Source organism: Panicum hallii, chromosome 8 (assembly GCF_002211085.1).
Source record: "Panicum hallii strain FIL2 chromosome 8, PHallii_v3.1, whole genome shotgun sequence".
In the NCBI taxonomy this organism is placed as follows: Eukaryota; Viridiplantae; Streptophyta; class Magnoliopsida; order Poales; family Poaceae; genus Panicum; species Panicum hallii.
This window is the reverse complement of record NC_038049.1, coordinates 29,803,925-29,875,830: the sequence shown is the minus strand read 5'-3', so window position 1 is coordinate 29,875,830 and position 71,906 is coordinate 29,803,925. Positions and strand designations below refer to the sequence as shown.

The 71,906-nt window shown below is 47.8% G+C and overlaps 2 protein-coding genes across 2 annotated transcripts; one reads left to right on the top strand and one right to left on the bottom strand.

The window, feature by feature from the left end:
* Positions 1-17,822: 17,822 nt before the first annotated feature.
* Positions 17,823-24,011, top strand: LOC112872436 (11-beta-hydroxysteroid dehydrogenase 1B-like). Its single transcript, XM_025935508.1, has 6 exons — positions 17,823-18,181; positions 20,533-20,725; positions 22,073-22,158; positions 22,637-22,768; positions 23,101-23,265; positions 23,350-24,011. The coding sequence occupies exons 1-6, from the start codon at positions 17,984-17,986 to the stop codon at positions 23,644-23,646; spliced, it is 1,071 nt and encodes a 356-aa protein (XP_025791293.1). The 5' UTR covers positions 17,823-17,983; the 3' UTR covers positions 23,647-24,011.
* Positions 24,012-29,206: 5,195 nt separating this feature from the next.
* LOC112903717 lies at positions 29,207-67,782 on the bottom strand. The gene is made up of 3 exons (XM_025972941.1): positions 67,341-67,782; positions 30,571-30,905; positions 29,207-29,515 (listed from the first exon to the last, which is right to left on the bottom strand). The coding sequence occupies exons 1-3, from the start codon at positions 67,780-67,782 to the stop codon at positions 29,207-29,209; spliced, it is 1,086 nt and encodes a 361-aa protein (XP_025828726.1).
* Positions 67,783-71,906: the final 4,124 nt, after the last annotated feature.

Genomic DNA, 71,906 nt, shown 5'->3' with positions numbered 1-71,906 from the left:
CATGTCGCCATTCGAAGCTCTCTATGGGAGAAAGTGCAAAACTCCCTTAATGTGGTCGGAAGTTGGAGAACGTGCGCTAGTAGGGCCCGCACTCATAAAAGAAGCAGAGGAGAAAGTAGCGGAAATCCGTGAGAAATTGAAAGCGGCTCAGTCCCGACAAAAGAGCTACGCAGACAAGAAGAGACGGGAAATAAGTTTCAATCCGGGAGATTTTGTCTATCTCAAAGTCTCACCCATTCGAGGGACGCGAAGGTTTCAAGTACAAGGAAAATTAGCCCCTCGATACATTGGGCCGTATCGAGTTCTAAAGAAAGTCGGAGCCGTGGCGTACCGACTGGAGTTACCAGAAGAAATGTCGGATATACACCCAGTATTTCATGTCTCGCAATTAAGAAGGTGTCTGAGAGTACCCGAGGGAGAACACGTGCCGGTGGAAACAATAGACCTGCAACCGGATCTGCGGTACCAGGAAGTGCCGGTCAAAATTCTGGACACTGTCACTAGGAGGACAAGAAACTCTGAGGTGCGGATATGCAGGGTTCAATGGAGCAGACACGGAGTAGAGGAAGCAACCTGGGAGCGCGAGGAGGCCCTAAAGAAAGAATTTCCCCATCTGTTTAGAAGCCAGCCGAATCTCGAGGACGAGATTCATTTAAGTGGGGTAGGTTTGTAACGCCCTAAGAATTTCAAGCCTAAGCTACGCGTTAAAGGTTCCGATTAAAAACGGATTCACCGTAACACCCTGACCCCCTTTGCACACGTGCGCGTTACGTCCCCCGCCCTGTGCCACACAACGCACGGCTTCCCCCACGCGCACCGCCTCGACCCTCGCCATCGTGTCACGACGATCACGCGCGACCGCTTCCCACAATTTGCGCCGGCACAAGACCTTTCTCGCGCGGCGCGCGAATCCCGCACGCGTGGCCGACCGGCCGCGACCGCTGCCGCAATTAGCGCCGGCGCTCCTCGTACAGCACGCGAAATCCGCGTGCGCATGGCCGACCGGCCGCGGTCGCCGCCGCGACCGGCGCCGACGCCCCCTCCTCCCTCTCTCTCTCCTTTTCTTTCCCTCTCTCCTTTCCTTTCCTCTCTCACATTTTTTTTCTTCTCCTTTTTCCTTTCTTCCTTTTTCCTTCTTTCTTTTCCCCTCCTCTCTTCTCTTTTTTTTTTCCTGTTTTCTCCTGCCGTGCGCCCGCGCGCCGGCCGGCCGCACGCCCGCGCTACCCCGGCCGTGCCGCGTGCACGCGCCCGCCCGCGTGCCCGCGTAGACGAACGCCGTGCCGCGCCGTCCGCGCGACGCGCCGCGCCCCTGACCCGCGCCACACCGCCCCGCACGTGCACGCAGCCGCGCCGCCCGACGTTCACCGCGCCGCCCGTCGCTGCGCTGCCCCGGCCCCGTACCCGCGCGTGCACCACGTGCCGCGCCGCCCGCCGTGCCGCCCGTCGCTGGCGCACGCGCGCGGCCGCACGGCCGCCGTGGCGCACACGCCGCCGCCCCGCCCCGCCGCTGTGCCGCCTCGCCCACCGTACCTCCCCTGTGCCCGCACACCGCCGCTCGGCCCCCCCACGTGCACGGCTGTGCACGGCCGTGCCCCGCCGCAAGCCACGGGCGCCATTAATGGCCGCCCGTGGAGCCGCTCCGCCGGCCACCCCTCCCCCTACCGCCGGCCGCCTATAAATAGGCCCGGCCGCAGCCCCCGCTCCCCACAAGCTGTGCCGCCCCTGCCTACCTCCTCTCCCGCGCCCAGACCGCCGCCACCCGAGCCGCACGGCCGCCGCCGCCTGCCCCACGCCGGCCCGCCGCTACGCGCCGCCCCCGCCCAAGGAGAGGGTAGGAACGGGACCCCCTCGCTCCCCTCTCCCTTTTCCCCCATGTGCCCGAGCCGCCCGAGCCCCTAGGCCGCCGGATTTGGGGCCGGCCCGAGCTCCCCCCTCCCTCCTCTGTTCCACGGGTGAGGGGAGGAAGAAGAAGGGGCAATTTTGCCCTTAGCCCCCCCCCTTTCTTTCCATTTAGTTAAGAGCCCCTCCACCCTTGTATGCATTGCAGAAAAGCCCCTGTTATTTTATTTCTTTCAAACTAAGTTCCCCCACTATGTAATTTTATTTCCGAATAGGCCCCTCACACTTTTCACTGCCCCCTAACATTTCTAGGATTTACAAATAAGCCCTTCCCTTTTTAGGGAAACTTACGAATAAGCCCCGATAACCCTGTTTAACCCATAGACCTTCCTTTACCTCGTCATTTTATGTGCGAAACGACCTCCGATCGACCCAAAATTTTACCACGCCCTTTCTAGCATAGTTCTAAGCACGCCATACAAAAATCACCCAAAAATATTATCCCTAACTCCGTAACTAAATTATTTCCGATTCAAGCTCAACGATAAAAGCTTTTAGTTCCTTCGCTTGATCGTGTGCCTGTTTGTTTGCGTCGTAGGACACGGAGTGAACGACGAGGTTCCCGACTGCGACCGAGCAACTGAGGATCAGTTCTGCGACCCCGAACCCGAAGGGCAGTGCTTCGATCAGGACTTCCCGCAAGGGTTTGACGATGGCAAGTTCAATCCCGCCCTTTGATGCATGTTTCTGTCCTAGTTTTTATAAACATAACCCAATGGCCTGTTTTATAAAATTGCATGGTTTTGTGTGCTGGAAACCTGGTAGGATAGCCACCCTTGTTTGAAATAGCCATACTTTGACCGCCTGATTTATAAAGAAAGTGCGTGTGTGTGGGAAGGGATAAAATGTGGTTTTGAAAAGTGAGTTAGACGAGATGGATGGCATTTCCGTGTGAATTGCCGATTGGTGTGCTCGTACCTGTGTGGTTGAGCGAGGAAGGGAGATATCCATCTTGTCACCCCTAAGGACCGAGTTGATGTGACATCTCACCTAGCTTTTTGTCGTGCGAACCACTTGACCGTTGTATGGGCAACGGCTTAGCATAAATCCCACTAGTTAGCTTGATAGCCATCAGGAGAGCTGAGAGCAACGGGTGATCAAGGAGACGGGATAAGCTCTGTGTGACTTATGCCCCGGTTAAACCTCGGAGATAGGTCGAATGACCCCTTGATGGATCCCGTGATGGCTAGTCTGGTCTAGCTAAGGTGGGTAATGGCTTTGATGGGATCTGCACCGGCACTAAGGTGTTCGTGCTGTGGTACCCCACCTGTGGGTAAAGTTGCACACCTCTGCAGAGTTAAAACCTATTCGAATAGCCGTGCCCACGGTATTGGGCAAGTTATGGTGTGGTCACATAACTAGTGATTCTCTCTGGGAATGAATGGGCTGGCGTGAGTTGTTTGGAAAGTGTCCGGCAGTTGTGCCGTGTGCTACGGCGGACGGGGAGTCCGGTAGCAGTTTAAAACTTGGATCCTGTGTGGATCAAAATCGTGTGCTCCTTGGTATTAGAAAACTCGTTTTGGAAATCGTTTTTAAACGAACCCTTGCATACAGTTGAGTTTTTCACAAATGAACCATAACCTATCCTTGGATTGTCCTGTGCATATGATTACTGTTATACCCCCTCCGTGGGTGTGATTGGACTTGCTGAGTACGTTTGTACTCACCCCTCTCTTACTTTTTACAGTGGAAGACCCAGACTACATCCCCGAAGACAACGAGTAGGGTTTCGTCCTGCACCCAGTCTTGCCTGTGGTTGAGGCCACCGTTGGATTCCGCATGGCGCAAGACTCTGATGACCCTTTGTTCGTAGCTAGTGTAGTTGTGTGGGTTCTGGTTGTAATCCTCGCGATAGTGGCGCTTCACTGCCCATTACCGCGTAGAGTTGTACGGTGATGTACCATCTGATGTAATAAAAGTGTTATCAGCCTCCTGGGACTGATAAATCAACACTTTTAAGTCTTCCCTGATGGGGGGACGCTTCACGCACCAACGTGCAGGAGTACGTTCCGCACAGCGGACAGGAGTACGGTCATGTAGTCACGCTACAGACGTACGTCCTGCACATTGGATGTGCGTATGGTCCTACAGTCGCTTGTGGTGGCACTGATCCACGAGTCGGAATGAAAGGTAAACGGTTGCTTCGGAATGATCATTGGATGTTCCAAGCGTGTGAGTTAGGTTAACCCTTGCAAGGTTTTGAAATTCGATTCAGAATCGTCCGTTTCTCGTGGAGATTGAGACTGCTTGATCCCTTTGCCACATAGAGTAATAAGAGCAACCTGATGATGATCAAAGATGCTTAAAAAGTTCTACCATATTTGAGTAGCTATAGTTGCTTACTTAGAATGGATAACCAACTAGAACTTGAAAGTTAAAAGTTGAAATTAAGGATCTACTCTTTATTACTTTTTAGCTGAAAGTATATCCAGAACCTTTACAAACCTTCACAGTCTAGCTACATGGCTAAGTATACCATGAACGGGTAAGCCTTGCTGAGTATTAGCATACTCGGTCTTGCAATGTGACTTTTGTTCCAGGTAATCCCCCTGAGGACTCTGCTCTGCCTGTACCCTGGCCCTATGCCCTTTCTGATGGTTGGTTCGTGGAGTGGGATCCGTCCCCGGCCAACACAGGTCCTTTCGAGTGATGTTGAGCTTGGGCTTAGCTCAATATCCGTTTCGCGATGTCTGGTAGTGTCGTATTTTACTTTCCGCTGCAGATACTCTAAGTTTAAAAAGTTTTGTATAAACTCGTATTAGTTAGGTCTTGCTACCATATATGTTTGAATAATAATGTAACATTATGCCTGTGATGTAAAATTATGGATGATTGTATCTCTGGACTCGCCTTCGTGCGAGGTACCTTGTTTGATCCTGAGTTATGTGGTTTTATCGGGACTTTACCCGACAGACCACGGGATTATACCGTTTGAAGTACGGTTGAGTACTTACTGCCTTTAGAAAAAGAATCAGCGTACTTAAGCTGATGTAATTCAGGTTGGTTCTGCCACAGCAGCGGCAGAGGGATCTGAGCGGTGCCGGACCTTGTGGTCTGTGGCGGAGGCGGGGGAGCACGGCCGGCCCACGGCAGTGGAGCTTCTGCGAGGGTTCAGCTCCCAGTCGCACCTGCGACTGGGAAGTGCGACTGGGAATAGCGCCCATTAGCCCCGTAGTTAGCTAGTTATGCCTGCCACCGTGGCACTCGAGCACCGAGCAATGCCTACGCGGTCGCCAAGCTGGAACGCCGCCCCGCTGTCGAGCACAGAAGAGCCTGCTTGCTAACGCGATGTGTGGCAGCCTAGTTGGGTGGGCCGTGCAACTATAGTGTTGTTGGGCTATGATATGAGACTATGGTGTTGTTGGTCGAATGTTTATGACGGAGGAAATGAAGAGTTTGGAGCGGGAGGTGGGCCAAAGTTCAGTAAATTCAGTTCTTTGGTGCAACGGCTTCGAAAACTGATACTGAAGCTAGGAAAATCGGTTGCCCGAGCACCGAAAAAACTGATATTTCAATTTGGTTCGGTTTGGTTTTCGGTTTCCAGTTTAAAAGTCCCAGCCTTAATGGCCATAGTTTCAATTACTCCAAGAGGCTCCCACGCATTGTAACAAAATGCGGTTTCATTTAAAACAGCCCAGCCCTAGTTGGCCATAGTTTCAATTACCCCAAGAGGCTCCCACGCATTGTAACAAAAGGCTTATATTGTTGCATCTAGTTAATTATTTTCACGATAAAAAATGTTGCGACACTTTCCTATTTTCATGTCAATATATTGTTGTTTCTCCACAATTGGTTAGTCATGGCATTAAGTACTTCTATTTTTCCATGGTCTACTAGTGTTGTAATAATCCAAATTTGGTTGCGTTGAAGTGTTATTTTCATGAGTAAACAGCTGATGCAATTCATCTATATTGATTCATCCGTGCCAGACATAATAGAGCCAGCACGAATAAGTCATTCGTGCCAGTGTGAAAAATACATTATTCATGGTGGCTCTCAACAATAGATAGCAGGGTTATCTGCGCTGGCTGGCTCTCATATTGTAATGCCCCAACTCCCAAATATAGTTTAGTCCTACTCGCACGTTTGAGTAAAACAAGCGCTCGCACCAAACCCCGCTTACACTTTTATCCTCACTTCGCGTAAAAGAGTTAATCTAGAGGTTGAAATGCACCTGACACTTGGGTTTATATGCTGGTGAACCACACCCTTAACTAGTAAGGTGGGACAAATTCCTACATATGCTATTGCACTCACATATGGGCTACTAGCGGGCTCAAATTTGTCCTAGGCTGGGATGTCACACATACATAGGCTTAGAGATTCAAAAATTCATAACTTCTTCGTACGGACTTGGATAGAGATAAACTTTACACGAAAAGTGTAGATTTTGATGAGAACCACAGCTTTGTAGTCGAAAATTTTTTATTTGGAGTATTTAGATGTCATAATAAAGTATTTTTGGCTTGTATTTTCCATCCTTATAATTTGAATTTCATGTTGTATTTGGAAATTCGTAATTGTTGGATATGGACTTGCATGAAGACAAACTTTATATGAAAAATGTAGGTTTCGACAAGATCAGCAACTTTCTTTTCGAAAGTTTTTTATTTACAATCATTTATATGTCCAAATAATGTATATAATCTTAGCTTGTATTCCCGCCTTTAGAATTTGAAGTTTAGGTTGTATCCGGAAGTTCGTTACTTTTGCAATGATCTTATTTATTGCCTCATTCATAGTTATCATAAATGTTGCTTATTGACATGCTAGGATTGTTGCAACAAACACTTCATTGCAGCAAAATGTAAACCATGGGAAAAACCTTAGAGCACGCTACTACTTGCAAGTTGCAACAGGTGGCGACAATTTTAAATTTTGCGATATGAATATATTGCCATGAATTTGGCCATTTTGTTTGCAATAACTTTTTAAGGTGGAAAAAGTCATATTTCCTTTTAGTGTTTTAAAATTCCTCATGATCTGTTATATGATTTACTCTTTATTTGTAACTAATGTTCAACGTTTTTCTAAGGCAAGTGTTGGTGTACATATGGTACTGTATTGACTATATGAAGTGCTTTTTTGTTTATTTTCATATTTAACAATGGGTTTATTTATCAAATAGTCGTGTTGTAACAGTGCCATAATGATAATACAATATAAAGGAAAATTGAAACTATTATAACAATTCAGTATAAAATCACTCCGTGCCACCCTTATAAAATAAACCAAGAAGAAAAATTGACGAGAGCAAAATAGAAAGGCATCCGGGGAAAAACGGAAATAATGTTTGCACCAACAATGCATGAACTCACTTTTGGCCAACAGATTGGCAGCTCCGGCAGTTGCGCATTGAAGAAAATGAGCTAATTGGACTGGTGGGCAGCTCTGAAAGATTGATGGTGGATCGCCATGCATGTCCAGACTGCCGGGACAGATTGATATAAGCATCAGGCATCATGAGCAGATGGACAAACAGATGTGACCTAATATGATGGGATAACTTCGTACTCCCACCTGTAAATTGAATACTTTCTTCATACTAACACCACACATTGATTGTTATTATGCGTATATGTTTTCATTCAGGTGGCCGGCCGAAGTCATTTGTGTAGGAACATGCTCCTTTGTACGTTCTGGGTGATCACATTTTATTTCGTCTACGAATTTGTAGATCTTAGTGCATAAACTTGTGTACTATTCTTTTTTTTGCGAAAAGATATACTTGTGAAGTACTAAGTTGTGCATACACTTCAATGATAGTTTAGGAGATTGTTTGCATCGAAACAAGAAGATACAGTTTGAGTTTTTGGAGGTTTTGAGATTAGTCTGTCAGAATGTGGCATGACCAAATTAGTTGAATCCATTACAATTTAGTACAAGGAATAAGGGGGCCATGCATCGGAATGTTCATCACTTCACAACAAGAGGGAACAGAGGAGCAGGTTTAGGGCAATGTCAGCATTGATCGGCAGTCGTGGCACACGAGAGAGGCCCGCCCTATGAATCGGCAGTTGGACACCCTGATCTTGCTGTTCATCACTCTAAATCAGTGCCGATACGCAAGATGTGTGGTCCTTAATTTTTTTCCCCTCTCTATTTGAAGTGCCATTGTTTGCTTTTACGGATCTATCAGTTCTATGATACGTGCAGCCAACCGAGAGATGAAGTATATTTTTCTTGTTCATAGCATTTCTTCATGTGCCACGGGTACTAGCTACAAGGAAAACAAACCAATGGGTTGTACGTTTCCAGATATACTGTAACAAAATACTAATAATTGCCAAAAGTATGATCTGGATCACACCGCATCAATATCAATAGTTAATTCTTTCTATGATTATGTGCTTACGGATATCGGAGGTGTTAAAATATGATGCTTCATATTTTGATGTAATTGCGTCCTTACCCTTACTTTGCGGCTGTAACTGCTAATGTGCCTCTCTTTTTCTAACTTTTGTCATTATGTCCCCTGCTTTTCCAATTTGAACATGCTGCCCTTGTGTTTTCTGGAGGGTCTGTCAGCCTGGTACGGGCGTGCATGGGAGGTATAGATGTCCAAACAGTGCGGGCCGCCGTTTGGCCCGAGGCCCGGCACGGTTTTAGCCCGGCACAGCCCGGCCTGCACCGTGCCCGGGCCGGCCCGATGCGACCGGCGTGCTGTGCCTGGACGTGAAGGCCGGCACGCCAGGCTAGCACGAGCCCGGCACGGTGCCAACAGCAGGCACGGCCTCGGCCCGGTAAGAAATGAGGCCCAGCCCACCTAGCCGCTAGGGTATAAATACCCTCCCGTCCGTCCCCCGCTCTCACGCTCTAACCCTAGCGTTCATTTCTCCCCTCTCCCGACCACAGCCGCAGCCGCTCGCCCTCTGCCCCTCTCCCAGTCACCACGGAGGCGACGGCGAATCGGCATAGCCACCTTGCCGGCACGGCGGCGCCGCACAACTCCTCGTGGATCTCCTTCCGACCTTCCCTATCCTACCTCTCCTCTTCTCGTCCTCTCCCTGGCGTTCCTCCTCTCGCCTAACCCTAACCCTAATCCTCCATCTGTCCGTCGTTCTGGTCAAGATCTCTCCATTGTCCCCTCGTCGGCAACTCTGGTGCTCCGGCGGTTGCGCAGGTAACGTGCTCTTCGTCTCTAAGCTTCTATGTTCGTCATGGCTTGTAACCCTAACCCTAATCCTCTATCTGTCTCTCGTAGGTGCTGCTCGATGCTTGCATCGAGGGTGTGCCGCGTGCGCCGTTGAGGAACTGGAGGCGCAGAGGAGGTGGCGGCCATGGAACTAGATCGGGCCGCCGAGGATGAGGAGTTGATACTTCAAGATCAGAACGACGCAGAGGATGCTAGGCGCTTCATCCTCGGTAGCGGCGCGCATGCTGCTATCGATGTGGACGCCGATGCGGGAACAGGGACAGGAACGGGATCCTCGAGCCCGACTGACGCAAGCACGGCTTCGGCGGCTGGGGGAGGAGGAGGATCTAAGAAAAGGTCCAAAGCGTGGGACGACTTCGTAGAGGTCACCACCATTGAGAAAGGAAAAAAGGTAAGAATCGCTGCCATCTGCAATCACTGCAAGCAAACCCTGTCTGCTAAATCCTCTTCTAGCACTGGACATTTGCTCCACCATAATTGCCCTGCTAGAACTGATCTGCCTCTTTGTTTTGCTGAATCTGATGCATTTCAAGAATATATTGTGAATGCTCATAATCCTAGATTGTTAAGACATCTAGGCAAACTACTGCTAGAGATTTGATCAAACTTTTTAATGAACATATGGAGAAACTTACTGAAATCTTAAAAAATTCAGTTTCATCTGTTGCTATTACTTCTGATATATGGTGTGGTAAGGCTAAAGAGGACTACATTAGTGTGGTTGCTCATTTTGTCAATTCTGATTGGGGGTTAGAAAAGAGATTGCTTGGTTTAAGGCCAATTGAAGTGGCACATACTGGCAGGAACATTGCTGACAGAGTTGCCATGGTGGTAGATGATTATGGCATTGCTGATAAAATATTTTCTATTGTTCTTGACAATGCCTCAGCTAATAAAACTGCAGTATCTGTTCTAAAACCTGTGTTTTCTAAGTACATTGGCCATTTAATTCCTCCTGAGGATAAAGAAGATGACTTATCTGCTATTTTCTTGCATCAGTGCTGTAATTGCCACATTGTTAATCTTATTGTTAAATCTGGTTTGAAACGACTGAAGCATTATCTTGATGATTTTAGAACTGCAATTACATTCTTAAATGCTTCAAACCAGCGTATTGCTGCATTTAAAAGCTTTTGTTTGAGTTTAGGAGTGCCCCCTCGCAAGTTTGGTGTGGATATGGATGTTAGGTGAAATTCTACTTACTTAATGCTTAAGCATCTTGTTCCTTATCGAAGCACCTTTTCTATCTTTATCCAAACCAACTATCCAGTTAAGAAAGATGACTCTTTTTTATTGACTGATGACCATTGGGATGTTGCTGAAAAGGTATTATCATTCCTCAAATTGTTCTATGATACGTCTGTTGCATTGTCTGAAATTTATTACCCCACTTCAACATTAATGTTACATCATATACTTAAAATTGCTAGAATCTAACAGCTTTTGAGAATGATAGACTGCTAAGAGATGCTGTTATTCCTATGAAAACAAAATTTTTGAAATATTGGAGGAACATACCCATCCTATATTGCTTTGCTTTTGTATTGGATCCTAGAGCTAAAATGAGGGGGTTCAATAAGCTTCTTGTGAAGTTATCTGGACTAACAGGCATAGATTATTTAAGATATCCTACATCTATTCGTTCCAAGATAACTAAGATTTTTCAGATATATAATGTTTGAGAGGCATGGGATGACATCTATGAAGATGATGTCTTGCCTGGAAGTCCAGCAGGTACTCCTGTATCTGTATCATCTATTGTTGCCGCTATATCTGAGTTGTCTTCATATCTTGATAGTGATACAGTCACCCAGTTTGACTCTGAGTTCAGTGTTCTAAATTGGTGGCAACGGCACAAGTTGACATATCCTATGCTTTCTATACTTGCTAAAGATGTTCTAACTGTGCCTGCTTCTACTGTATCATCAGAGTCAACTTTTAATTTAGCTGGCAGGGTGCTTGAGGACCGGCGGCGGCGGCTGACTCCCGATATGGTTGAAGTCTTGTCCTGCATAAAGGATTGGAAGCTCGCTGATATGCGAAGTCAGCACACTGTGGAGAAAGAGACCAAGGAATTTGAAGCCACCTTTGAAGCAATGTACCTGGTGGATGAAGATGTCAACAACAATAGGGACAAAAAACAGCAAGAAAGAGGGGGTGGAAGATCTTTTCTTTCTAGGAGCTAGCTGTACTCTTTTCCTTTCTAGGATTTTCTCACGAGGTGTGAGTTTTTATCTAGGAAGGTTTTTAATGAGGCAGTATTGCACTACGGCTCCAATAATATTCGTTTGTCATTTCTGTCGTGTTTGTAACTTTGTGTTAAATTCTGTTATTTTTGGCATCCTTGATTGAAACATGCAATTATGTTAAATTCTGTTATTTTTGGCATCTTTATACTGAAACATGCAATTTGAGGTGGTTTCAAAATGCTAGGCCGGCGGGCGGCACGGTACTATAAGGCCGTGCTTGGGCACAGGCAGCGGCACGCAGGCCGGCACGGCACGGTCCGATAGATGATTCGTGTCATGCCTCGCCCGGCACGATCTGTGCTGTGCCTGGCCCGTACTGTTGGACATCTACGATGGGAGGCAAGGAGCAGCGTGCGCCGAGACCTATAAAGAATAAACAGATACCCCGTGGCTTAGATGAAGTTTGTTTTCCTTGAAGTTAGTACCATAATGGAGCGACTGGACTCCTCTTGGGCAGTTCCAAACCGCTGAGTAGAATAGTTTCTACAACATTAAATAGTTTGTCGTGTAAGCAGTTTTCTAAGTTTGGTATGGGCAGCAGCAGCACTACATGCGCCTTGTGATCTTCCGAAGCCTCGCAATGTGAAACACATGTTTGAGAATTGGATGAGAGGAATTGATAGCGAATTCAAACCTCCAGTATTACTTGGAGCAGCGGCTACATGTTGGTCTGCGTGGTTATGTTATAATGCGTTAATCTTCGAAAACAAACAAACTTCATTTTTTGCAAGTTACCTTTACAATTTCACACTACCTTCGTACATGGGCTATCCTCCATAAGCCTACTACACAAGATTCAGTTATAGTGGGTCTCTGAGCGATTAACACTAATGGGCAAGGACTTTTTTACACAGACACATAGGTGGCGGTCTAATCTACAGATTGATAGTGATTAGAGTACTTGCTTATCTCTCTATGGATAAGTTGTGTGTCTTTCAGGCAGAGGTTGGGAATTTATTCAAGCATTATTGTATCATCTCGATGTAACATTACTTGATTTCCATAAAATTTCTCTTATCGAAAGAAAGTTTTCTATGGTGGCAAGAGCACTGAGGGAAAAGAAAATAATTTCTTATGTATGAAACAATGTCTATGCAAGAAAAAAAGAAAGAAGAGCGATAGAGTTATGAAAAGAGAGAACTGGAGGATAATTCATTTTTAAGAAACTATGCATTGGAACATAGTTTCGATATACAATATCTATATTATGTAGTAAGTATAAAATATGGATGTAGTGTCTTAGCTTAGGATTGCCTAAGCTCCGTCTAGCTCAAAATCCCACTTCAATACAATAAAGGAAGTGGCCGAATCGCATCGCATCACAGATGGCTCCGTATCCACGCAGTTAACAACCAATGCCGGTGCATTGCTACGGGTAATAAAAATTATATTAATCCATATATGAAAATCATTCAACTTTGTAAAACTTCTGCTAAAAATAAAGAGGAAATGGCCAACTATGGAGTAGGGCAACGACCTAAACGCCGGACACGCCGCCATTCATTCGCAACCCTGATGCATGGCACATGATTGCTCAAACCTAAATCACTGTTGGTAGCGAAGTTCTCCGGATCGTGGCCAAACAAACCCCTGCGGCTGTACGCGCAATTGCCGACTGCAGCCACGGACACGTGCACGCAGCATAAGGTATACAGTGTACCCGTCTCCCGGCATCAGCAACTGAACAGGCGGCCATTGATGAAGAGGTTGAGCATGGGCAGCAACTATCCTGGACGGGATCCATGGCCTCGCCGGCGCCGGCGACAGAGACAAGACAGCGCCGGCCGATTGATTACGCGTCATGGGCGAGCAGCCACTACTGCTCGTAGCTCCAGAGAAAGGTCGCCGGCGGAGCTGGGGATCGAGTGCCATCTGGGTGGATTGCCCAGCGCGGGCCAAGTGATTTCGACCGATGGATCGAGTACGTGGCAGCAGGTGGCGGTCCGCACATGATCAAGTGGTTCCAGCGCACGTTGCTTGTTGCTGTTCAAATCAAGGCACTGCCTTCATGTTCCAAACGGCCCACCCAACAGGGCAACTACTAATTATACTAAAGATAAGGAAGAATACTACCTCTCGTGTAGGTACAACTGTAGCAGCATAGGATGAATAATTAGGTATACATGCACATATACTACCCCTCGCATATATACACATATCCCTCGCTCACGTATATTTTAAATTTTACATACTACACGTGCAACATAGACAAACAGCTGCGATCCAAAATGAATGAGATTGTTGGATGGTTCCAATATCCCGTATGTGATGGGAAATTAAATATTACTCTCTCCATTTTAAATTATTAGTCGTTTTAGTTTTACTAGCTGAATGCCCATTCTCGGAGACAACAAACACACTTCATAGTGGATTATCATAACAATGCTAGAAGGTTCAACCTAATCTTCGAAGCTAAGATTTTTTTAGGGAGAAATAGTTTTTTAGGGGGGAAATAATTTTTTTTTGAGGGGGCGAAGCTAAGATTTAAAGGCATGGATTCCTGACTAGTTAAAACTTATCTGCCGAGAAGCAATTTCCACTGTCAGATTGTGATATATTTCTTCCGTCCTAAATTCTTTATCGTTTTAGCTTTTCAAAATTCAAAATGCTTACTTTTTGTTATATATAGATATATTACTTTTTGTTATATATAGATATACGTTATGTCTAGATGCACAATAAAATTTAAAATTTACGGAGGGAGTAGATGAGCAGCTAGAAACCTTGTATTATCTTCTCAACCCGGCCTTCTTAACAACACTCCTCCCTAACTAATAATTGCCGCACCCTAAGTCATTGTTGTCATTACCTGATCCCCAGTCGCAATCAGTCAGAGTCAGACCCATACGAGCACCGAAGACGCCACGGGACCCACACGCAAGTCAACGGGCGCAAGCAGCGCCGCCGGAGCCTCTGCAGCACGCGTACAGTACAGGGACGGTTGGCTATTGAAGAGGGAATAACACCCTCCCAGGATATATGGGCATGGGCGGAGGGAGAGCGGGCCAATGGGGAGACACCCGGAGCCATGGCCTCCCTCGTCGAGTCGCCGGCGACAGGGACGCCGAGACGGAGGCGCGCCGACAGAAACTACGACAAGACGAGGCGAGGCGAGGCGACTGGTTTCATTGCGCGCGCGTCATGGCCGGCCGGGCAGAGCTCTATAGGTATGATGCAGCCGGCACTAGGTGCAGCTAGCTAGCTCCGGAATCTGTGAACGGGAGCGGCCCGGGCTTGATGAGGGTCAATGGAGCAGACGGTGATGCGTGGATCAATTGCAGCACATGATTCCAAGCAACTTTGTTGTCAGATGATCAAAACACCCGGATCGATCGGAGCAACAGCTCCTGTCTGCTGTTGCGATCTTTTCGCGGGGTTTTATTTGCAGCGAATGGTCTCTGATTGTGACGCGGTGTCGTCGACGACGGTCGGCTCAAGATGTATGTAGTCTAGATCGAGATTGGCCACTTTCACTGGTTGCTGAATGCACCGCGTATCTTGCGATGGTGGCGGCGCGGCGCTCTATCGGGCCTCGGCCGGCTTGCACGATGGCGCCGGCGACGGAGACGGAGACGGGACGAGGCGACCGGTTCATCGATTATGCGTCGTGGGCGGCGGGGCGATGCGTGCTGCCACGCAGCCATCACTGCCGCCCGACCAGCCGGTCTGTCTCTGCGGAACGAGCAACTAGATTATACGAGACGTGACGAATAAACTGGGTCTGGGTGTGTGCCATCCGTGGACCAGAGTGAGAGTAGTGCCCGTGGTTTGATGCGGTCAATGCCGGTCGACGGCGACGTGTTCGTCGGATCGATCAGCTCCTCGTCGTCGTCGGTGGCGGCGGCCGTGGCTACGTACTCAGGTCATTAATAACGGGTTCTTCTCGGCACCTCCCTTCCCTTCTCGTCAGCCGCCGCGACCGGGCGCCATGGTGAATCCCGAGCACGCCGACCCACCGTCAGTCCGTGTCGCTTCTCGCTTGAGCCAGCCATGTCGATCTGATGGTATTGTGTGACAGTGTGAGATGATGCCTGTTGTGCGCTTGGTCTCCGATTCGAGGTTGAATTGGTCGCTGCGGCCATCTGTGCTAGCATGGGCGGCAGCAGGCCGGTGGCTACGGTCGAGTTGAACCTGCCAGTAGCTAGCTGCCTCGGCACCAGTCAGTACGTGAGGTCGGCGGCCACGAAGGAACCGTGCGGCGGTGGTGGTGGCGCTGCTCTCCCAATCGGGCCTCGGCTTGCACCATGTCGGCCGGCGACGAAGACGGGATCGACGAGGCCAACGGTTGATTGCTTGCGCGTCGTGGGCGGCGGGGCAATGCACGGAGTGGAAGCACAACAGCCATCGCCGCCGGCCTGTTTCTTCAGAACGTGTTTGGGCGGGTGTGTGCCAGTTGTGGGCCGGAATAGTGCCCGTGTTTTACTGGCAGAATGCCCGTGCTACGATCCGTACGTCGCGGACTCTTGCATATCTGTCACGGGCCTCGGCTTCGGAGCTGCACGCACCCGCCGCCATGGCGAGACCGAGGCACCGACGCCATCACTGCGTGCCGCTCGGGTCACCGTCACATCGTTCAATCCAAGCATATTACGTCCTATCGTGTACTCGTCTTTGACTAGCCCTGTGCTCCATGCTTTGCTGGTCGAGGTTGAATTGGTCCCTGCAGCTGCAGGCCGCAGCCATCTTCGGCAGCATGGGCAAGCAGGTTAGCACGCAGGGCCCGCGGCTAGCTAGACGACGGAACTAGTGGATTCACTTTGCCAATAGCTGCTCGCTCGCCGGTCATCAGCAGTGAGGTCGGCATAAAGCGACCCTGCGGTCATTTTCGGCACCCACACGACGCGCCTGCATCGATCCCATCCCTGACGCGAAGCGATGTATCGATCTAGCCGGTTTCGATCCAGTACACCAAAATCAGTCAAAAAGTTTATACACGAAGAACAAGCTTAAGGCATACGTCGCCGATGCGTCAGACGACGACCAAGGCAGCTAGCTCTAGCTGAAGGTCAAATAAAAGCGTCTCGCAGATGACCTAGCTGACGGTCCAGCGGATATAAGACAACAAATAAAGGTAGCAGAAGATGTCCATCGTCAAAGGGTGACACGACGGTCGACGGCCATCGTCTCCGATCGGCCCCAAATTTCCGTCGCGGCTTGCGTGCAGCAGGCTGCTACTTCCTCCGGTGTCTCGCAGGCTTTGCAGATGCAGTTGCCTGCACGCATTCAAGTCGCCGGCCGGGCACCCCGCATCGCTGGACCCGAGGGTCGTCGCCGCTCGCCGGCCGGCCGCTGCTCTGACGCCCCGGGGTGTAGCTGATGGGTGGGCTGACCACGGCACGGCAGTAGGGACACCTGCGCACTCCATTGAATCTGCTCAGCTGAACCTCACCAACCCAACCACCCTCCCCTGCGCATGTCCTCACAATACTGTTGGAGCATGTAGGGGAACATGTGCATGCTTCTCTGCGCCGTTATACTCTGAACCACATTTTCTGAGAACCTACTATCTGACAAAAAAGTACGCACATCTTGCACTGCCCCAAAATATGAGCACGACAAAACAACACATAATACGTGTCTTCCTTCAAGAACGAAAAGCATTTAGTTTAGGGGGGAAATCAAATTTCATATATTGTGAAGATATGTTTGAAACACATCGCCACCACACCCTCGACCAGTACTTGCAGAGATAACAACAATCATGGCAGAGTTAAGCACGGCGCTCAGAACTGAATCCTTCAATTTGACCGTCAGCGGCTTTCGGCTTTTTTCAAGATGTGGATGTCAGTCGCATTCAATCCTATATTTACCACGGTGCCGCTAGGGCACCGATCGAGGCAGTAAATTCTTGCGGTTGTTTGGTGAGCAGGTGCCTTCTGGACTCTTCGTCGGCTGGTTATTCTTACCGGTACGTCCTGGCAGCACCGGCTAGCTGGCTGCGCCTCTCATCTGTACTCCGTGCAAGCCTCGATCGATCATCAGGTTTGCAGACGTACGTTTTATCATTTTATTACCAGGGTAATAATCGCAAGGTAAGCACGCGTAGGCAGTAAACCCTATCGATCTCCAACAATCTAGGGCATACTGGAAGCTAGGCCAGCGCGGCGCCCGTGGGGGCGGAATGGGCATGGCTGATCGAGCTCGTGACGACGGCGGCGGCCGGCATTTACTCCGGCCACCGCCGCCTGATCGACCTCCCTAGCTGCAACACTAGCTACACGGATCTAGGCCCCGTCTGAGGTTGCATCCCATCACCACCAGCCACGGCGAGCCAAGAAAACAGGCCGGGCTCGCTCCTGTACACGGGCGTACATTGACCACTGACTCCACGGGTGGTCGTCGTCTAGACTCTAGAGGAAAAAAAAGAAATTTGTTTGGAATAAATTGCCGTATTATTATATCGTATGTGTTCCCCTATAGGTGCAGCGACCCCCACCAACCAATCAATTCCCAGCCAGCCTCCCCGGCCAGCCGGCAGCCCATAAATACGCACCCCCACGGGCTCCCACACCGCCCGCCGCCGCCGCCTCTCCTCCACCTGATCCTTCTTCTTCTCTTCCGCTGCGCTACCACCGCCGTTGCTTCTTGTAAAGGAGGGGAGGCCGGGCGGCCGGGCGGCGAGCAAGCAAAGAAGGAAGGCGAGAGCGCACAGAGCTAGATCGGTAAGCCGGCCGGCAAGATGAGCAAGGAGGCGGCGGTGAACGTGTTCCTTAGCTGCTTCATGCACGTGGGCCTCGCGTTGGTGCTCCTCGTCTACCTCCCGGCGGCGTCCCTCTGCCGCCTCCTCGCCCGCGTCTTCGTCCGCCCATTCGCCAGGGGCGAGGACCTCCGCGGCAAGGTCGTGCTCGTCACCGGCGCCTCCTCCGGCATCGGCGAGGTCAGTCGTCAGTTCTCAAAACATCAGTCACTGCTAGCTGCTAGCTCTAGCTCGCATCTGCACGTACGGTCTCTCCTCCGTCTATCTGCTCAGTGCATTTGCTCTGGGGAGGAAGATGACGACCCGGCCGGGGCCGGCTGTCAGAGCCTGAGGTCTTTTACTAGGCGTGAATGCTTGTACAGTACATGCAAGGCTTTATGGAAAGACGCAGCTGCTTCCCTTGCTTCTTTTCTTCTTCTTCTTTTTTTGAAAAAAGATTGTGTGGTACTCTTCTTCTTCCAAGGGTTGTGTTTGATCGGCTTGGTTTTAGAAGTTGAGGCCGTCCTGGTGGCACGGAACGGGACGGTGCAGCTTTTATATATATGTGCAGGGGTGGTTGAACTCGGTGTAATGCGGTTTAGAAACCATATGCATGGGAGTACTCTTGATTTGTTTGGTGACCTACCTTTGTGCTGCTCTGAATCTGAAGCTCGCAAAGGTTAGCTGCTGCATTCTTTTCCGAGCGATGATGGAAGTAGCTAGTACAGGCTACTACTGGGCCTCACACAAGAACGTAGCTGCAGGGTGTGTCTATAAATCTGCACCTGTGACGATTGTGACGTGCGCGCATGATCCAATTGTGAGGGAATCTAATCACACCGTTTGCACGTGTTAGGGCCATATAAACACCTTGCCAGACATTTTTAGCCTTGCTAATTTGGTGGTAGCATAGCATGCAACTATTTGCTGTTCTCTAGCTGTTTATATTTGGGAGATGAGACTTTTTTTTCCATAATGGTGAACAAGTTAAATTTCTTTCCCACATAGCTTTGTCTTTTGCTAAGACTTTTCTTTTATTTTTTTAGAGAAAAACTTTTCATTTATTTTTGAAGATGTCATTAGTAATAATAGCTTAAGCAAGATGAGCTGATGAAGTTTGTTTACGTGATCATGGATCTTTGCACAGGCAGCACGCATTCGCGTCCACAAAAATAGTAAAGCACCAATCAGTACACTTGCCGCCATATAAATATATTAGCATTAGTCGGGATAGATCTTCCATGAAAAATCTCCCGCTCAGCTAGCGCATCTAATTTATGAACACCAACCCTTAGTGACCCAATGAATCGGAACCCTTTTAACACCGCAATTGACTCCTATCTTCTTCAAGAATAAAGGCAGGGTCCCGGGCCATGACAGACTATGCGAAACCGTATCAAAATAAGGCCGGGCAACAAGTCGCCTGGTCTAGCTCTAGCATCACACACTAGCTAGAAAAACTACATCGATCCTTTTCTTCAGGGAAAAAAACAAGAAACAATAGAAGGTAAGTACCCAAAAAATGATTTTTAACTACAGCGTAACAAGGGGTACAACTGATACCAGTACTCTAATGTTTTTATAAGAATTCATTAGGATTTGAAAAAGTGTTAAGAAGTAAGCTTTATCTACTAAAATCATCCCTTACCAAAAAGAGAAGTGAATATGAATGTACTGGTACAGCTTTTAATTTTGAAACATGCAAATTATTTGACTACTTACTGAACAAGCTTATAAATGTTGTCTGACTTCTACAAAAAAATGCCCATGAAAGAGACCTAAAAGTTCACTGTGGGAATTGTTGATTGCTATTAACGTCGATGTTGGAAGCTGATGTTGCGCGCAGCTGTTTATTAGGGTCGTTGGATCCCCCTGGCGCTAAGTCATAAATTTTGCACCGGCCGTCTCATAACTCCTGGCAGCATGCATGGACCTCTCCGGAAACCTGTGGTTGCATTGCATGCAGTTCTTGGCGTGCTATCAGTGCTATCCATGGCTGCCGAAATGAAAAGCAATCCCCAGCTGACAGAGCACCGATGGATTGCTAGCTCCTGAGCCCCAGCTGCATGTGGCTCTACAGTCACTGGAAACGATGCAAGCCCATTCATGGCGGCCCTGAACCATCAGTCGTAACACTGTCTGCTATAGCTCCGAGTACTAGTAGTTACTGTTCCCTGTCCTCCCATCTTCATTTCGTGATGTGAACCAAACGGTGCCAGATCGACACAGTGGAAGCTAGAAGGGTACATACACATCTGAGAGTGATGACAAATGTGTACAGCGGTAGCGACAGGAGCACTGCATGCTTTCAGAATCTCGAAACTGCAGAATTACACAAAAGTGACTCGTCTTTGTTTAGAAAGCCTAACAATTTAATTAGATCGCAATCTGTTCTTTCGGTCAGAGCGTGTTACAGGAGTCTGGAAAGGGCAGCAAGGTTTTTGGCTTTTGTGCTACACAGTTGGTATCATTTGCTGACCATCTGCATATCCCATGATCGATCTGGGAGCTGATGAACTCTTGTGAATCTGATGATGTATATAAATCCACAGCACCTGGTGTACGAGTACGCGAGGAAGGGCGCGTGCGTGGCGCTGGTGGCGCGGACGGAGATCGCGCTGCGCGCCGTGGCCAAGACGGCGCGCGACCTCGGCGCCCCCGACGTGCTGGTCGTGCCGGCTGACATCACCAAGGTGGACGAGGCCAAGCGCGCCGTCGAGGAGACCGTCGCACACTTTGGCAAGCGTACGTCCATCGGTTTATATATTTATATATATATACATCTATCTCAAATTCCTGCTCCTTTAATGCTGTACAAACACGACGTTTACGAAGTTAACAAGGACGTCACGAGAGGTTGAGTGGTTACGGTGGCCGGAAGTGTCACCGCCAGTGCAAGGATCATATCTTGCCGGTTGGTAGATGTCACTGCTTAATTGGTAGGAGTAGTGATGAACAGTAGTAGCACAGTTTACTGAACTGAACATCCAAGCAGCACAACCTAGCAGGCGTGCAACTGTCTCGAGTTCGTTTCACGTCCGTGTTATCTATTAAAGGTGCCTCTAATGTTCCAGCTTCTTCTCTTCCAGTCAACTTAATCAGGGCTAGGTGCTGGAGTAGTAGGGCTGCTGAATACATTTGGTGTTTCCGGTTTTTCTTTCTTTCTGCGGCCTGCAGGAACACTTGATAATCTAGTACTACGATTCAACAAAAGTCAAAGTATTTTACTACTAAATTAAATGCCTGTCCTTGATGAATCATTTGTTGCGTGCAAGTGTTAGTAGTGTTCGTTCCCCAGATGACACAACATATAGGGCCATAGGCTACTATATATGCAGTACCCAATTTCATTACTCAAGAGGGACTTCCAAAATCTAGAAGCCGTCTCAAGAGAGGCTCTCGTGCACAATTCTTTATAGTACTAAGGTACAACTAATAGCGCCTGATAAAGGAAAAAAAAAGTCTAGTAGGTTGATTGGGGAGTCGTACCATCTATTTGGGAGGTAATAGTGCCTATTCTAGTTTTGCTTGGAATCAGTGGTTACAAATAAACTAATAAATGAAATTCCCTGTAATCATCAACCCTTGATACAGTCCAGGTCACTGGTAGATGAGGGTAGCTGGCCCAGGACCATGTGGGTGCAAATTGCATTCAGGGATAGTGAAGTGAAGGTCTTGTCGTCCAATTTGGTTGATAGGAATGTTAGAGCTACTTACAAGCCAGCCTAAAGTAGTACCAGCAAGAGGATCCTTCATCTTGTTAATCATTTGTTGGTTAATCCTACCAAGTAATTTAAGAGAATATCACAAATTAAAAGAGTAGCACGTTTGTAAGTATTGATCATGTAGTCTAAATCTAAACGAGACTAGCTACATATAAATATTTGGTATCCTATACCCTTTTAAATAAAGGGAACAATAGATTTTAGTACCTGTTCCAAATTATTGCAGGTTTTTTTTGTTTGATAGTGAAATGGTTCAAGAATATCTGTATTTTAAGTTAAAATAGAAACTCAGCTAGCGTGATACTCAATGCTGTGTTTCTTTCTTGTCCTTTGTAATTCGTACTAACTGTGATGTATGTTTCCACAGTGAACCACCTGGTTGCCAACGCGGGAATCTGGTCCAGCTGCTTCTTTGAAGAAATCACCAACATAACCGCCTTCCACAATGTCATCGTAAGAGATCTACTCGACAAAACTACTCTTACCTTAGTTGGGAATTTTTTCATGAGAAAATTGCAGATCATTAATATATATATATATATTTCTCTCTACACCAAAGTTTGGATTTTCCCACGCCTAGAAAAACTAATGACGACCCTTTGCATTCTTTTTCTTTTCTGATTTTAGAACCTGAACTAATAGGTCTTGGATTCTTAGATTCACGTCGCACTCACACACCGTTACATGATGCATTCATATGCGCCTATCAGCGACCACAACTTAACATTCTCTCCAATAGACAAGTCCTCCACTGTAGAGCCTTCAACGCTACAGCCAGCCAATTAAATTGGATTAGCTTTCGAATTTATAGCACATTTCCAAGTCAATTTGGTGTCATCATTTTCACATCTAAAAAAATCTTTGTGCTACTACTTTTTTATGTCAATATGTCTGTTACTTGAACATTTTGTGATGGGGTGTATGCCTGCAGGATCTAAACTTCTGGGGCGCCGTCTACCCGACCTATTTCGCACTGCCGTACCTCAAGGCTAGCCGCGGGAACATCGTCGTCACCTCCTCCGTCGCCGGCAGGGTGCCTACCGCCAGGATGAGCTTCTACAACGTAAGCTACTAATTCTGCTCACCAAACACCCTGTGTGGGTGTGCCAACTACACCAATTACATACAGATGATTCTGGTGATCTAATTATTGACAGAAGCAGGCTGGCGATCTAGAATGATCAGACATGATTTAGTTCAGCTACCTAGTTAGTTTGATTGGATGCATGTGTCACTACATCAGTCAGGACTTAAGAGTAGTAGTGCCCTACATGAACATAAATTCTTTAATTTCTGTCGCCAGATGCGACATTGATTCTGAGAATTCAGATCGCAGTAGGTCTACACATCAGCTGTTGCATGCCTAGTTAGATTTTCGATTGTATAATTTTTCAGGCAAGCAAAGGAGCTGTGATTCGGTTCTACGAGACCCTGAGGGCTGAGCTGGGGTCCCACGTCCGGGTCACCATCCTGATGCCGGGGTACGTCGTCTCCAACCTCACCAAGGGCAAGGGCCTCCAGAAGGACGGCCATGTCGGCATCGACGAGGAGGCCCGCGACGTAAGCTCCTATTCCCCTCCTCTCCTCAACATTCACTGTACATTTTTACCATTGAAGAGGAGGAGCATGCACACATGTGTGCAGATCAACGTCGGGCCGCTGCCGGTGGGCAAGACGGAGTCGCTGGCGGCGGCGGTGGTGGCGAGCGTGCGGCGCGGGGACTACTACGTGACGTGGCCCGGGTGGTACTGGCCGTTCCACATGGTGATGTGCGCGGCGCCGGAGCTGGTGGACTGGTTCTCCCGGACGTTCTACGTGTCCAAGTCCGGGGAGCAGGACGGCGGCGCCGCGCTGAGCAAGAAGATCCTCGAGGCAGTCGGCGGGAAGAAGTTCCTCTACCCCAAGACCATCCGCTCCCAGGCCGCCATGGCAGCTCACTGACTGGACTCGATCGTCAAGGCGCTCGCCACATAAATTTATTTATATATATATATATATATAAACACGCATGGTCTGTTGTTGTGTTAGTACGGTCGGAAGATCAAAGGGGCTGGTGAAATGGGTGCATGGTGGGTCGACACTGCATTTTTTATTCGTTTTATTTTTCAGTTTTCTCTTGTTTTCTTCTCTCTTTTATTTACAATTTACAAGTGATCCATGTGATGTGAATTAATAGGAATGTTGTTTATTGGTGGTATATGGGCCCTGCGTTAAAAGTCGGGTCTAGATGCAAATTGCAAAGTTGATGTATCTAAACAACCACATTTATTGATCTGAAGCAGCTAATAATGTGGTATCAACAAGTACGAATATCTGGTACTTAGTCTTGTTTTTCTTTGGAAAGAGGTGAAGCAATTCTAGAGTAAGCCAGCTAGCTTGTTAGACACAGTTTGACAAATGACAAGAGACGCTTTTTTTTGAAGGAGACAAGAGGCATGCTGGCAATACTGAAATATCGTTTTTGAGCCGAGTGAAACGGGCTCATTGACACACTGGGCCAGGCAGCCTGCAGGAAATCCAGAGCGCCCTTGAGTTAGCACACTGGGCCAGACACACTGAGCCGAGTGAAGCGGGCTTATTTATACACTGGGCCAAACAGCCCACATGCTCGTGCAGGGTCCCAGACGCAGCCCAGTCACGAATTTTTTTTAAAAAAGGGATAAAAAAAAAATTCGAAAAAGGGGTGGCCGTTGGGAAAATTTAGGGAAATGGGTGCCTCCCGCCCGCTGAACGGGCGGGACGCGTGGGGCCCGGGACATCCCGCCCACCCAGCGGGCGGCATGTCACCCGAGGGCCTCTTCGCAAATAATTTCTTCGCGAAGAGGTCCCTGGGAGGGCATCCCGCCCAACCAAAGGGCGGGATGCATCCCGCCCTTTGGTCGGGCGGGATGTCCCCCCACCGGCTATTTAAGCCCCAACCTGCCCCAAAAATGCCATTTTATCCAGCAAAAATCAAAAAAAAGAGAAAGAGAGGAGAGGAAGAGAGAAGAGGAAGCGGCGAAGCCCTGTCCACACGTCGATTTTGAGGTATATTCTCGTTCTAGCCATATAAGTACTTGAAAATAACTATAATTTAGGAAATATTTGATAGAGTAGTTATATTTTGAATAGTTTTAGTATTTTCATTTGTTTTTAGTATAATTTATAATCTGAATAGTTTAGAATCTGTAAAATATAATCTGAGAGTCGCTGAAATTTAGGATCGTCGTTCGTTGTGTATTAATATGTAGTGTAACTAGTTTATTAATGATTGACAGATATGTCTTCCGAGAAGGGTATTTTCAGTATATATTACGGAGAAGGAAATGTGATTTATGGGCCGAATGGGGTAGATTTAAGTGAATTCAACTGTGCGGTCAGAGGAATTACCAGACCGCACGAGAGGACATTTGAATCCCTATGCAACTGGTTAATGAGGGGACTAAGGATTAATCAGGAGACACACACTGTGAGTGTTCAATGCGTCATAAATCGTACCACTCACGCTTTGATCTGGGAGCTTATGCCACTTGCAAGCAACGAGGACTGGCTAACTTATCTGCAAAATGCAAGTCATTGGCAGTGGCCACTGGTACTCCTTGTCAGTGTGCACTAAAACCCTCCTTTGATAAACATTGAAGCTGGTCCGGGGGATGAAAATATTGATGAAGAAGTCGAGGAGGCAAACATTGAGGCAGGTGGCACCGCAGCACCTCAATGCGTGGCTGATGAGGGGGAGAACATACCCTTTATTGTTGAACAGCTGCAAGACGAAGAACGTGAATTGGATGAAGCAATGAATGCCGATTCGTCTGATGATGACGATGATGTGCCTCAAGATTGGGTAAGCAGCGACTTCAGTCATCTTGTCGTAGATGACGGATGTAGCTGGCCTTCGGATTGCAGGGAGAATGAAATTATCCAGGGTGCAAGGTACCACTCAATTGAAGAGGTGAAGGAAGCTGTTAAGTGCTGGTCTCTCTCTCTTATGCGAGAGTTTAAGACAGTCGAGTGCAAATCTCGTAAGTACGATGTAGTATGTGTGAAGGATGGCTGTCCATGGCGGGTGCATGCCTACAAGGGTAAATGGAAAGATTATTGGGAATGCTCCATTGTCACTCAGCACACTTGTCATTTGCCTGGGGTGCAGAAGAGCCATCGCAACCTCACGTCGCAATACATCGCAAATGAGATGTACGGGACGATAGTACAGAACTTGTCATATGAACCAAAGTCTATTATCAGGTACATTCAGGAAAAGTACAAGTATACCATCTCATACAGTAAGGCGTGGAGTGCAAAACAAAAGGTGTTGGAGATGAGGTTTGGTACGTTCGAGGCTGCATATGATAATGTTCCTCGAATGCTGGCCGTCCTATGTCAGAGAAATCCTGAAAGCTACTATGACCTGAAAACTCTAGACAGAGGAGAAGGTCCGCCCCACATATTGCAGCGGGTCTTTTTCAGCTTGGGTCCATGCATTAACGCATTCCATCACTGCCGGCCTATCCTGTGCATCGACGGGACCTTTCTCACAGGAAAGTATAGATTGCAAATGCTGACAGCTATTGGAGTGGATGGAAACAATCAATTGCTGCCTGTTGCTTTTGCTTTTGTTGAGAGTGAGAACACAGACAGTTGGTACTGGTTTCTGGAACGGGTTAAGCTTGCAGTCGTTCGGGATAGGGAAGATGTCTGCCTGATTCATGATCGTCACGCCGGCATACTGAGGGCAATTCTAGATTTGCAGCAGGGGTGTGTGGAGACCGGAGAGCCGCCCAAGTGGCGTGATATTCGCAGTAGGTGGTGCATGAGGCATATCGGTGCAAACTTTTTCAGGCAATTCAAGAACAAGCACCTTATGGATATGTTCAAGAGGCTATGCAAGGAAACGAATCAGCAAATATTTAACAAGCAGTGGCAGAAACTTGATGAACTGACCGGGAAGAAAAGAGCCGAGGACGCATCAAAAAACATAACTGCACAGGATGAAGCAGAGGCTTTGTGCTCTTTGCCAACAGATACTGCACGTACTCGCAGAAGATCTGGGTCAGCGGTGAAAAAATTTTCTGAATGGATTGAGAATGAACCTAAGGAGAAGTGGGCGTTACTTTATGATACCGATGGTGCAAGGTACGGTATAATGACCACCAACTTTCGCCGAAGTTTACAATTGGGTGCTGCGAGGTGTTCGTGGGCTTCCACTGGTTGCAATTGTTGAATTCATTGTCCGCGGGTGTACCGATTACTTTCGGGAGCGGTTCACTAAAAATCAGATATTCATGCGAGATCCAGACAGAAATTTCGGATTCAAGGTAACAGAATATATGACTAAGAAGGCAGAAAGCGCCCGGCTACACCATGTACGGCAATGTGGAACACATGAGCTCAAGTTTGAGGTATCTCCTAAAGATAGGGCGCGACATGGCATGAGACGTCAAACTCCTGTAAAGGAGTGCATTCTCATATTATTTTATTTTAAATGGCTTCATGTATTGTACTATCGTAATATTTAGATTCTACGTTGCAAACGTTATCGTTTAACTATCTTCGTACGAGTTTTAGATACCGTAATCTTCTTTGGAAAATTGAATTAAAATTTTATGTGCATACATAAGAGTATGGCGAATGAATCTTATATTTGAAAAAATTCTGAATTTCAAATAGTTTCTGAAACAAATAATCTAAGAAAAAATATAACAAAAATGGACCAGGAGCATAAGATTATAGGTTTTATAACTTTATAGGTTTTAGAACTTTGACTATATATTAGATATTAAATAATATCACATTAGAGAATAACAATAGATTTTAATTAGAAAAGGGTTATAATTAGGTTTAGTTAACATTTCAAATTTGAAAAATTCAAGACAAAAGAAGTTAAATTTACATCAAATTTGAGTTTGAAACTTTGCACAAAGGTACCTAGAGTTTATAGAATAGTCATACCAAACTTCATAAACAACAAAGCATGAAATCCTAAAGTTAAGCATAAACTTTCCTTAATCTTAATTTTAAAATAGGGGTAAAAGTATTTTGTTTCAAACTAAACTCCATTAACAAAAGTTACAGAGTTTGAAATCTAGGTTCTAACAAAACTAGTTTTGCTATTTTTGGATTTTTCTGTGAATTGTTACGAATTTTGGAAGCCAGAAAACACACACACATGAAATAGCAGTGCACGGCATCCCGCCCAGTGGCCGGGCGGGACGCCTGCTTCAGGGACCTCTTCGCGAATAAAAAAAGTTTTCTTATTCGTGAAGAGGTCCCTGGAAATTTTTTTTGAGCATCCCGCCCTATGGTTGGGCGGGAGGCTGCTTTCCGCCCTTTCAGCGGGCGGGAGGCACCCATTTCTCTAAATTTCTCCAACTGGCACCCCTTTTTCGAATTTTGTTTTTTTTTAATCCCCTTTTTACAAAAAAACTCCACGTGTTCCCATGCACGGGCTGGAGGATGCATAAGATTTTTGTGAAGCACAACACATTGCGTGACTGCTCGCTTGCTGACGCTGGATGTTGACTACGCTCAATTGAGGAGCTGCACTGTATCTAGTCTTTGGTACGGTGCGTCAATCTGAATGACTATATCGAACAACCTTGACTAGAGTGTTGACTAGTCAAATGAACCGCGCATCCGGTGCCCGTGCCACTGGTAGGATCTATCTATATAACTGTTAGAAATCTTTAGTTGAGCCCAACTTTATGGTCTGCTGAGCACCACATAGAGTAACGGGGATTCCAACTCATTACTCGTCAAGTATGTCCTTTTCTATCTACGCACTTTCATACATACATCTATACATGCAACATAAGAACAAAAAGTTAGAAGAAGATATAGATTCTGCTCTCTTTGTTTCTTTACATTTTTCCTTTTCCCTGACTTGAGTTTTCCTCCTTATGCAGTATGGTACTTTTTTTTTGTTTCTGTTTCCTAGAGGAATGTAGGTCACCTGTGGTTTTTAAGAGTTCGAAAACATATCGCCTGATAAAATAATTTTTTGATTATTTTGTTGATGTAATTAATGGCCTATAATGAGAAATCATTCAATTGGAATGAGGCGAATTACATGGATCCTCATTGGGTGCTTTTGTTTGGTCTAGTGTTGTCAATCCTTTTGGCTAGCCCTGTATGGTTCCCAAAGTTTCATGATCCCGTAACATACAAATAGTATCAAAGAGAAGATAAATAGAGGAAAATACCAAAATAAGGAAAGATAATGCAAATTATGCAATGGTGGGTACATAATTAAGAGTCTCAATTGGGTGCTAACTTAGTATTTGCAAGAACGCAAACACAGAGCTTCCAGATATGTTGTAATGTTTCAGCGACCTATAGCGTTTAGGACACTATCAGACCAAAGATCCAAGGGGGGGGGGGGGGGGGGCACTTCATTTTGAAGTAAAGATAGCTGAACCGCGTACCAAAGTCAACCGGCGGTGTTCTATTACGACATGACTCCAACACCTTATTACACAATATTATTATCCTTCTCACACTCATGCAACATGGCTGATATCCTCACTCACTTGCCCACCCCCCTGGAGTTTGCCTCCACGTTGGTGCTGCGATCCCTACCCTCTTCATCATCCTTTGCATTCTGTAATGGTATGTCGGTGAGGATGTTTGAGCTGGCGATTCCCTTGGAATTTCCCTGCTCAAGAAAGTTGTAGAAGGGGATCTGCCCTCCCTCTGCAATGTTGTAAACCTGAGTGACGACACGTGGCATGTGCTTCTTCTTCTTGTAGATGCGGCAGACAACCCAAGATTCATCTGGATTTACCAGGACTGGAACCTTGGAATTGTTGAGAGCTTCAGATAGATTGTCATTTTTCTGCGGACATGGTTAGAACACTGTGAATAATAATGCATTCCTACATCAGAAGAGCAACTATATATGCTTGACACACAAACTGAGTTTGAGGTTAGTTATGTACGAATAACCGAATTGGATGGTATAACTATTTTTTATCATCATATTTATCTCATAAGTGACAAACGGTCAGCACGAAACAAATAGTTTTTGATATGCTCTATAACAAAATTTCTATATTAGAATCAGTGCCAGAAATGTGACTGAAAACAACCCACGAGAAATAGGATGGCGACACGTGCTAACTGTTGGATCGGTAGTCAAGCTTACTCGTAAGGAAACCGATAAAGAAATCCTTTTTATACTACAATTTTGAATCTTTAGATGATCCCGCCAGAGGATGACCAACTGTTTTCACCCACACCGCAAATTTGGTAGGAGCACAAGAAACAGGATGGCGACACATGCTAACTATTGGATCGGTAGTCAAACTTACTCGTAAGGAAACCGACAAAGAAACTCCCTTTATACTATAATTTCGAATCTTTGGATGATCCCGCGAGAGGATGACCGACTCCTTTCACCCACACTGCAAATTTGGTAGGAGCACGAGAAACAGGATGGCGACACGTGCTAACTGTTCGATCAGTAGTCAAGCTTAAGGAAACCGACAAAGAAACTCTTTTTATACTATAATTTCGAATCTTTGGATGCTCCCACAAGAGGATGACCGACTCCTTTCACCCACACTACAAATTTGGTAGGAGCATGAGAAACAGGATGGTGACACGTGCTAACTGTTGGATCGGTAGTCAAGCTTACCCTTTTTATACCATAATTTCGAATCTTTGGATGATCCCGCCAGAGGCACCCACACCGCAAACTTGAAAGGAGCGGAGCGTGACATTAGCTTTGACACACCTTGACATTAGCTTTGACACACCTCCCCCCCCCCCCAAAAAAAAAAAAAAACTTCCAACGAAATACACAAATAATGAACCAATTCAACTCTGTATATATGCAAAGTCAATCAAGATCAGTCAAGAAAAAAATTCTTTGGATGTGAATCAATGTACCTCGGTGATGGCCGCAGCAGCAGAGCTGGATTCCCCAAAGTTATTGCTTCCACCAGGCCTCATCACACGATAGGGTGTGAGGCCGGCTCCAACAAGGCTGTACTCCTGCATCACCCATTCAGTGTTCTCACCAAAATCTGATTTCCCATGGTAGAACACCAGGGTTTTCTTTGACCCGATCATCAGAGGCTCTCCACCATTGACGCGACTGCAAAAGATCGGCACGTCCTTGCCTGATGTCTTCCAGTGCCCATCACCTGCAGCACGATTCCATTGGTTTCCAAGTGGCCACTTCAGAACTCTCTGAGAAAAAAAATACTTCTCCATGGAACCCTCTGTATTTGGCAAAAAACAATGCAAGAAAAACAAGCAGGTAATTAATTTTTAGCCACCCATAGATCTGGTTGCAGTAGGAACAATAATGAAATGAAATTAGAATAAACACATATTTTTGTTTCTTGAGAAAAAAAAGGTTGGTGTATGTGGAGACGACCTGGTAGTAGCTCCCATGGATTGTGGCTCAGCACGTCAATATCTACTATAAATGATGACGGGAGTGGCGCATTCACCGCACGAGGCCGGAGGTAGTGCAGGACGATTTCCTCATCAGTAGGTCTAAACTTGAAACCTGGTGGTGCGCGTGGAATTGAGGCAGCGTTGACTACAGGTTGCGAGAAAGCCATATGAGTGTGGCTGCGGAAGTGCAGGTGACTAGTGGGCTCTAGTCTAGAGACGATAGAGTGTTTTTGTGATTTGGTGATGGTGATAATAATGATGGAATTGGACAATTATAGCCTTATTATAGGGCCAGGGGACTGTTAACTAGCGTGAAGTTAACTCAAGGTTCATCTCGTCCTGTACATCTTTCTTTCTCTACACATTTTCTTTATTTCTTCTGTTTTAGTTTATTTGGCTTCCCATGCCATAATGCTCTGTAACACGCCACTTATGCTTAAAAGTAGTGTTTGCATCGTCCAAATGTGGAGAAGGGGTAGAGTGAGGGACACTCAAGCTGACGTTTCCACTCTATCTCTAGCTGACGTTTCCACTCTATCTCTTAACTACTCAAAGCTCATTTTCCCCACTATATATGTATCTCTCGGTATCAGAACTTGTTGTGTTCTGACAGAAACAGACAAGTTCACTGGTGTCAATGACTAGGATTGATCCTTTAATTACGTTGTTTTTTTTTCTCCCTTGCTGTTTGATAAAAAATGTCTCATATAGTTACTTTACTCTACCTTTTGTTTAATAATTGGGCATACAGACATATGGCATTGAAACTACGCGTGATGCAGGGTTTCCTGTGGGCCTCTCACTCCAAATTTGATCCTACCTTTATCTTACTGTGCAACTATACGGTTCAATTTTTTCAATGTTTTCCTTGTTTTAATGATGTGGCTACACATGCTAATCATAAGTTATATATGCCATTGATTTAAAAATTATGCTAACATGAGCTTCAACTCCTCTTTTTGTATAAAGAAAAAGAATGGACCGACTTAAACTGGTAACATGATTTGAGAACTTTGGAGGAAGCTATGGTTTCTTGGTGTGGATAATAGTATTATCGAAGCCTGCGCTAATCATTGCAAGGCGTCACAAAAGTGCGGCCAGGGTGGGCTGCAGGGACTTGCAAAAGCAAGGCATGCCGTAGGCCTGTCCAGGTGGCGCGCTAGGTAGGTGGCATGCATTATTATAACTAAAACAATTTGTTATTTCTTTGCTTTCTACAAATATCAATAACAACCTCTTGCTTAAAGATTGTTAACATGTTTGTTATGGTAATATTTTTATTACCTAGTAAATCTTGAATGAGTCGACAATAATCCATAGTTGCAGTACACATCATGGAAGTATCACCTATCTGTAAGTTTTATATCGCTTCCAAGGCATTACAAAAACTGCCTGATGGCACACCTGCGCAAAGGCAATGTTTGCATCATCCGTATGTGGAGAAGAGAAGGGGTAGAGTGTGGGATGTTCAAGATGCTTACCACCACACCTCTAACCAACAGTACACACAAGCTCACGTCTCCACTCTATCTCTAACCAACAAAGTTTGTTGGGTTTCAACACAAACAAACGGATGCTACGTGTGAGTGAATAGGATACATTTTCCTTTATCCCAGTTATATCTGTTTTGACTTATATGCCATTAGATAGGAGTTTCTCTCATCAAGTTACTTTTCTTTACATGATTATTTTGTGTCGGGTAGGGGTGTTAATGAATTATAACTCTAATTAATGTTCTTTCAAAATCCAATTCAGCACTTAATCTTGTTAGTTCAGAAATATATGAAATTTGTAAGCTAAATTTTAGGAACTTACCGCCCTAGTCTGGATGTGATGGATGCAACGTGCAGACGTATCACAACAAAACTATAGGCCATTGAGGGCTTACTGTGCACCTTGCTTTTAAGTTAGCTCCTTCCTTTCTTTTAGATGCATATGGAAACTTTTAGGATAAATTTCTTTGTTTCAATGAATTAGCTACACAGGGAACTGGTTGGTTGGTATGACAATGTGCCGGGGGGGGTGGGGGGGGGGCATTGGTGGCTCGGCGAGGCATTGCACTCGCTAGACAGATGCCGCTGTCGGGTTAGGGTTGACACCATGCGCGGCTTGAATGAGGTGTGAGGTGCAGGGAAAAGGCGTGTGGATACGGGTGAGAAAGGTTGGAAGATTGTGGATATGGTAGAAGAGATAAAAGGCGTATGGATAAGTGAACAGATAACATTCGAGACCTCACTTAGGGTACAGTTAATAGTCATGACTAACATCAGATATCGTCAGTATTGACTTGCTGCATGAACTTCCGGAACTATATATATAGGGCACAAAAGTGACAGGTAGGGATAACTAATAAGGCTCAACGTTTCTAATAAGTAGTGGCGGCCATGTTATGTGATGGCACTATTGACTTCCCATCACAAACATGGAAAAATAATGTGTGGGAGATTTTTTTAAAAAAAGAACTGGCAGAAGAGCTGCCCGTTATATTAAAAAGAAGAAGAACCCAAATGGGGAATTATGTACGGAGAAGTGCGAGCTCAGGATGAGGATCACGAAGGACCAGAGGGAAAAAGATATAATACAAGCCTATGCAAAATTGGAAAAAAAAAAGCTCAACGAGAGCGGAGTAGGTTTGACAATTGACATATGGTTGGCTTCCGCTATTATCCAGGTTGAAGCAACTCCCTTGATTTTGGAAATGACCTGTGAGCTTGTGGACTCTTCATGGTCAAAGATCTAGGCATTCTTCGTCTGGTTATAAAGTTCCCAACACACTCGGATGATCAAAGTCTTCAAGCCATTCCAATAGTTGGAGGTTGATGCAGCCCTAGCTGTCCACCACTGGTGGATCGGGATGGCCTGCACCCAAGAGGTTGGTTTGAGCCCCTCTAGTGCCGCCCAAGTGCCCATTTCCTCCCAAATTTTCTTTGTAAAACGGTAACCCACAAAGAGGTGTGTACTTTTGTGCGGCTGAACATTTTCATTTTTTGCTGGATGAATTTTTTCTTCATCATATCATTTTTCTTCTTAGCTGGAACATTTTCTTTTGTAGATTGGAACATTTTTCTAGTACATATAACCAGCTCACAGAAATCTAACATGACTGATACATTCTGCAAAAATATGGAGCCATGGAATTGATATGGATACATTTTTCTAGTACATATATCAATTGACAATTTTCTGGTGCTCGTGTAGGTCATTGAGGTAGCCATGATGCACAACATTAATGGGTTGCTTAACTGGATCACCCTCAAACTGGAACTTTGGAAGCAGCTTTGAGACCACTTTAGATTACTTTTTTAGTAATTGCGGAGGTGTGTAATCTAAAGGTTGTGAAAGTCTATTTGGTTGAAGTCTTTATAATGGCAGATGTGTGCATTATAGGGTACTGTAACACCCTAAGATAAATTATTTAATTTTTAATGAATTTATTTGGACTTAAATAAATTTTCCAGGCTTTTCTTTAATTTTTGTGACATGTAAAGCAATTTATAACACAAGGAAATAAAATTTATCATAGGATTAAATTGTTTGTGCATTCATGCTGCAGCATTGTTTTATTTGTGTCAAGTTCATAGGTCTGAATTCAATTTGCATTTGAATTCAAATAGTTTTGTTTGAATTAGTGGAGTGTAGAAAAAGAAAAGGAAGAGAAAGGAGCCCAGCCAGCCGGCCCAAACCCCTCTCCCTCTCCCTCTCCCTCTCTTTCTTTCCCAGCCCGAGGCCCAGCTCTCTCCTCTTTTCCCCCGCGTGGGCCGAGCCCCGGCCCAGTTTCCCCCTCAGCCCGGCCTGTCTCCCCGCTCTCCCCCCTTCTCTCGCTGGCGAGCTGGACCCACGCGTCAGCTTCTTCCCCCTTCTTTCTCTCCTTCCTCTGTTTCCTCCGGCGCTCAATAGCCTCCGAAAACGCCGGCGAGCTTTTCCCCTGGGCCCGCACGCCGAGGCCTCGACCCCCGGTCCTTAAGTGGCCCAGTAGCCCCACCAACCTATCTGAACCCTAACCCTAGCCTTGCATCGCTAGCGCCGCCGCCTCCTTCTTCCCTCCGCCGTGCAGGCGCCTCGGCCTCACCGTCGATCGGCCGCTCTGCTGCACTTCGGACCACCACATCACCCGTAGAAGCTCCACCTCGCCCCTAGAAGCTTCCCGAGCTGTGCGTTGGAGCTCTGGACCTCGGCATCGCCGGAATCGAGCCTCGACGCCGCCGCCGGTGATCTGCTCCGCCGCCTAAATTGGCCGCCGTCGTTGTGTCCCGGCCCTTCTTAACCCCCTGGTTACCTCCGCAGGAGCTTCCCCGACCGATCCGTGCATCCCAGAGACCTCGAGGCCCCCTGCAGCACCTTCCCCCGTGAGCGCCGCCGCCCTCGCCGCACGGTCATCGTCGACGTCTACCCTCCGTTGCGTCTTCGACCCTCACGACGCCCCGGTGAGCAACACATCAACCCCCTGTCCGTTTTGCGCTAGGCCCCGTGGTCTTTGGCAGGCCGTAGCCCCTGGAACGCCGCTCGCCGGCGACAGCCACCGCCTCTCACCGTCGCGCGCTAAGCCCAAGCCTCTCTAGGCCCAGCTGTAGCCCTAGGTCGTCTCCCCGTGCCCCGGTGGTTCTCCCTGGCTAGAAGTCGTGAAGGTTTGGCCCCCAGAGCGGCGGGAACACCGAGCTCCGGCGAGCCCGAGCCGCGCGCCGCTGCGATCTGTCTTTCTCCGGCGGTCGGCGCCGCCAGCCCGCGCCTCTTTTCCCCTGAGCCGCCAGATCTGAGATCGACGCGTAGGATTAGATTCCACATACCCCTTCGCCGCGGGCCGTCCGATCCGCATCCTGCGCTCGGGATTAGATCTAGAGCGTAATGGATCTCAAACCGCCAGATCCCGATCCAAGGGCTGAGGTTTGCGCGTACCCCTTCGGTTAATGGATCTAATCTCAGCCGCCCGTCTTAGATCTAACGGCCCGGATTAGAACATACCCTTTCAGCCTTGTCTTTTTGCTAAAGAACCCTCGGGTTTATGGGAAATTAACCCGCCGTCCAGCCTTAGTCAAAAGTATTTACAGAAGGGTCCTTTTATTCCCGTTTAAGCCCCTGACTTTCCTGGAAATTGAACCCGCAGTCCATCTCTTGAGTTTTCTCGCGCTAGCCCCTGTGTCTATCCTTTAATTATGTTTAAGTCCTCGGTTTTTGCGCAGAACCCCTTAGGACCTCCAGTTTTCTTACAAATAGGTCCCTGGATCCTGTTTTAAGCGTAGTTTTCGCGTTTTAGCTCCGTTTTAAGCGTTCTTTATATCCACGCGATCGTTGTAATGCGTAGAATAGCTTTAGACTAGTTTTGTGTGCTGTTTCTATGTAATGTTGTACTGTTCTCTTATATTTTGCTATTGTTTGCATGTGTGTGCATGTGTGGCCCATGTATTGCTGTTACGATCGTGAATAGACGTCGAGCCACAGGAGCAGTACCAGGAGCAGCCGTTTTCCGAGCAGTTCGAGCAGCAGCCGGGAGAGTACGAGGAAGGCAAGTATAGCATGAACCTCCTATCACCTTTTAAATACAATTTCATACTGCATTTTAACACTGCATGCCTATAAGGATTTCCTAGCCACTTTATATCCTATATATATATATCCTTTGGGTTGCATTTTGGTTAGTTGTGCTAGGTTGCTGCGCTATAACAAATCTTGGTCCTTTTTAATTAATTTGATTAATGGTCTTATGCAACTTAATTCTGGAGCCGACCCCCTGTGCTGTGTGCTTGAGGGGTTTGTGCGTCCTTAAAAGATGTTTTTGTTAGAAACATGGTTTAGGGGGCCAGCACGGTGCTTAGTGCTTGGTTGGCCACTCTCCATAAGGACCGGTTCATAGAGCGACAACCTGGGACAACCGCGCAACCACAAGACTGGAATGGGACGGTCTTGACTTACTAATTAGGTCGTGTTGGTTCGGGAGTAACTTACCTGCGTGGGCAAGAGGGGTGGTAAGCTTCAATGGTCCCTGCTCCTCCGGCTTGGTCTGTGCTGTGTGTCTTGTACCCCCGGAGGTGGGCCCCATCGTCGCTGATCCAGAATCCTTAGCGGTTACACCTTACCAACGTGATTCTTTGTAACGGTCTCGTAGTGTGCTTGCTAGCCATCTCACCTAAGGAAGTGTGATGAACAACTAGCGTAGCTCACGACTTGTGGGTAAAGTTGTGCAACCTCTCGAGAGTGTAAAACTGATATATCAGCTGTGCTCACAGTCATGAGCGGCCCAGATCCTCCGTCTGATTAGTGGGGTTATCAACCTTTGACGAGGGCGATTCCCCGGGTAGTTGGTTTGGGTGGATCTCAGTAGTTCTTAATTAATATTGATTCATTTATTATGCAATTGGGTTTATGGTAATTCATCCACTTGTAGTAATTAGCTTTAATAAAATATGCCAAGACTAAAAGCTAATGCAGTTGAGTCAGCTAACCGTAGAGCCTCATGCTCGTGTTATACTTGTTGAGTACGAGTTTGTACTCACACTTGCCTCTCTACTCTTCTGTTCTATTTTGGATATCTTCGACTGCTGCTCAGTGCCCGGCAACGTGGAGGACTACGTCAGCGGCTTCGACGACTTCTAGGCGTTTGTCTCCCAGTCGACGTCCCTGTGGCGCCCAGCTCTTCGTGTATTCATTTTACGCTTCCGCATTCCTTGAACTGATTCTTGATTCAGTTGTAATAAATATATTCATTTATTAATTTGTACGCTTTTATTCGTGACATGTGTTGTGATATCTTGATAATCTGTTGTATATATGCGTGACTTGATCCTGGCGCATATATGATTGCTCGATTTATGTTCTTATAAATCGGGTGTGACAGATTGGTATCAGAGCCGTGTTGACTTTAGGACGAAGCCTAGGTAGAATTGGTCGAGTTTAGGACTTCTTTTCTCTTGCTTGCCTCCGCAAATCCTCAACCATCATGATTCTGCTTCTATTCCTTGAGTCTTAAGCCCTCGATTTGTTGTTTTCCCCGCCTTTTCTGAGAAGTAGCTTGAGTTTTCCGTAGACGTTGGCCTGAGTCGCCTAATCTTATAAGATATAAGTTTAAGTTGTCCCGATAAAAAAATACGCTAGAACGAGTGTGTTAGTCGAGTAGTGTGGAAAACTCGACTAAGTTGTGAATATTGAATGTTTGTTATTGTGCAAATGTTTGATTTGGATTTTTGGTTGATTGCATAGTCGAGTAGTTAAAACTTGTTCATGCAAATCGACCTAACCCAACTCGAACTAAATAATAAAATTGAGTTAGAATGTTGGGGGTAAAACCTATATTCCTTTTCTTTCTGTCATATCCTTCCGAAGTTTCATTTCCGCAGTGGCACGATATCTTTTTCTCATAAATTTCGTTTGTTGCAATCAGATGGTGAACACCAGGCGCACCGGTTCCGGTTCTGACCAGCAGGAGCAGAACAACCAGGGTACTGGTCAGCCGCTACCGATGCCCCCACCACTGACCCCGGAACAGTTCTTCCAGCTCCAGATGCAGATGATGGCTACCCTGAACAACACCGTTCAGGCTCTGCAGCAGATCCATGCTCAGCCACCGCCTCCACCGCCGCCTCAGCCCCGTGACAGGCGTGCGGATTTCCTGAGAGGTCACCCGCCGACCTTCTCTCACGCCACGGACCCACTCCAGGCGGACGACTGGCTTCGCTCGGTGGAGCGCCAGTTGGTTGTTGCGCAGTGCGACGACCGGGAGCGAGTCCTTTACGCAGCAGGGCAGCTGCGAGGTTCCGCTCTTGACTGGTGGGAGTCCTACCCAGCTCGGGATCGTGAGGCTCTCACGTGGGACCAGTTCCGTGAGCGTTTCAGGAACCATCACATTCCAGAGGGCATAATGAAGATGAAGCAGAAGGAGTTCCGTGCCCTTAAGCAGGTAAAAATTTAACGGAATTCCCTACCATTCCTTTTGAGCTTGATCCATCCTTGATTTCTTTCGTAAGCCTGACGCATTGAGCGATTTCTATCCTTGTTATCTGTGTTCGTTATTTCAGGGGTCGATGACGGTGACGGAGTACCGTGACCGTTTTCTTCAGCTTGCCCGTTACGCCCCTGCTGACGTCGCTCGTGATAGCGATAAGCAGGAGTACTTCAAGGAGGGACTGGATGATCACATCCAGTATGCGCTGCTGAACCATCGCTTCGACAACTTCAACCAGCTGGTTGATGCGGCCCTCAACACCGAGCGTAAGCGCTGGGAGATTGAGGACAAGAAGAGGAAGATGGCTCCATCCTCTTCGGGCAGCAACACTCGTCCCCGCTACCAGCATCCGCAGCAGCAGCAGCAGAGGCCGCCCCAGCAGTACCAGCAGCGGCAGCAGTTTCCGCCTCGTCCTCAGCAGCAGCAGCAGGCGGGCCAGAGGCTTCCAGCGCCTCCGGCTCCACCAGCTCAGAGGCAGGGAGCGCCCACTCCTCCTCCTGGGCAGCAGGCCGCTGCACTTCCTCGAGTGTGCTTCCACTGCGGCGAGCCAGGGCACTACGCCAACGTCTGCCCTCGGAAGGCGCAGGCAGGACAGCAGGGCCGTGCAGCACGCCCAAGGCCCCAGCTCAGGGCAGGGTGAACCACGTGACGGCCGAGTCAGCGGCCGAGGCTCCCAACGTGGTTATCGGTACGTTCATGGTTAATGCCCATCCTGCTACAGTGCTTTTTGATACTGGTGCTACGCATTCTTTCATCACCCAGTCTTTTGTTGAGCATCATGGTATTCCTACTAGCACATTAAAGAGGTGCATGTTAGTATCTTCACCGGGAGGGCAGTTGAGGTCTCATGTCTTCTGTCCCAGAGTCAGTGTGGCTATAAGGGGGGTAGATTTCAGTGCAAATCTGATGGTGCTGGACTCCAAGGGCATTGATGTGATCCTCGGAATAGAGACTCTTGCTAAATGGGGAGTCCGGATAGATTGTGCTCAGAGGACGGTTCTTCTGTCAGCACCGGATGGTCAGGAAGTCACTGTTGGTGCCACAGAGCCTTCTGGATTTCTTCATCAGATGGAGGCTAGACCCACGGATGGTATTCGCGTGGTGTCTGAATTCCCGGATGTCTTTCCGGATGATTTGCCAGGTATGCCGCCTGATCGCGACATTGAGTTTTCTATTGATCTCTTGCCTGGCACAGCTCCTATTGCTAAGCGGCCCTATCGTATGGCTCCTGTCGAGCATGAGGAGGTTAAGAAGACTGTCGACGAGTTGCTAGCTAAGGGTTATATCCGTCGCAGTTTCTCCCCTTGGGCTTTTCCTGTATTGCTTGTAGAGAAGAAGGATGGCGCGAAGAGAATGTGCGTCGATTATCGGGATCTGAATGCGGTCACCATCAAGAACAAGCATCCATTGCCCCGTATTGAGGATCTTTTCGATCAGCTTCAGGGTGCTTGTGTATTCTCGAAGATCGATCTTCGTTCGGGTTATCATCAGCTGAAGATTCATCCTGAGGATATTCAGAAGACGGCATTCACCTGCGAGTATGGGCTATACGAGTATACGGTCATGTCCTTTGGCTTGACTAATGCTCCGGCTTTCTTCATGCATCTGATGAACGAGGTTTTCATGGATTATCTGGACACCTTTGTGGTGATATTCATTGATGATATCCTGATATATTCCAAGTCAGAAGCAGAGCATGAGAAACATCTGAGGTTGGTGTTGCAGAGACTCAGAGAGCACAAGCTGTATGCCAAGCTCAGCAAGTGCGAGTTCTGGATTGACGAGGTTCCGTTCCTCGGTCATGTTATCTCCAAGGGAGGTATTGCTGTGGACCCCGGCAAGGTAAAGGATGTACTTAACTGGGTTGTACCGCAGACAGTGAAGGAAGTCCGCTCTTTTCTGGGCTTAGCAGGTTATTATCGGAGGTTCATCGAGAATTTCTCCAAGATTGCGAAGCCTTTGACTTCCTTGCTGGAGAAGGACGTGGGTTTCTCTTGGACTGATGAGCGTCAGAAGGCCTTCGAGGCGCTGAAGAAGTGGTTGACTACGGCGCCAGTCCTTACTCTGCCAGACCAGAGCAAGAGGTTCACAGTGTATTGTGATGCTTCAAGGGATGGTCTTGGTTGCGTCCTGATGCAGGAAGGCAGAGTGATAGCTTATGCCTCGCGGCAGTTGCGCCGACACGAGCTGAATTATCCCACTCATGATCTGGAGTTAGCCGCAGTTGTGCATGCTCTGAAGATATGGAGGCATTACTTGTTTGGGCAGAGGTGTGATATTTACACCGATCACAAGAGCCTCAAGTATATTTTCACCCAGAGTGAGCTGAACATGCGACAGAGAAGATGGTTAGAGTTGGTCAAGGATTATGACCTGGAGATTCACTATCATCCGGGCAAGGCTAATGTTGTAGCAGATGCTCTGAGCAGGAAGAGCTATGTTAACATGGCCGTGGCTTTTCAGATGCCTCAGGAGTTATGCGAGGAGTTTGAGCAGTTGAGTCTGGGTTTCTTGCATCATACCTCGGGTACATCATTCGAGGCAGAACCCACTCTAGAGGCTGAGATCAGGCAGCATCAGAAGGAAGATCAGAAGCTGCAGGAGATTCGTGAGTTGCTCAAGATTGGCAAAGCTCCTCATTTCAGAGAGGATGATCAGGGTACCTTGTGGTACAAGGGTCGTATATGTGTGCCGGATGTGAATGACCTCAGAAAGTTGATTCTGAGTGAGATTCATGATACAGCGTATTCTATCCATCCAGGTAGCACGAAGATGTATTACGACCTGAAGGAACGATTCTGGTGGTATGGGATGAAGCGTTCCGTTGCGGAGTACGTGGCCATCTGTGACACTTGTCAGCGTGTCAAGGCAGAGCATCAGAGGCCAGCAGGGTTATTGCAGCCGTTGAAGATTCCAGAGTGGAAATGGGAGGAAATCACAATGGACTTCATTGTTGGCTTGCCTCGCACTCAGAAAGGGTACAACTCCATATGGGTAGTAGTGGACCGGTTGACGAAGGTTGCTCACTTCATTCCGGTAAACACTACTTACTCCGGTGCTAGACTCGCAGAGTGGTACATCTCCAGGATCGTCTGTCTGCATGGTGTGCCGAAGAAGATCATATCTGATCGAGGATCTCAGTTCACTTTACGGTTCTGGGAGCAGTTGCATGATTCGTTGGATACGAAGCTGCGCTTCAGTACTGCTTATCACCCTCAAACAGATGGGCAGACAGAGAGAACCAACCAAGTGTTGGAGGATATGCTTCGAGCTTGTGCTATTCAGTATGGTACCAGCTGGGATAAATGCCTGCCGTATGCAGAGTTTTCTTATAACAACAGCTATCAAGCCAGTCTGAAGAAGTCCCCGTTCGAGGCTCTGTATGGTCGGAAATGCAGGACTCCGCTGTATTGGGATCAGATTGGTGAGAGGCAGGTGTTTGGTCCGGATATTGTTGAGGAGGCCGAACAGTTGGTACAGCAGGTGCGAGAGAATCTGAGGGTCGCCCAGACTCGTCAGAAGAGCTATGCGGATGTTCGTCGTCGAGATCTGACCTTTGCGGTAGGTAATCATGTATACCTGAAGGTCTCGCCGATGAGAGGAATCCGCAGGTTTAATGTAAGAGGGAAGCTAGCTCCTCGATACATTGGTCCGTTCAAGGTGTTGGAACGAAAAGGTGAGGTGGCATATCGTTTGGAGTTGCCACTCAATCTCTCAGGAGTGCACGATGTGTTCCACGTGTCTCAGCTGAAGAAGTGCTTGAGAGTGCCAGAAGAGCAAGCACCGATAGAAGGGTTAAATGTGCAGGAGGATCTGACCTATATCGAGCATCCGGTAAAGATTCTGGAGACGTCTGAGAGAGTTACCAGAAATAAGAAGATCAAGATGTGCCGTGTTCAGTGGAGTCATCACACGGAGGATGAGGCTACTTGGGAGCGAGAAGACGAGCTGAGGAAGACATATCCCGATCTCTTCGCTAGCTAGCCTATCCGAATCTCGGGACGAGATTCCTGTAAGGGGGGTAGGTTTGTAACACCCTAAGGTAAATTATTTAATTTTTAATGAATTTATTTGGACTTAAATAAATTTTCCAGGCTTTTCTTTAATTTTTGTGACATGTAAAGCAATTTATAACACAAGGAAATAAAATTTATCATAGGATTAAATTGTTTGTGCATTCATGCTGCAGCATTGTTTTATTTGTGTCAAGTTCATAGGTCTGAATTCAATTTGCATTTGAATTCAAATAGTTTTGTTTGAATTAGTGGAGTGTAGAAAAAGAAAAGGAAGAAAGGAGCCCAGCCAGCCGGCCCAAACCCCTCTCCCTCTCCCTCTCCCTCTCTTTCTTTCCCAGCCCGAGGCCCAGCTCTCTCCTCTTTTCCCCCGCGTGGGCCGAGCCCCGGCCCAGTTTCCCCCTCAGCCCGGCCTGTCTCCCCGCTCTCCCCCCTTCTCTCGCTGGCGAGCTGGACCCACGCGTCAGCTTCTTCCCCCTTCTTTCTCTCCTTCCTCTGTTTCCTCCGGCGCTCAACAGCCTCCGAAAACGCCGGCGAGCTTTTCCCCTGGGCCCGCACGCCGAGGCCTCGAGCCCCGGTCCTTAAGTGGCCCAGTAGCCCCACCAACCTATCTGAACCCTAACCCTAGCCTTGCATCGCTAGCGCCGCCGCCTCCTTCTTCCCTCCGCCGTGCAGGCGCCTCGGCCTCACCGTCGATCGGCCGCTCTGCTGCACTTCGGACCACCACATCACCCGTAGAAGCTCCACCTCGCCCCTAGAAGCTTCCCGAGCTGTGCGTTGGAGCTCTGGACCTCGGCATCGCCGGAATCGAGCCTCGACGCCGCCGCCGGTGATCTGCTCCGCCGCCTAAATTGGCCGCCGTCGTTGTGTCCCGGCCCTTCTTAACCCCCTGGTTACCTCCGCAGGAGCTTCCCCGACCGATCCGTGCATCCCAGAGACCTCGAGGCCCCCTGCAGCACCTTCCCCCGTGAGCGCCGCCGCCCTCGCCGCACGGTCATCGTCGACGTCTACCCTCCGTTGCGTCTTCGACCCTCACGACGCCCCGGTGAGCAACACATCAACCCCCTGTCCGTTTTGCGCTAGGCCCCGTGGTCTTTGGCAGGCCGTAGCCCCTGGAACGCCGCTCGCCGGCGACAGCCACCGCCTCTCACCGTCGCGCACTAAGCCCGAGCCTCTCTAGGCCCAGCTGTAGCCCTAGGTCGTCTCCCCGTGCCCCGGTGGTTCTCCCTGGCTAGAAGTCGTGAAGGTTTGGCCCCCAGAGCGGCGGGAACGCCGAGCTCCGGCGAGCCCGAGCCGCGCGCCGCCGCGATCTGTCTTTCTCCGGCGGTCGGCGCCGCCAGCCCGCGCCTCTTTTCCCCTGAGCCGCCAGATCTGAGATCGACGCGTAGGATTAGATTCCACATACCCCTTCGCCGCGGGCCGTCCGATCCGCATCCTGCGCTCGGGATTAGATCTAGAGCGTAATGGATCTCAAACCGCCAGATCCCGATCCAAGGGCTGAGGTTTGCGCGTACCCCTTCGGTTAATGGATCTAATCTCAGCCGCCCGTCTTAGATCTAACGGCCCGGATTAGAACATACCCTTTCAGCCTTGTCTTTTTGCTAAAGAACCCTCGGGTTTATGGGAAATTAACCCGCCGTCCAGCCTTAGTCAAAAGTATTTACAGAAGGGTCCTTTTATTCCCGTTTAAGCCCCTGACTTTCCTGGAAATTGAACCCGCAGTCCATCTCTTGAGTTTTCTCGCACTAGCCCCTGTGTCTATCCTTTAATTACGTTTAAGTCCTCGGTTTTTGCGCAGAACCCCTTAGGACCTCCAGTTTTCTTACAAATAGGTCCCTGGATCCTGTTTTAAGCGTAGTTTTCGCGTTTTAGCTCCGTTTTAAGCGTTCTTTATATCCACGCGATCGTTGTAATGCGTAGAATAGCTTTAGACTAGTTTTGTGTGCTGTTTCTATGTAATGTTGTACTGTTCTCTTATATTTTGCTATTGTTTGCATGTGTGTGCATGTGTGGCCCATGTATTGCTGTTACGATCGTGAATAGACGTCGAGCCACAGGAGCAGTACCAGGAGCAGCCATTTTCCGAGCAGTTCGAGCAGCAGCCGGGAGAGTACGAGGAAGGCAAGTATAGCATGAACCTCCTATCACCTTTTAAATACAATTTCATACTGCATTTTAACACTGCATGCCTATAAGGATTTCCTAGCCACTTTATATCCTATATATATATATCCTTTGGGTTGCATTTTGGTTAGTTGTGCTAGGTTGCTACGCTATAACAAATCTTGGTCCTTTTTAATTAATTTGATTAATGGTCTTATGCAACTTAATTCTGGAGCCGACCCCCTGTGCTGTGTGCTTGAGGGGTTTGTGCGTCCTTAAAAGATGTTTTTGTTAGAAACATGGTTTAGGGGGCCAGCACGGTGCTTAGTGCTTGGTTGGCCACTCTCCATAAGGACCGGTTCATAGAGCGACAACCTGGGACAACCGCGCAACCACAAGACTGGAATGGGACGGTCTTGACTTACTAATTAGGTCGTGTTGGTTCGGGAGTAACTTACCTGCGTGGGCAAGAGGGGTGGTAAGCTTCAATGGTCCCTGCTCCTCCGGCTTGGTCTGTGCTGTGTGTCTTGTACCCCCGGAGGTGGGCCCCATCGTCGCTGATCCAGAATCCTTAGCGGTTACACCTTACCAACGTGATTCTTTGTAACGGTCTCGTAGTGTGCTTGCTAGCCATCTCACCTAAGGAAGTGTGATGAACAACTAGCGTAGCTCACGACTTGTGGGTAAAGTTGTGCAACCTCTCGAGAGTGTAAAACTGATATATCAGCTGTGCTCACAGTCATGAGCGGCCCAGATCCTCCGTCTGATTAGTGGGGTTATCAACCTTTGACGAGGGCGATTCCCCGGGTAGTTGGTTTGGGTGGATCTCAGTAGTTCTTAATTAATATTGATTCATTTATTATGCAATTGGGTTTATGGTAATTCATCCACTTGTAGTAATTAGCTTTAATAAAATATGCCAAGACTAAAAGCTAATGCAGTTGAGTCAGCTAACCGTAGAGCCTCATGCTCGTGTTATACTTGTTGAGTACGAGTTTGTACTCACACTTGCCTCTCTACTCTTCTGTTCTATTTTGGATATCTTCGACTGCTGCTCAGTGCCCGGCAACGTGGAGGACTACGTCAGCGGCTTCGACGACTTCTAGGCGTTTGTCTCCCAGTCGACGTCCCTGTGGCGCCCAGCTCTTCGTGTATTCATTTTACGCTTCCGCATTCCTTGAACTGATTCTTGATTCAGTTGTAATAAATATATTCATTTATTAATTTGTACGCTTTTATTCGTGACATGTGTTGTGATATCTTGATAATCTGTTGTATATATGCGTGACTTGATCCTGGCGCATATATGATTGCTCGATTTATGTTCTTATAAATCGGGTGTGACAGGTACACTATTCCATTATTCTAGTCTAGATCTAATAATGACTATTGTTGTCAATGATTGTTAGAAGACATCAAATAAACAACTACACTTTTTTGACAGCATTTAAGATTTGCAAGACAGCACTTAATCGATCACTGTCACCATAATTCTAAACAAAAAACTATTAATTGATGGATCCCGTAACATGTTATGCACTTAGTATATTTGTACATTTTATATATACTTGATTACGTGATGGATCGTGATATGTAGTTTCATTTCATAAATAGTTTAAATAAGTATTAAATTAAGTATCAAACACGAACTATGCTACTAAACGATAGTTCACGCTAAACCAAAACTAACGCAATCAAAACGAATTAAAACGGAGCTAAAATATGCCATCTACGAGCTAAACCAGGTTACAAGGATCAAAATGCGATTAACTAAAGATTTCAGGGGCTAACAGAGGAGAACTGCAAGACACAAGAAACTGTACTCGCGAAACATGTGAAGCTCAGGGTTGGCTATGCAAAAGTGCTTGGCTCGGGCTGGACTGAAGGAACCTAAGCTTTGGAGGCGGTTATAGGTAAAAGCTACAAGACACAAAGATTCGGTACATGATTACCAGAATCCTCGGAGATCTTTCTACGAAAGATTGAAAACTTTGCCCATGGCCGCCGGCGGTGGTTCTGGTCCATCCAATAGCGAGCGGGAGGCATCGTTGAGTGGGGGAAAAGTGAGAGGGGAAGCAGGGGAACTGATTTTAGGGCTTAACCACAGCGGAGAGGGGCTGTGACGGCCGGAATTTCGCAGCGTGCGGCGGCCGGCTCGGCCTCCTGTGGCGGCGGCGCTCCCACGGCAGATTGACGACGAGGAGTGGTGGGGTGTCAGTAATGGGCCGGTATTGTGTATAATCTACCGGTTCACAGCCCATGCAAGCCTAAGGAGGGAGCAGACAAGGAGTACAAAGCAAGGGAGGCAGTGAACGTTGAGGGGAAGGAATTATTCAGAACCACATGTTCCCTCTACTGTTCTTCCTCTACCTCTCTGGCTCTCTCTCATGTAACCCTGATCTTCTAGATCCTTCTAGAGCTGTCCCTGTATTCTTCTTCCTATCATCGATCCCTTGCTTTGCTATCTGTCCCATACTCTATCTCTCTATGTATCAGATTACAAGTACTTGCTTGTTCGTGCTGGTGTTGAAATGATTTGGTGTTCCATCTTGTGGATTGCTAACAATTGGTATTCAGAGCTGTTCGAATCCTTGGATTTTTTTTCCAATTAGTAGTTGGCGTGGAAGGAGACAACGAGCAGGACTGATTTGGGGCTGATTTTCTTCAACAATGGTGACTGCAGCAGTGGTGCCTTCAACCTGTTCGATGAAATGCCTACAAGAGATTGGAGATCACCTAGCCGCATTCTGCTCGTCCTCGCGAAGTGACGGGACACAACGTCATCATAACGTGGCGGACACGCCTCCATCACAACGGAGTGATGGGCGTAGCACCAGGGACAGAGTGTGATTACCGTACCGTACTTATCGTCGTACGCTCGCCCCCCGACCGACGGAGCACGACGCACAGGGACAAGATAAGACAGCCACCCCACGACGCAGGACTTGGATGGTGGTCATTGGAAGGCCCCGACTGATAGAGTTGGCGGTCTTGACTGACAGAGCTTGCGACTCTGAATGGTGAAGCAAATAACACTCTCTCTTTGTACCCCACTCTTTCTACCTTTGGTTCCCCTATAACGGAGATCCCCCTTTAGACTATATAAGAGAGGGTCATCCGCCTAGGAAAGGGACCTCGACAGTTCTCGATCACACCACATCATCAACTCGCAAGCTTGTAACTCTGCAAACTCTCACGAGCACATGGGCTCAAACAATACAACCGACTGACCCCGACTGGACGTAGGACACGATTGCCTAAACCAGTATAAATCTTGAGTTATTGTGTGCTAGGCCACCTTCGATCATGACGCGTGATACACACTTTGAGTTGGTTAGCTACCGGTCATTTCTGGAACTAATAGTTTGGCGCCCTCCGTGTGGAGGACATCGTGCGTCCGCTGTCCCGACGATCGGATGGCCTTCGTCTCTGACACCATGCATTGACCAAAATGGTATATGTTATGATGCATGACTTTTGCCGAAAATTTTGTATCCAGAAGTAGCTATGGTCATACACCTTTTTAATTTATCCAAAATCATCTGAGCAAAAAATGGAAGGTGTAGTTTTCAGATGTTGTAACCAGAATAGCCAACGATACCAGGTACAACACCAAGAAAGGATAGATAGATCACTAGATAATGGATTGAAAGATTTGATGATAACCATCAAGGTTTAACCATCAAAGGAGAAGTTCAATGGTTCTGCCGAAACAGATTTAAAGCAAAATCAAGGATTTCATTTGGCTGTCAAGCTAAGATCGGTGATAGGGTTCAAAGATAACCCAATCTACTTGATTCATAGAAGACTTTCTTAACTCTAAGATAGCCCAGCAGATTACATTAACTCCTACAACACAAAGTCAAAACAGGCATTCAAATACAAGCACATATTTTAGTACATCAACGTATCAAACAAGTCAATCAGGTCAATCCAAGATGTCATGATGTATGCACGTTCTATCGTCCTCGCAAACAAAAATAACTGCCAAGTAACCTTGGACTTACGTGGTTAGTTACGGTGGCATCATATAAATACGTCTCTCCCTATATATATACTAGTCGTTCTTACGTTCAAGCTTACGCAACGAGGTTAGCGTATCTGCAGAAAACCACAAGATGTATATATTGAACCTTTCATGCCAGCATGTCATGAAAGCGTCCCCAATCATTACTGTTCACTATAGAAACAACATCTGTACAATTACCGCCGTACAGACAACGTTAACATACGTTATCGAGATAACGTATTCACGGGGGATACCGCAAAGTGCGGGGGTATGAACTGCGATCGCCATACCCTGCGCCGAACCATATACTCCCAATGTAGTCAACCAAGGTTGGTACATTGGCAGCATCTCAAGTAGGCCACTGCTTGAGAAACAGCGTTCGGTTCGCATCACCGACAGGAAGGCCAAGCTCCCTCAGTTGGCTGAGGATCCTTACCTTCTTACCTCATCATCGAAGATGTCGTTACAGAATATAAGGTTGAGTTGTGCATGAATTTAAGTTTTAACGGAAAAGTAATGCTGGAAGTTAGGATTATATATATACTATAGCCACCTCTATTTTCCTCATAAGCATTACCCTAGGGCTTTACGTACTAAGCATAATTCTTAACGGATTCAACGTAGTTTTGTCAAATACTTTGTTGGTCAAACTTTTATACTGAAAGCATTTTTAAGGTAAAATGTATCTCCAGGGTAACCTTATAGCTCTGATACCAGCTGTGGCAGAACCAACCTGAATTATACCGGCTCAAGTACGCGAGTCCACTTCCGAGGGCTCCAGCGTGCTTCAAACGGTATAATCCCTTGGCCTGTCGGGTAACGTCCCGATAAACCACCGATACACAGGATCAAATAAGGTTACCTCACACGAAGGTGAGTCCAGAGATACAATCACCATCACGATTTACATAATAGAGAATTACATTCCAAGAATTTCCAAAAGAAGTATGAAGTTTCAAATTTAGAGAAAAGATTACAAACCATTAAAGCTATGGTTTTGGCAGCGGAAAACATACGCGAAGATTTACAACACGTCGTCAAGGTGGATGTCATGCTAAGCCCGGGCACGACATCACTCGATATCATCAGTGTTGGCCGGGGACGGATCCCATTCCTCGGACCAATCTTCTGGAAGAGCACAGGGCCAAGACAGGGAAGAGTAGGATCCTCAAAGGCTTTACCTGAAAAACATAAAACTAGCAAGGCTGAGTATACTAATACTCAGCAAGGCTTACCCGGGATTGGGTATACTTTAGCCCATAACTAGACTTATGAAGGTATTGTAAAGGCTCTGGGTTTATTTTCAGCTGAAAAGCAACAAAGAGTATGAACTATTTTCAAGTTTTAGCTGTCAGATTCTAGCTTGATTAGCCATTCTAGGTAAGCACCTATACTAAGCAAGCAAGGTAGGGATTATCATTCACCAAGATTATCTCTTTAACAGTTTCCCTTCTTACTCAATGTGGCAGAAGTGATAAGCATTCTCAAGCTTCGTGAGAGGCGGACGATTCGAATCGAATTAAACCTTGCAAGGTAAACCTAACACACACGCTTGGGATTACCGGCAGGGCTTTCCGAAGCAACCGTTTACCTTTCATTCCGACTCGTGGGCAGGCCACCACAAGCGACTTGCAGGACCGTACGCACATCACTCGTGCAGGACATACGTCTGTAGCGCGACTACAAAACCCGTATTCCTGTCTGCCATGCAGAACGTACTCCCACAGGTCGGTGCGTGTGAACATAACAATAAGATCGAGTGGTGGAAATATACCCACTTGCCGGGCCGATCGGTTACTAGGCTTACCGCTTTACACCATTTCACGGCATGTGGCTAGTACTGTTCAATCGCTTAGCCACCACTACCAAACATTTCGGCCTTAAAACTTTTCATCGAAACAGACAGGGTAAACTTCTAGGTCATGATACAGCTCATGACCCTGTCCGTCATCCTTATAGTGGTTGCAGAAATGTAAACATGCAACTCCTATATCGCGCGAGTGACAGGAAATCACCCGACTTCTACCGGTCCTATTAGCGGAGCATCTATCCGATAAGGACTTGGGAGCATTACATGGGATTCCTAGGATTCATGCACCTAGGGTTTCACTTCAACTCCTAGACTTAATGCATAAGTATAGATAAATAAATATAGATTGCAGAGTAAATAAGTAGTGGGATATGTCCGGGGCTTGCCTTTACTGGTGGGTCTGAAGTCAGTAAGTCAACATCTTCCGAACTTTGGTTCGGGGCTTTCGATAAATTCTTGGTGACGTTCACTTGGTTTTCAGGAACATCCTTCGTAGACTCCGGGGAAATCTCGTAGGTACCGTTGCCGAAGTAGTCGTATCTACATGCAATGTAACATTCCATTCAAGCGTGCACACAAAACTATTTCATTTCACAGCAAAGTTGCAGTCCAGCACTCATATAACACACTATTTACGTAACAACCAAAAAGATCTGAACTAAACCTAGACAGAGCTTTAGGAGGACAACTAATTTGGATCGGCTACTTGTTGAAGATTACCACAGAGCCGATGGGAACAACATGGGTTTAGCCGATTGATGAGTGCATCGGGTTTCCAGACGATCGATGAAAGCATCGATTATTTTGGTAGAAGGATGATTCCTAAAACAGTTGTCTTAACTGAGATGTGCTTAAGTGTTATTCTAGGTAACTAAGTGTGGTTATATCGACTCGATTACGTCAACACAACAATTGAGTGACGTATAGCCGATTAGAGTGTGGTTAAGGGTATATGGCCGATAGATATATATAGCCGATCTCTTAGTCGATAAATCGACTGATAGGAGTACGTAGATAAGGAAGCGGAAACTAAGGATTGATCGGTCGTGTTTGACCGATATGGAAAAGCAACCAAAATCGGCTTGGGTCGGCTGATGGAAAGAACCCTAAGATTGTGGGTGTCTCTCCGATACATCGACTATGTGTAGTCGATGCAGGATAGATCAACAGATTTGTATCGGCAATAGTCGATACTAGAAAGGTAACAACCGTATTAGCTAACCAGCCGATGGTAGGAGTATCGACTGACAGCTGCTACACAGAAACATCCTAGATTCAAGGAAAGCGGATGCTTAGCAGCTGAACTGATAGTCAATGCTAAAGCATAGCCGCAAAGATGTTTTGACGAAGCAGCGGACACACAAGAACTAACGGGGATCCTTATACGACAAAGAACTTAAAGAAACAGTAATCAAGACGAGGATAATGTCTTGATGGTAGAGATATGAGCTCTAGGGTGATAGGATTAACTAACTGTCACATTTCTCCACTTAAAACATACACCCTATAATTTATCTTCTAACTGTAACACATGCATACAATATAAGGTACAAACAAGGTATTCATTCCCTAACATTTAACCTAGATCACACATCATAGACTTTCACTCAAGATCACAACATAAAACTTGTAGATTTTGACCTAGGGTTTCAAACAAAACTGATTTTGTACTTTTATGAACTTTTTACGAAAATCTATGAAATGTAGAAGGTCACTGATTTGAAATAAAGGAAGTTCTGGAAATCTTACAGAAGACACTCTAGAACTTTTTAAAACATAGCAATCAAGTCCCTGGTCCGGAAAAATAGATAACAGGAAGTTAACGGCGATATTCTGGCAAAGGAGTCGCCGGCATTAGAAAGATTCAAAGATTCAGGGCAGACCTTGGTTGTGGAGAAGAACAAACGGAAAGTGAATTCCCGTGGTGAATAGGATTAGCGAAGAGAAAAGCTCGACAATGACGAAACTCCGTGGATGACGAAGAGCAGCAGTTGCTGGATGTCATGGATCATGGGACGAGACGATGGAGCCGAATGGGTTCGCTATACCGACTTCCCCGCGAACCCTAGGGTTTTCTTGCTCACGGTTTGAACTTCTTCTGCCCACGCACATGCAATGCCCAAGCATGGCTGACCAAACACCTCTGCTCGCACAAGAAAAACCCCTCCTGGACCTGACTGCACCGCATCTCCTCCGGGCTCGTCACGCCCGACCACTGTCTTCGCTTCGCGGCTTCTCTTTCTGATTTGCCACGCCATACTCATACTTCCATCTTCGCGAGGACCGTGGCCTGCTTGCATTTGGGTCGTGCCTTCCGTTGCTCTCTTCTCGACGGCCTCTGATCAATGCGTTGTACATCACCGCAGTTGGCATCACTTCTCCCGCGGCCAGCATTTCGTCGAACACCTTTAACTGCATCTTTGACACTGCCACTCCTGCACCACCAAAGATCACCGTGGCGTAGTCAGGGTCGAAGCCACCGTGTTTCTGCATCTCGCGCAGAAACTTCGCTACGCGCCACTGGTTCTTGCGCAGGAGCTCGGCGACGTTTGCTTCAACCTTGCTGCACTGCTCCTGCGTTCTTGGTCCGCGTCACGTCTTGCTGCGGCCACCCACGCCAAACTACCGTCAGATACTCCACACACGGGGCCTCACTGTCCTCGTATTAGTCCACGCCAAACTGCCGCGCCAAAATTCCACCTGCACATTCCATCCGCGCGGGCGCGTCACCAGCTGCACCCACTTTAACTTCGCTCGCCATCAACTGAGCCGCGCGCCCTTGGCCGCGCCCATTCGCACGCCGTGGCCCGCACCGCCAGACCCGTTCCTACACCGCACCCGTGTGCATCCATGCCGCGCCATGCCAGTACATGTCGCCACCAGCTCGCTCGTCTCCGCGTTTCCACAATCTCGCACAGAAACACTTCACCGCAACTCCTCCTGCGCGCGCGCGTCTGCGCGCTTCAGCCCCTGCATCGCCTACTTCCACGCCCACACTCCACACCTGCTCATGTCACCAATTTGGCGCCTGTTCACGCCGCTCCTGCTCACTGGGCACGCCCGAGCCGCACGAGCCGCCTCAACGTCGCCCGCCGTGCACACCTGTTCAGGCGCCGCCTCCCTGCTGCACGCGCCCGGCCCGCTCCTCGCGCTGGTGCTCGCTGCCTGGCTCGCCCGCAGCCTCCCGAGCGCCCGCCGCCTGGGCCACACGTGCCGCGCGCCGCCCTGGCTCGGCGCCCGCCTGCCGCTCGGGGCCCCCGCGCTCGCCCGGCCCCGCCTCCTGCTCCGCGCCGAGCCGCCGCCTGCTCTGCGCTGCTGGCCCGCTGCTCCCGCACCGCGCCAGCCCGCGCAGCACCGCCCCGCCTACGTGGGCCGCCGCCAGCCTCCGCTCTCCTTCCGCGCGTCGCGCCAGCGCCTGCTGCCGCCCCGCCTGCGCGACGCCCGCGCGCGCGCGCGCCTGGGCCCGCTGCCGCGGCCCACCGGCCGAGCCGCCCGCTGCGGCTTCCGCCCCCAGCGCGCCCTCTGCTGCCCGCGCCAGGAGCCGCGCCTCCGCTCGCTCGCGCCGGCTCGCCTGCGCCGCGCCTGTGCCCACGCGGAGCCGCTCGCCCAGCGCGCTGCGCCGCGCCCTGCGCAGCGCCTCCGCGCCAAGCCGAACTGCCCGGCGCCTTGCGCCGCCCAGAGCCCGGGCCACCAGCTACCGAACCGTGTGGAGGTAGAGAAGGGGAGAGAGAGGAAAGGTAGCAAGGAGAGAAGGAGATGGCGGCCGGTGGGGAAAATAAATAACAGGAAGGGACACGCCAGGATAAGGAGACAGAGGAGGAGAAGGAGGAACAGTTTTCCCCAAGGACCTATGCGCAAATACAGAAAACTGCAGGGACCTGTTTGTAAAATAAAATTTCCCGTTGATTTAAAACCCAAATGAAGAAACGCCCAAAACGAAAGTTGTACAGTTTTTCAAACTCTACAATAATGTTTTAGGGCCCAAGTTCAAAAACTCAATATTTATATTTTTACATGTGAATCTTTGAACAAAAGTCGGATTTGAATTGCTTTTGTCCTTAAAGTGTAATTTTATAAAATTCAGGACTTAAATGCAAGCATTCATGACATGCCATAATGACGGGATAGAATCGTCATAATGATTGGATAGACATGTCATGATGACTTGCACTTTTACACTTTAGCCCTGAGTAAATTTGAAAGTTACTTTTGTAAATCAATATTTGCATAAAAGGACTTGTACTTTTATAAAATCACATAAATACCCTTATTTTTACCATTTTACCCAAAATTTTTATACATTTCAGCACACACATTTCAAATGAAACTTTTGGATATATATTTTTTTACAAGGGATAAGAAAAACATGTTTGCAAAACTACCCTTCACTTATTTTGAAATTACTTCCTATTCAAATACATTTTGCAAAAACAACCCTAGGTTTTTCTGTAATTACAAAAATACCCCTTTTTACTTGCACTCTAAATTTTCAAAAGCTTCACATAAACACACATAAGCTTTATACAAACAAACACATATTTCACACTAACAAAATATATGCCTAGCATTACAAATACATGAACTGTCACAGACACTCCCTCGAACGGGCCATTGGCTGACCTCGACACTGAGCCACTCACGTGTCACATTGAGCTCATGCTCAGTGCCAACCCCCCAGCGAGTGAAGTGGACTTGCTCCTGTTCTTGTTGCACAACGTCTTCTGGAGGAACCCCGCTATCCCCACCCTGCTCACCGCGCAGTCGATCCCTATTTGGCCTCACAAACGCCGCGAGCGTTTATGCCAGGGAGCTCCGGAGGGCCCTACCGCAGCCCCCGCCCATGATCGAGTTAGTGGGCATGACAGGGTACGGTCCTGCCTCATTCCACGATCTCTTCTCTGATGATGACCTCCTGAGTGAAGGGTCAAGCATCGGCGACCTGTCACCCCTTGGCTGTCCCGCATTGCAGGAATGCGCCATGGCGGACATACAGGGACAACAGACGATCCCGGTGGAGAGCGTGGATAAGATACCCCACCAGACCCGCGCGTGCAGGCCTTGGTTAACGCGCAGGCGCATAGGGTGAGGACTTACGCCAGCGGCGACAGCACCAGCCGCCACCCGGGTCGGTGCACCCCCTGGCACAACTCCGAGCCCAATGCTCGTAACATTGCGGGCGGCGCGCGGGCACGCGCCCGTCAAGTCCAATAGGCCATCGTCGCAGACGCCAACGCCCCCCCCCCCCCCGCAGTTTGCGCGGGCCGGGCAGAATGCGGGGGCGTCTATTTCTCACGTGTGTGAGTATAAGATAGGAGTTGTCGCTGAAGGACCTTCACCCCCCGCCGCCGGCCATCTCCCCATTCTCCAGGGCTCCTACCGCCGGATTCACCGCCCAGTGCCTGGCCCCGCACCCCACCCCACCCCGGTCCCTGGCCCACTAGTTGTCAAGCCACGGCCCCCGGCCGGTGGCATCCCCGCTGCCGACCGCCACCGCCCTACAACCTGCAACCGCTGCCGGTCTTCCCTGCTGCTCCCAACTCCCTTTCTAAGTCCGGCAGACATCACCTTCGCCGATAGCCCCCCTCCCCTAACCCGGCGGCCATCACCATCGCGAGCTCGAGAGGAAGAAGAAGAACAGTGCGTGCGGGCCCACCTACAACGACTTAATCCCTCTTCTGTGATGCCTCGGCCTCCAGTCGTGCACGTGAGAAATAGACTCAAGCAAGGAAGCCTAAGATAGTGGATGGCAAGCCTATGTTTGACCACCCCAAGACCGAAGCGGTGGCACAAAAAATGTACCAACTTACCGAGCTTCAGAAGCAAGAAAAGTTCAAAGCCAAGAGGAACAAGGATGTGCTTCGTACAACCATTAGGTCCAAAGAGCATGGAGGCCGCGTCAGAGGCATGTCCTCTAAGTTGTCCATCAGGGATGGGTTCTAGGAAGACCGGGCTAGCTACAGGAGGCATGACCGCTACAAGGACGAAATGAAAGCAGTGCCAGAGAAAGCACTAGAAGCTAAGTTTATAGAATTTTTCCTAGCACAAATGGTAGAGCAGCAGCAATCCAGGCTATTATGGATTAACCCGTCGCAAGAGGTGGGGCAACAATAGATGGTGACGATGCCCCCTCCGGTATTGGCCCAAGCGAATACGGCATGTGATCAGAGCAGTGTCACCTCTACCACAGCACATCCATACCCGGTAGATTGTATATCTGCTAGTACCCCCTGCTTGTTGCTCTATCCGTTTGGCAGAGCTGGGAAGACAAAGGAAGTAGCCAAGGCCCAGGTGGATTCTATTGGGGGTTTATTTGAGGGAAATCCGATCCCGCCCACTATATGCATGCATACAAGTGCAACATCTCCTCAAATCAAGCTATGAGGATCATGAGATAGACATCCCCACTGCAGATGGGAAGCATTGCTATCACACCTAGTTTGGAAGAGGTAACCGAATGCATCCCATATGTGCGCCAGGATCAAGTTCCGCACATATAGTAGATGTCACAAGTGTATACCCGAAACAATGCATTAACGAAATAGAGTATAATAGTACTTTATTACATGTCCAACAGTCTTAATCTGAAGCGAATAAATAAACATTAATAACTAGCAGCAGACTTCAAATTCACATGCAGATGACTAGGAGACATACGCCTAGTACTCTTCGAAATCTTCGGGGAACTCTGGACAATTATCTTGTGCTGAGCATCATTGGTTTTAGATAAAGCAAGCGTGAGTACACTTATGGTTGGTACTCAGCAAGTGCAGTAAATTATATGACATGCAAGTCTATAATCAAAGAAAAGCTGACATGGTTTGACTGCGATAAGTATTTTTAGTTGGTCAAGTTTTATTAAGCAAGCATTAACTAAGTGTAAGTATATACCAATCCCTTAAATAAATAAAACTAATAAGATAACAACAACATAAATAAATAAAGAACGTCGATTTAGATCATCTTTAAGTTCAATTATCATGTGAGTGTCCAAGCCACTCTTAACCGTGAGTACGGCTGATATATCAGTTTTCAATCTACAGAGGTTGTACACTTTACCCACAATTCATATTTCCCTTGATGCCCGGGTTTGCAAGGCCCTTAAACACTTCCAAGGTGAGTGGCAGGGATTCACTACGAGGCCTTTACAAAGATTTCCTAATTTGCAATGGTCCACTAAGGTTTTAGGCCGCAGTGGTCATAACCCTCCCTAATGAGGCGGTACCTTAGCCAAGGACCATACACAAAACCTTCAAGAGGACTGAGCTATACCCCATCAACGCACTCCCCTCTTGCCCTTTCGGTAAGACCATTACAAGCTAAAATTTCTAATTAATTAGTCAAGACCAGAGGCATATAGTATTATGGTTGCACTATTTTTCTAGGTGGTTCTCTATATTCCAATTAATGCAATAATCTTAATTATCACCACAAAAAGTATTCCAGAACATGAGTAAACCTGTGTAGCATGATGTTAGGTTATCCAACCAAAATCTAAGTAATAGCAACTAGCATAGTGAAGCGTCCCCCCATCAGGGAAGACTTAAAAGTGTTACTTTATTAGTCCCAGGAGGCTGATAACACTTTTATTATATCAGATGGTACATCACCGTTCAACTCTTCGCGGTAATGGGCAGTGAAGTGCCACTATCGCGAGGATTACAACTAAAACCCACACTACTACACTAGCTACGAAAAGTGAATCATCAGAGTCTTGCGCCATGCGGAGTTCCAACGGTGACCTCACCCACAGGCAAGACTGGGTGCAGGACGGGACCCTACTCGACATCCTCGGGGATGTAGTCGGGATCTTCCACTGTAAAAGTAAGAATGGGGTGAGTACGAACGTACTCAGCAAGTCCAATTACACCCACGGAGGGGGGGTATAACAGAATTTAATGCACAGGATAATCCAAGGATAAGGTTATGGTTCATTTGCGGAAAACTCGATTATATGCAGGGGTTCGTTTTAAAAATATTTTCAAAACAAGTTTTACAGTACCAAGGAGCACACGGTGTTGACCCACACAGATCCAAGTTTTAAACTGCTACCGGACTCCCCGTCCGCCGTAGCACACGGCACCACTGCCGGACACTTTCCAAACAACTCACACCAGCCCACCCATTCCCGGAGAGAAACACTAGTTATGTGACCACACCGTAACTTGCCCAATACCGTGGGCACGGCTATTCGAATAGATTTTTATCTCTGCAGAGGTGTGCAACTTTACCCACAGGTGGGGTACCACAGCACGAACACCTTAGTGCCGGTGCAGATCCCATCAAAGCCCTTACCCACCTTAGCTAGACCTGACTAGCCACCACGGGATCTATCAAGGGGTCATTCGACCTATCACCGAGGTTTAACCGGGGCATAAGTCACACAGAGCTTATCCCGTCTCCTTGATCTCCCGTTGCTCCCAGCTCTCCTGATGGCTATCAGACTAACTAGTGGGGTTAGGCTAAGCCGTTGCCCATACAACGGTCAAGTGGTTTGCACGACAGAAAGCTAGGTGAGACAACACATCAACTCGGTCCTTAGGGGTGACAAGATGGATATCTCCCTTCCTCGCTCAACCACACAGGTATGAGCACACCAACGGCAAATCACATAGAAATGCCATCCATCCCGTCTGACTTATCTTTCAAAACCACATTTTATCCCTTCCCACACGCACACACACTTTCTTTATAAAACCAGGTGGTCAAGGTATGGATATCGCAAACAAGGGTGGCTATCCTACCATGTTTTCAGTAAGCAAAACCATGCAATTTTATAAAACAGGCCACTGGGTTGTGTTTATAAAAACTAAGACAGAAACATGCATCAAAGGGCGGAGTTGAACTTGCCATCGTCAAGTCCTTGCGGAAGGTCCTGATCGAAGCACTGTCCTTCGAGCTCGGGGTCGCAGAACTAGTCCTCGTTCGCTTGGTCACGGTCGGGACCTTCCTCGTTCACTCCGTGTCCTATGACGCAAACAAACAGGCATACAATCAAGCGAACGAACTAAAAGCTTTTATCGTTAAGCTTGAAACGGAAATAATTTAGTTACGGAGGTAGGGGTAATATTTTTGGGTGGTTTCTTAATGGCATGGCTAGAACTATACTAGAAAGGGCGTGGTAAAGTTTCGGGTCGATCAGAGATCGTTTGGCGCATAAAATGACGAGTTAAATAGGGGTTCAGGGGTTAAACAGGAGTCCAGTGGCTTATTCGTGTTTATCCGGAGGAAGCAAGGACTTATCTGCGAATTCTAGAAATATTCAGGGTACGCTAAAGGGTGTCGAGTGTATTTAGGTTTGTGTATTGGAGGGTTCAATTTAAATTAATAGAAAGAGCGAGGCCTCTTTTGCAAAAAGGGAGTGAATAAAGGGGTGTTCATGGGAAGGGGGGGGGTTTGGGTAATACAGGGAAGGGGAGGGGGCTCTGGGCAAAAAGCCCTTTCTTCCTCCTCTCCCCCGCACAGAACAGAGGAGGGAGGCGGGGGCTTCTGCGCCGGCCATCCCCGGCGGCCTGGGGCGCGGCGGTGGCTCGGGATGGGGGAAAAAGGGAGAGGGAAGGGAGGGGATTCGATTCCTGGCCTCACCTCGGGCCGGGGCGGCGCGAGGAGGCGTGCCCACGGGAGCAGGGGCGGCGGCGCTGGGCGGCTCGGCGGGACGGCGCTGGAGCAAGGGAGGCGGGGGTCTGGGCGAGCGGCGGCGGTGGTGGGGTGCCGGGGATGCCCCTCGGCCCTATTTATAGGCGGCCGAGGCGGTGTGGAGGCGGGACCGCGCGGTGGCCGGTCTCCGGCTCGGCGGGCGCCATTGATGGCGTCTTGGCCGCTTGCGGCCATCGTGACGCGGTGGCGAGGGTCGAGGCGCCGCACGTGGGAGAGCGCTGTGCGGCCACAGTGGCGGGGGGGGGGGGGGCCGGGCGCGCGCGTGCGCGCACGGCGCGGTGCGGGCGACAGGCGGCGCGGCGCACGGCCACGCGTTGCGCGTGCTCGTGCGTCGTGGCGCGGCCGGGCAGAGCAGGCGCACGGCCGGCTAGTGCTCGGGCGCGCGGCAGGGGAAAGAGAGGAGAGGGAGAAGGGAGGAGGGGGGAGAAAAAGAAAGAAGGAAGGAAAAAGGAAAAAGGAGAGAAAGAAAGAAAGAAAGGAAAAGAGAGAGATTGGAAAAGAAATGGGAGAGAGAGAAAGGGAAAAGAAGAGGGGTGCGTCGGCGCCGATCGCGGCGACGACCGCGGTCGGTCGGCCACGTGCGTCATCCGCGCGCTGCGCGAGAAGGACAGCATCGCGCCGGCGCTGATTGCGGAAAAGCGGTTGCGTGTGAGTGGTGCGGGATGGGACGGCGGTCAGGCTCGCGTCGGCTGTTAGTGTGGCGGGGAAACGGAGAGGGTTAGGGCTAGGGTTTTGACGACGAATGGCTTTTAAACGAGGCACTCTAGCGCGTGATTTAATTTGGTGAATTTTCAGGGCGTCACACATAGCTACAACATAAATATAACAACCCAGATTTAATCAAGGAAATTCAATAGAAACTAGGCAGATCTTTAGTTTGGGATCCATCATATTCTAGACACATGCATGCATATAAAATAAATGTGTGTATTTATAATGTTATTGGCACTGGAGTATGATCAAGGACCACTTGCCTTCGTCAAAGAACTGCTGCTGCCCGGAACGTCTTCACAGCTCGGCTCTTGCGGACCCTCGAACTGCGCACCGTCTATCGTAACACACAAGTACATACAAGCAAACAAATATAATAAATAAGAAATAGTACGCCAAACAATTTAAATAGAGCAAAATAATATTATAAACCTACTATATATGTTGTAAGGATCGCTTGAGCGCAAGAATCGATGAGAACGGAGTTAAAACGGAGAAGTTATAGCTAAAATATGATTGTAGGGGCCTATTTGTAGTGTTTTTGAAACTAAAAGGGCTCTGACTGAAGAAACCGAGGGTTAGATCATAATTAAACCTTAGATCTAGGGTTTGGATTGCAAAACAGTAGGGTTTAGGACTGCGGGTTCTATTTTTGGAAAAGATAGGTGCCTAAACTGAAGAAAAAGGATCTATTCGTAAATACTTTTGAACTACCGTGGACTGTCAGTTGATTTCTATGAAACTTAGGGGCTAAAGTGCAAAACTAGCTTGGGTTGACCGGTATCTTGTTCTATTGACTCGGGTTAGATCTAATCTAACCCGTTGGATCTGGATCTAACGGTTAGGGGCGGCTGGAGGCGCGGAGCGGCGGCGCGGGGCGCTAGCAGCGAGGGGGAGCAGCGGCGAACTGCGGCGGCTCACCGGGGTAAATGCGTAAATGCATTTTCGAGCATGGATTCGACTCGGGTTTGGACAGGGAGAACGAGAACAAGATGGGGAACGCATTTGTGGAGTTAAGACGAAGCGCCGGTGACCGAGGAAGGCGCACGACGGCGGCGTGCGGCACGGCGGTGACGGCGAGGTCACGTGAGTGCTAGAAGGCAGGGAAGAGGGGAAAAAAGAGAGGCCGGTGAGGATCGTTACCCCATGACGGAGCTTCTACGGTGGCTAGCGGAGTGGAAGAAGCAGCGAAGTGGCGGCGTGGCGAGCGGCCGAGACACGGCGGCAATTGCGATGGTGGAAGCTTCAGGTGCTAGGGTTTCTCGGGCGGGAGGCGGCTGCGGCTTGGGGGAAAGTTAGGGCACGGGCGGCTACTTAAATAGGGCAACCCACGAGGCCTTGGCATGCGGGCTCGGAGCCCCTCACGGCGCGGAACGGCGTCGGGTGCCTGGCCGGACTCGGACTCAAGTCCGAGCCTAGCTCGGGGAACAAGACGGCTCCGATAGGTGGGGCCCGTCTGTCAGCGAGCGGAGGAGGAGAAGGAGAGAAGGGCTGGCACGCGCAGCGGACTGAGCCGGGGAAAAGAAAAGGAGATTGGGCCGCTGGGCCATGCGGAGGGGATGAGAGAAAGAAAAGAGAAGGTTGCTGGTGGGTTGCCATGCCGGGGAGAGGGGGAGATAGGCCGGACTGGTGCGGGAGGAAAGGAAGGAAAAGAGAAGGCCAGCTGGGCTAGGCTGCAAAGAAGAAAAGAAAGAAAAAAAGAGAAAAAGAAGATAGGCCGGGCCCAACAAGAATAAGTGGGAGAAAACGAAATGCTTTTGAATTCATTTGAATTTGAAATTTAAATTCAAATGGAAGACAAACAATAAAACAATGCAATGCAGCATGAATTGCACAAAACCTATATTTCTTTATATTTTTTATGGTTAAGTAAATTACTGTTAATTCACGGTAAATCCTCTAAAATTAAAATAATTGAATAAAACCTTATGGATCCTAAAAAGATTCTAGAAAAATTTATTTAGGTTTCTAAATTAAAAATTAGGGTGTTACAAAACCTCCCCCCCTTTAAAAGGAATCTCGTCCTCGAGATTCGGCTGGGCTAGCAAAGAGTTAGGGAAATTCTGCCTCTAACTCGTCCTCTCGTTCCCAAGTAGTCTCATCCTCGGCATGGTGACTCCACTGAACCCTACACATCCGTATCCTCTTACTCCAGGTGATTCTCTCTGCTGTGTCCAGGATTTTGACCGGGTGCTCCGTGTAAGTCAAATCATCCTGGACAATCAACTCCTCCAGTGGCAACTGTTCCTCTGGTACCCTCAAACACTTCTTCAACTGTGATATGTGGAACACGTTGTGCACGTCTGACAGTCGTGCAGGTAGCTCTAGCTGGTAAGCTAGCTTGCCTTTCCATTCCAAGATCCTGAACGGGCCAATGTAACGAGGTGACAACTTTCCTTTGACCTTGAATCTGCGCAAACATCTGAAAGGTGACACTTTCAGATACATATAATCTCCTTCCTCAAAAGTCAACTCTCGTCGTCGAGTATCTGCATAACTTTTCTGCCTCGACTGAGCCACTTTCAAATTCTCACGGACAACCTGTACCTGTCTTTCGGTCTCTTTAATGATCTCTGGCCCGAACAACTGACTTTCACCTGTCTCACTCCAATATAACGGAGTTCTGCACTTCCTGCCATACAATGCCTCAAACGGTGCCATCTTCAAACTGTTGTTGTAGGAGAACTCTGCGAACGGCAAACTCTTATCCCAACTGCCTCCATATTTTAGGGCACAAGCCCTAAGCATATCCTCCAACACCTGGTTGGTCCTTTCTGTCTGCCCATCAGTTTGCGGATGATAAGCGGAGCTGAAATTCAACTTCATGTCCATCGACTTATGCAACTTTTGCCACAACCGAGATGTGAACTGAGTACCTCTATCTGACACTATCTTCTTAGGTACCCCATGCAAACACACAATTCGGAAGATATATAACTCCGCTAATCGTGCTCCTGTGTAGGTAGTCTTCACCGGTATTGAGTGAGCTACTTTGGTCAAACGATCCAATATGACCAATATGGAATCATAACCATCTCGTGTGCGTGGCAATCCCATGATGAAATCCATACCAATTTCTTCCCATTTCCATTCTGGCACCTTCAATGGCTATAACAAACCGGCTGGTCTCTGATGTTCTGCCTTGACCCTCTGACACACATAGCTGCAACATCACGCTTCATGCCATACCACCAATATCTCTCCTTCAGATCTTGATACATATTGGTATTGCTCGGATGGATAGAATAAGCTGAGTCATGAGCTTCTTGTAAGATTCTCTCATGAAGATGATCCACATCGGGCACACATATCCTCTTTCGGAACCACACCGTTCCATGTTCGTCTTCTGTGAAGTTAGGTGCCTTGCCTGCTTCTATCATCTCCTTTATCTTCTGTATCTTAGGATCCTCAAGCTGACCCTTCCGCATCTCTTGCTCGAGGGTCGGCTCTACCTCTGTAGTGATTCCTTTCGTATGAGAAATGAACCCAAGATTGAGCCGTTCAAACTCTTTATACAACTCCCGAGGCATCTGGCTAACCATTGCCGCGTTCATGTAGCTCTTGTGACTCAAAGCATCGGCAACCACATTTGCCTTCCCTAGATGATAGAGTATCTCTAGGTCATAATCCTTTATGAGATCTAACCACCTTCGCTATCCTAGGTTGAGGTCATTCTGAGTGAAAATATACTTCAGACTCTTGTGATCGGTATATATTTGACATCTGTGACCCAATAAATAGTGCCTCCATATCTTCAGAGCATGTATCACTGCTGCTAATTCCAAGTCGTGTGTAGGATAGTTCTGCTCATGCTTCCTCAACTGATGGGACGCATATGCAATCACGTGTCCCTCTTGCATTAATACACAATGAAGACCTTGTTTGGAAGCATCATAGTAGATATTGAAACTCTTGTGAATATCAGGCATAGCCAATACGGACGCGGTAGTCCACCTTTTTGTCAACTCATCAAAGCTGTTCTGACATGCCTCTGACCATATAAACTTCTTGTATTTCTCTAGTAGTGATGTAAGGGGTTTCACTATCTTAGAGAAGCCTTCTATAAATCTCCTGTAATATTCTGCGAGTCCTAAGAAACTCCGGATCTCTAACACTATCATCGGCGGTTCCTAATTCGACACATCTATAACCTTTCCTGGATCCACTGCAATACCTCCACCTGTGATAACATGGCCAAGGAACGAGACCTCCTTCAACCAGAATTCACACTTGCTAAACTTGGCATACAACTGATTGTCTCTGAGTTTCTGCAGAACAAACCTCAAATGTCCCTCGTGTTCCTCCTCATTCCTGGAGTACACCAAAATATCATCAATGAATACCACCATGAACTTGTCAAGATACTCCATGAACACTTTATTCACCAGATACATGAAGTAGGCTGAAGCATTAGTCAACCCAAATGACATGACCGTGTATTCATATAGCCCGTATCTGGTAGTGAAAGCTGTCTTGGCAATATCTGAGGGTCGTATCCTCACTGATGATACCCTAACCTCAAATCAATCTTGGAGAATACCTTGGCTTCCTTCAACTGATCAAACAGGTCCTCTATACGAGGCAGTGGATACTTGTTCTTGATGGTGACCTCATTCAAAGCTCTATAATCAACCACATCCTCTGTGTACCATCTTTCTTTTTAACGAATATCACGGGTGCTCCCCAAGGTGAAGAACTAGGACGAATGAACTGTTTATCTAACAATTCTTTTAGTTGTTTCTTAAGTTCTTCTAGTTCACCAACTGACATTCTATATGGCCTTTTAGCAATAGGTGCAGTACCAGGTAAAAGATCTATGATGAACTCAATGTCGTGTTCAGGTGGCATACCTGGCAAATCATCGGTGAAGATGTCCGGGTACTCACGGACAATCCTGATGTCCTCATTCGAATCTGCCTTCAACTGATTCACTGCACAGTCTGCTGCCGATGGAAGTGTTGCAACGAACTCAAACCGTTCACCTTCAGAGCTAGTGAGAACCACAGATCGCTTGGAATAGTGAATGACTGCGTCATACTTCGTCAACCATCCCATTCCAAGAATGATATCAATACCAGTGGACTGCAAGACTATTGGATTTGCATAGAATTCCCTTCCCATAATCTGTATTTTTACCGCAAGACACCAATACATAGCCCTCATATTTCCCCCCAGGTGAATTTACTAGCATGGAACTAGGCATGGTGCATAGGGGAATGGAGTACTTAGCAACGTACTTAGCAGAGATGAATGTATGTGATGCTCCGGAATCAAATAAGACTGATGCAGGGGCTGAGTTGACAAGAAAAATACCGATCACAACGTCCTAAGCCTCCTGAGAGGTCTCCGCGGACACATGATTCACACGCCCGCGGACAAAGTTCTGCTGACCCTTATTGTTCTGCGTAGGCATTTGGTTATTGTTCCTGGGCTGTTGCTGCTGTGGAGTCTGCCTCTGTTCACTATTGTTGAACTGGCCTGGAGTGTTCTGGGCATTTCCCTTGGGACAACGGTTAGCATAGTATTCCGCTTCACCACATCGGAAGCACGTGGTAGCACTAGTGGAAACAGAGGTATTGTTCCTCATAGGTGTCCCAGTAGGGGTGCCCTGGCGATTCTGCGGAAAGTTGGGACGTTGCGCTGACTGAACGGCACGCTAAGCTTGCTGCTGCTGCTGAACCTGTTGGTTTGGGCGCTGGTACTGATTCTGCCCATAGTTGACATTCTGTTCTCCTGGGCGGAAGGGTGTTCCTTGTGGGGGCGTGAAACGAGGATGGGAGTTGCTGCTGAACTGCCCTAACAACTCAAACTTTCTCTTCTGCTAGCCCATCTCCTTACGAGCAAGCTCCACCATGATGGCATTGTCCACCATCTTCTGAAAATTCTCGAAAGTGTGCACCATCAACTGATACTTGATAGGACCAATCAGACCATCCCTGAAGTGATCCTGCTTCTCTGCATCATCTGCTACATCGGTTGGAGCGTAGCGAGACAATTGGATGAAGTTGTCTCGGTACTCACTCACAGACATTGATCCCTGTTTTAGTGCAAGGAACTCTTGCTTCTTGAGCTTCATCAGACCCTTGGGTATGTGGTGCTCCCTAAATTTGTTCCTGAGCTCCTGCCAGGTGATGGTGTTGGGAGTGTCATGGGCTACGGTGTAAGCATCCCACCAATCTGCAGCAGTCCCTTCCAATTTGCCTGAAGCATAAAGGACCTTCTCCCTATCAGTACATTGGATGATGTTCAGCGTCTTCTCCACCATCTTGATCCAGTCAGCGGCGTGCAGAGGATCAGATGAGTGAGAGAATGAGGGAGGTTTGTGGCTCACGAACTCCCTGTGCCTGTCTCTTGATGCTAGTGGTGGAGGTGGTGGAGCTTGGTTCATCTGAGCCTGCATATTGGCGATAGTATTCGCCATGTTGGTAAGCAGCTGATTCTGGGTGGCAAGAAACTGCTCCATTCCTGCAGGTGGCGCCTGGTGCTGTTGACTTTGTTGAGGATCGGGGTTGGTATTGTTGCTCGTTTCCTGTCGTGGCACTGCAGGCTGATCAACTCCTGACCCGGACCTGGTGTTCACCATCTGATCGGTTAGAAAAATGAGACTTATGAAATTAATCTTGAAAAAAGGGTTGGAGTAAGGATAAGATAAAGATAGTAAAGAAGATAGACAACCCCAAGCTTTACTAAACTATCTATGTTTACTATAAACTTGATATAATTGTGATCATCACTCCACAATTTATCGCAATCATTACAAAGATCCAAATCATATTGTTCTCACAAAACCAAGCACACTTGCACAGTAACCTAAATTAAACACACTATAAAGACCGTTCGAACTAGCGATTACAAAAGACTCATAGAAAAACTTCTATCTTAGAAATGCTCCTATCTTAACTCCTAGATCAATCCTCTCTAACAATAGCAGGTGCGGTAGCCGGGATCTCCGTAGTGGACGCGCTTGCGAGGAGGTGACTCTGGCAGGTACTCAATGGACTCGTCGCTGTCGTACTCCAGGGGTAGCTCTGGATCTCCCTTCAGCCGAGCTTCCAGAATTGCCTTCTCCCTGATGGTCTTTATCAGCTTTCTCTTGACCTCCTGGATCTCTGCTCCGACAGTATCCAAGTCCGTGCTGAGAGCAGTGACCAACTCCTGCGTAGTGTCCATGAGCAGGCTTCCTTCCCCAGGGGGCGGGACAGGAATCTGCGCATAGGTGGCTCCCCTCTTGCACCGTGGAAACAGCTGAACTCAGTGCCCTGAAGTTCATCCCTATATGCGTGGCAGAGATAGTAGAGCGCTCTCCTGGCGGCTTCACTAGTCCTTGCATCCAAGGTCCTCCTAGGCACATCATCAAAATGCTTGTAGTACTCCATCCGGCTGCCATGTCTCTCATCTAGAACACTGATCACCACTGCCACCAACCACTCCTCCTCCTGCTGGGCATTCTTGTACAAGCAAGCTTCATAGTGGCGCATTAGTGGAAAGCCGATTCTCTGCATGGCCCTCTAGAGAAGTGCTGGGAATGGACCTTCAGCAAAGTCCAAGCGATGTATCTGCTTCTCGTAGTGGGGCTCAGGTGGCGGTGGGCTTGCGGCAACGGCTGGCTCTGGATCATCATCTGGGTCATCGTCACCACCATCAGGTGCAGCTGGGTCATCATCACCATCCTCATCCTCGTCTCCGCCTGCGGCACCTGGATCGGCACCGTCTCTTCCTGCAGGATCCTCATTGCGGCAACTTGAGACCTCAGGGTGGTCCTCAGGCAACTCTATGGGCTCCTCCTTAGTATTAGTGTCCACCAAGCCTCCTTCATGGTAGCTATAGTAGTCATCCTCGTCGTCTTCGACTATCAAGGACTCGGGCTCCAACGGCTCGGGCTCCTCCTGGTTGGGCAATTCCGGCGGATGATGGATCAGATGCGGCAGTCCACGGGTGCTCTTGCGGGCGGTCTGCCTGGTTCTAGCCATCTGTAGCAAAAGTGAGGACAGCGCAAGATAGAGGATATTTAGGAAATGCTATAGGTGACCTTAAAGCAAGATTGCATTTTGAAAAATACCAACACACTAGAGAGGCAAGTATGAAGTCAACGATGAGATAATAGCGATGTACTCAAGAAATAAGCAGTTTTCAAAAGCGAGCAAGCAGAAGCTAGGCTACTAAGCAAGATAAGTCTTAAAATTCGACCATTACTAACTAGGCTAATGTCCTATAGTCATCACTACTCTGATACCACTTCTGTCACACCCGGTTTGGAAAAGGTAACCAAATGTATCCCATATGTGCGTCAGGATCAAGTTCCGCATATATAGTAGACATCACAAGTGTATATCCAAAAAAATGCATTAACGAAATAGAGTATAATAGTACTTTATTACATGACCGACAGTCTTAATCTTAAATGAATAAATAAATATTAATAACTAGCAGCGGACTTCGACTTCACAATCAGATGATTGGGAGACATACGCCTAGTACTCTTCGAAATCTTCAGGGAACTTCGGACAATTATCTTGTTCTGAGCAGCATTGGTTTTAGATAAAGCAAGCGTGAGTACACTTATGGTTGGTGCTCAGCAAGTGGAGTAAATTATATGAAATGCAAGGCTATAATCAAGGAAAAGCTGATATGGTTTGACTGTGATAAGCATTTTTAGTTGGTCAAGTTTTATTAAGAAAGCATTAACTAAGTGTAAATATATACCAATCCGTTAAATAAATAAAACTAATAACATAACAATAACATAAATAAATAAATAAAGAACGTCGATTTAGATCATCTTTAAGTTCAATTATCATGTGAGTGTCCAAGCCGCTCTTAACCATGAGCACTGCTGATATATCAGTTTTCACTCTGCAGAGGTTGTACACTTTACCCACAATTCGTATTTCCCTTGATGCCCGGGTTTGCAAGGCCCTTAAACATTTCCAAGGTGAGTGGCAGGGATTCACTACGAGGCCTTTACAAAGATTCCCTAACTTGCAACGGTCCGCTAACGTTTCAGGCCGTAGTGGTCATAACCCTCCCTAATGAGGCGGTACCTTAGCCAAGGACCATACACAAAGCCTCCAAAAGGACCGAGCTATACCCCATCAACGCACTCCCCTCTTGCCCTTTCGGTAAGACCATTACAAGCTAAAATTTCTAATTAATTAGTCAAGACCAGAGCCATATAGTATTGTGGTTGCACTATTTTCCTGCGTGGTTCTCCATGTTCCAATTAATGCAATAATCTTAAGTATCACCATAAAAAGTATTCCAGAACATGAGAAAACCAGTGTAGCATGATGTGAGGTTATCCAACCAAAATCTAAGTAATAGCACTAGCACAGCTACAACATAAATATAACAACCCAGGTTTAATCAAGAAAATTCAATACAAACTAGGCACATCCTTAGTTTGGGATCCATCATATTCTAGACACATGCATGCATATAAATCAAATTTGTGTATTTATAATGTTATTGGGACAGGAGTATGATCAAGGACCACTTGCCTTCGTCAAATAACTGCTGCTACCTGGGAACATCTTCACAGCTCGGCTCTTACGGACCCTCGAACTGCACACCGTCTATCGTAACCCACAAGTGCATACAAGCAAAAAATACTATAAATAAGAAATAGTACACCAAATAATTTAAACAGAGCAAAATAATGTTATAAATCTACTTTATATGTCGCAAGGATCGCGTGAGCGCAAGAATCGATGAGAACGGAGTTAAAACAGAGAAGTTATAGCTAAAACATGATTCTAGGGGCCTATTTGTAGAGGTTTTGAAACTAAAAGAGGTCTGACCGAAGAAACCGAGGGTTAGATCATAATTCAACCTTAGATCTAGGGTCTAGATTGCAAAACAGTAGGGTTTAGGACTGCGGGTTCTATTTTTGGAAAAGACAGGGGCCTAAACTAAAGAAAAAAGATCTATCCGTGAATACTTTTGAACTACCGTGGACTACGAGTTGATTTCTATGAAACTCAGGGGCTAAAGCATAAAACTATCTCAAGTTGACCGGTATCTGGTTTTATTGACTCGGGTTAGATCTGATCTAACCCGTTGGATCTGGATCTAACAGTCAGGGGCGGCTGGAGGGGGAGCGTCGGCGGACGGCAGCGGCTCGCCGGGGTAAACACGTAAACGTGTTTCCGGGCACGGATTTGACACGGGTTTCGATGGGGAAAATGAGAACGAAATGGGGAACGCGTTTGCGGGGATAAAACGAAGCGCCAGTGACCGAGGAAGGCACTCGATGGCGGCGTGCGGCACGGTGGCGACGGCGAGGTCGCGTGAGCGCTAGAAGGCAGGAAAGAGGGGAAAAGAGAGGCCGGTGAGGATCCTTACCCCATGACGGAGCTTCTACGGTGGCTTGCGGAGGGGAAGAAGCAGCGGAGCGGCTGCGCGGTGAGCGGACGAGGCACGGCGGCAATGGCTGTGGCGGAAGCTTCGGGTGCTAGGGTTTTCTCGGGCTGGAGGGGGCTGCGGCTTGGGGGAAAGCTAGGGCACTGGCGGCTGCTTAAATAGGGCGGCCCATGGGGCCTTGGCGTGTGGGCCCGGAGCCCCTCGCGGCGTGGAACGGCGCCGGGTGCC

What these genes read in the sequence shown, in the direction of transcription:
- LOC112903717 (XM_025972941.1), bottom strand. Translation starts at nt 67,782, where the DNA reads ATGGAGCAGTTTCTTGCCACCCAGAATCAGCTGCTTACCAACATGGCG. An exon ending in ACAGGGATCAATGTCTGTGA is followed by an intron (nt 30,906 to 67,340) that starts GTGAGTACCGAG and finishes TGCCAAATACAG; the next exon opens with AGGGTTCCATGGAGAAGTAT. An exon ending in CTGCTGCGGCCATCACCGAG is followed by an intron (nt 29,516 to 30,570) that starts GTACATTGATTC and finishes CCATGTCCGCAG; the next exon opens with AAAAATGACAATCTATCTGA.
- LOC112872436 (XM_025935508.1), top strand. Translation starts at nt 17,984, where the DNA reads ATGAGCAAGGAGGCGGCGGTGAACGTGTTCCTTAGCTGCTTCATGCAC. An exon ending in CCTCCTCCGGCATCGGCGAG is followed by an intron (nt 18,182 to 20,532) that starts GTCAGTCGTCAG and finishes ATAAATCCACAG; the next exon opens with CACCTGGTGTACGAGTACGC. An exon ending in CCGCCTTCCACAATGTCATC is followed by an intron (nt 22,159 to 22,636) that starts GTAAGAGATCTA and finishes GTATGCCTGCAG; the next exon opens with GATCTAAACTTCTGGGGCGC.